This window comes from Tetrao urogallus (genome assembly GCF_951394365.1).
Source record: "Tetrao urogallus genome assembly, chromosome: 4".
Taxonomy (NCBI): Eukaryota; Metazoa; Chordata; class Aves; order Galliformes; family Phasianidae; genus Tetrao; species Tetrao urogallus.
Genome location: NC_136817.1, coordinates 11,486,671 through 11,558,759, shown reverse-complemented (window position 1 = coordinate 11,558,759; position 72,089 = coordinate 11,486,671). Strand labels below are relative to the sequence as shown.

The 72,089-nt window shown below is 40.8% G+C and overlaps 2 protein-coding genes across 4 annotated transcripts; both read right to left on the bottom strand.

The window, feature by feature from the left end:
* Window positions 1-16,033: 16,033 nt before the first annotated feature.
* On the bottom strand, window positions 16,034-22,070 carry MMAA (metabolism of cobalamin associated A; the record flags this gene model as incomplete). The annotated part of the gene is made up of 6 exons (XM_079534939.1): window positions 16,034-16,321; window positions 18,067-18,216; window positions 18,770-18,855; window positions 19,097-19,267; window positions 20,433-20,555; window positions 21,650-22,070. 6 exons carry the CDS (start codon window positions 22,068-22,070, stop codon window positions 16,034-16,036), a joined length of 1,239 nt encoding a protein of 412 aa, XP_079391065.1.
* Window positions 22,071-41,070: 19,000 nt separating this feature from the next.
* Window positions 41,071-64,791, bottom strand: SMAD1 (SMAD family member 1; the record flags this gene model as incomplete). Of its 3 annotated transcripts, none has more annotated exons than XM_079534256.1 (6): window positions 41,071-41,214; window positions 42,930-43,186; window positions 45,188-45,409; window positions 49,279-49,437; window positions 51,959-52,216; window positions 64,392-64,791. In XM_079534256.1, the coding sequence occupies 6 exons, from the start codon at window positions 64,789-64,791 to the stop codon at window positions 41,071-41,073; spliced, it is 1,440 nt and encodes a 479-aa protein (XP_079390382.1). The 3 variants fall into 3 exon arrangements, with proteins under 3 accessions (XP_079390382.1, XP_079390383.1, XP_079390384.1); XM_079534257.1 differs by having other exon boundaries at window positions 49,321-49,437; XM_079534258.1 differs by lacking the exon at window positions 45,188-45,409 and having other exon boundaries at window positions 49,321-49,437.
* Window positions 64,792-72,089: the final 7,298 nt, after the last annotated feature.

Genomic DNA, 72,089 nt, shown 5'->3' with positions numbered 1-72,089 from the left:
GCGGTGCAGAGTCCGGTTGGAGGCCTGTAACTAGCGGTGTTCCTCAGGGGTCAGTGCTGGGTCCGATCTCGTTCAACATCTTCATCAATGACCTTGATGAGGGGATAGTGGCCACCCTCAGCAAGTTTGCTGATGATACGAAGCTAGGAGGATTGGCTGACACACCTGAAGGCCGTGCTGCCATTCAGTGAGACCTGGACAGGCTGGAGAGCTGGGCAGAAAAAAACCGGATGAGGTTCAACAAAAGCAAGTGTAGAGTCTTGCATCTGGGGAGGAATAATTGCATGCACCGGTACAGGTTGGGGGATGAGCTGCTGGGGGGGAGCTCTGCAGAGAGGGACCTGGGTGTCCTGGTGGACGACAGGTTGGCCATGAGCGTGTGATTCTGTAAGCCAGCAGTGTGCCTTTGTGGCCAAGAGGGCCAATGGCATCCTGGGGTGCATTAAAAAGAGCGAGGCCAGCAGGTCGAGGGAGGTGATCCTCCCCCTCTACTCTGCCCTGGTGAGGCCTCATCTGGAGCACTGCATCCAGTTCTGGGCTCCCCAGTACAAAAAAGACAAGGATCTCTTGGAAAGAGTCCAGCGGAGGGCCACGAAGATGGTGAAGGGCCTGGAGCATCTCTCCTATGAAGAAAGGCTGAGTGAACTGGGTCTGTTCAGCCTCGAGAAGAGAAGACTGAGAGGGGACCTGATCCAGGTCTATAAATATCTAAGGTGTGGGGGGCAGAATGGCGAGGCCGGACTCTTTTCAGTGGTGAGTGGAGACAGGACAAGGGGAAACGGCCGGAAACTGCAGCATAGGAAGTTCCGCACAAATGTGCGCAAGAACTTCTTTACAGTGAGGGTGACGGAGCACTGGAACAGGCTGCCCAGGGAGGTGAGGGAGTCTCCTTCTCTGGAGATGTTCAAGACCTGTCTGGATGCCCACCTGTGCGACCTGCTGTAGGGAACCTGCTTTGGCAGGGGGGTTGGACTCGATGATCTCTGGAGGTCCCTTCCAACCCCTACAATTCTGTGCTTCTGTGATATTGCCCTATTTCCTTTTTCTCTATCTTATAAGTAATTTTATCTCAACACATGAGTTCTACTTTTTTTTTCTTTTGTTTTGTTTTGTTTTTTTTAATTTTCTCCCTCATCTGATTGGGAAGGGGGAGGGGAGTGAGCGAAAGACTCCATGGTGCTGAGCCACCTGTTGTGTTAAACCACAACAGTACGGTACTACTCAAATCTATATCCTAGAAAGGTGAAGAACAGACAGCCATACCAGCTGCTCAGGGCACCTGCTTCAAATGATCTTGCTTGCCTGAATGTCAGAAGATAAACATCTTTTGTAAGCAGTTATCTATTCTCATTGCCCTATCATACATCTTGTTTTGTCTGTGATACTACTTTTCCCCAACTGTACTGGCTTTTTTTAGGCAAAATATCAAATAAAGCCAACAGCATATTTAATACCACAGCGCTGGTTTGTTTGTTTGCTTGTTTTTCCAGTATTTTATTTTTTTCTTTATTTTTTCTTATAGAATTAAACTGCTGGCAACCCATGTTAGCAGCTAAATTAAAGCAAAGAAGTCTGAGCAATAGGTACTCTTACTAGAGACTCAGCCTCACTAATTAACTTCAGAGTTAAGAGACTCCAGATTCTTCAACCTGTGGAAATGCATCTTACTAACTTTAAGAGGAAGTATGATTTTTGTTTAAGTGTATCTGTAAATAAAGACTTCATACTGCAACATAAACTACTCCGTTGCATGACAGAAGTTGTGTCTTGAAAAGAAACAGGCAGAATTTTGTGCAAAGGACCAGTGTGGATTCTTTTCTTTCCTAACTGCAACTCAGAAATGCATTTTCCCTTATCACACTTAGCACTGGAGAAGACAGCTGCATCTGTCAGGCACCTCTTTCTGCCAGAATTGTAACCTGCCTCCTCTAGCTAGTAAGAGGTCTGTCAGTCAGGAAATGGTGATGCAAAGATACTGTCAGGAAGGAAATGAAAAAGAGGAGCTTTGCTACAGTAGGATTTTGCTTTTAGTAATTAAAAGTAACAAATTCCAAACTGGCTCATAGCAATTTTCCATCTAACGACAGAAGTAAAGACAAGGAGAACAATACGTGGTACAGTTAACTGCCAAAAGAAATACAGGAACACACCCTCCTGTGAATTGCAAAATAGGAAAAATTGAGGGATTGATAGTTTCAGCAAGGCCAGGTAAAAAGATAAATCCTCAGTAGTTCTTCCCCAAACAGTGAAAAAGCCCTGTGAAAACAAGACAGAAACGTAGAACCTAGAAGAAAATGAGACCTGAGATAATTGATTCAGGGGTCTACTCACTGATTTCTTTAGCGCATTTCCTCTGGTTCTGAGCAGCCCAGTGTTCTGAGGGAACACTGAGCAGTTTGGCATATCAGTAGGGGGGAGGGACAAAATGGTAACAAATGGTTGTTCCTTTTACCTTGGCTGTAAATCTGAGCTCAACACAGCACACTGCATCAATTCCAAACAACTGCAGACAGATATACAGCATACTGCTTGCCCTGACCAAGTCACAGAGCAGCGGATTAAAAATAAGACTCTCTGGCAAGAGGTAAAAATACTCAGATTTGTTGCAAATACAAGTCCAGATTTAAGGAGGTCTGAATTCTCCTAATTCTGGAAAAACACCACTACTAGCTTGACAGAGTAAGTCTGCCACACATCCCGAACAGCCCACCAGCAGGTGAAGCTGTTTATGAAGTATTTTTAAAGAGCAGTATGGCAAAAGAAGGCTATTCACTGGAGTAAAAAATAATTTTCAAATCAGTTCAAATTGAATCTTTTGTATGGGCAATGCGGCAGCTGTATCATGGTGGATTTTAGGGTGAGAAATACCAAGGAAGTACAGTTTCTGCCATCTGAACCACCCAAGAACATAAATCTTAAAGGAGACAATCCAGTCACCGATGCCACAACTGCTTTTCTTTAACTCCGGCAAATTGGGTAGCAGATCACAAAACGTATGGGTTGTTTCACTTCGTTTTTAGCATTAAAATACTACAGGTTATGAGAGGCTCCTAGCAGGAAAGATGACAATTGACAACAACTCCCCTTTTTCTTGGAAAGGATTCATACCAAAAGGAACCACACTAAGCCACCAGAAATCACAAACCACACAGACCCCAAAATCTGCCTTTCCGCCACAGGGACTTAAAATTATCACTGCCCAAACAGCAAGACCAGGCACGTGAACTGAGAGACTCACTAAAGAGACCATTTGTCCTTTTGCATAGGATGCTTTTTCTCAGTCACTCTGGAGTTCCCTGGCAGAGAAGGCAGACATACTCAGCGCTGACATTACGTAGCCATCAGCATTCATCATGAATAGTTTGGCATCAATCGCATTATTCTTTTTTCTTCCTGAAGCTGAAAGTACACTTATTTTTCCTATGTGGAACTGTTTGCCTATGTCTATGTCTGGCTGACTTGATCATCACAAGGAATGAAAGCAGGGTGTTTGTACCAAAATACCATAAAAAACACTAACGTTTATACTTCAATCTCTGATCATTATTTAACCAACTTCAGTTGTGATTTAGAAAAAAAAAAGAGAAAAAATTCTGAACCACTTAAAGAGATAAAAAAAAAATACACGCACACACACACACACACACATATATATAGGTGATTCAGTACAAGTGACGAAGTAGAGACAGGCAGGAACATCTAGACTGTTTTTTCAAAGCATTAACCACTATGATTGTTACCTCCACCAGTTAAACAGAACAGGCTCTCCGGTGTTTGATCTCTAGAAGGCAATGCTCTCAAGACAGTGACTGTAAACACCAAGCTGGCATTCCCAGTGCCCACAGCAATAGATCCAATTACTTAGCCAACAAGCATTAAAAAGCAAATCCAGCATGTAAGGCTCCTACTGCGTTGTGAATTAAAAAAAAAATGTATCTGTAGATATAAAGATGAGAGAACAGCACCCCTGCTACTTCTCTATCCTATACATGCTCTGATTCCTCACGCTTACTTAGACATTTTGTTTTCTTAATCTTTCATCTTCGTTTTTCTTTTTCTCTAGTGTTTGCCTGTTTGGAAACCCTTCACTCTGACTCAAAACAGAACAGTTATTTGAATTGATGATAGAATGATACAAGGCAAAAGTAAAAACAAAAGCAAGCAATATGTAGCTGATACCGCAGCCGTAGGTACACTCCAGGAACTGAATCTGGCTGCAATCGCATCTCAACGAAAACCTCTTCACACGTAGTCACTTTCCCTTCCCCTGACCCACTGTGTGGTGATTGGGTTTGCCTTCCTCCCTGAAAGCCCTGAAGACCAGCACCAAACCGGGCACCTCTGCAGGCCCCCACATTTGCACCTCAGCTGCTACACTGCCAAGCAGGCCAGTGCTGGGTTGCTGTCACACAATACAGGGAAAACATTGCCACCAAAATCCTCTATTACCGGTCTCCTGGATTGGCAGGAAGCAATATACAGTCTTCTCCAAATACCCACAGTTTTTTTGTTCAGGTGGAAAGAACACTGCTTGACAGCTTCAAAGTGACAGGAGGAAGTACCCTGACAAACACATACTTACACAGGTAGAGGAGCTCTGCTGGTCTGAATCACAGAATATCCCAAGTTGGAAGGGACCCACGAGGATCGAGTCTAACTTCTGCATCTGAAGGTGAGGCCAACATATGGCTCAACGTGACTGCTAACAGGGAGGCTATTTAATGTCTACTTTGTGAACCAGTCTGTTTCCTTTACATAAAAAACACCTCCAGCAGACAAAACTAACCATGCAAGTGATTCTGCCCAAGAAAAATGCAATTGTACCACTTTTGCAGCGTTGCCAATTACGGACATTTTACAGTGACCTACTAATACAGCTAGAGCCACTTGTTCCCCTATCAAAGAACTGTAAGAGACAGAAGGGACCTCTGGAGATCTCCCTGCTAAAGCAGGCTTCCTACAGTAGGTTGCACAGGAAAGCATCCAGGTGGATTTTGAGTATCTCCAGAGAAAGAAGGACACTCCATGAACTCTCTGGACAGCCTGTTCCAGCGCTTTATCATTCTCAGAGCAAAGAATTTTTTCCTCATGTTCATACGGAACTTCCTATTTCAGTTTCAGTTTGTGCCCATTGGCCCTTGTCCTGCCACTAGGCACCTCTGAAAAGAACCTGACCCTATCCGCTTCACTCCCGCTCTTTAGATACTTAGAAGCATTTGATCAGATCCTTCCTCAGTCTTCTCCAGGCTGAACACACCCAGGTCTCTCATCTCTTTTCATAAGGGAGATGCTCCAGCCCCTAATTATCTCTGAGGCCCTCCACTGGACTCTAAAGAGAGAGTCTTTTGAGCTGAGAAGCCTAGAACTGGACACAGTATTCTGAAAGCGGCCTCACTAGAGCAGAGTTGGGGAGCGAGGATCACCTCCCTCAACGTGCCGGTTACACTCTTTTAAATGTGTCCCGGGATTCCAATTGGCCTTTGTGGCCACAAAGGCACGCAGCTGGCTCACAACCAACCTGTTGTCCACCAGGACCTCCAGATGCTTCCCTGCAGAGCTCCTCTCCAGCAGGTCAGCCCCCGACCTTTACTGAAGTATGCAGTTATTCCTCCACAGGTGGAGGACTCTACACATGCCCCTGTTGAACATCATCACGTTCCTATCCACCCAACTCTCCGGCCTGCTCAGGTCTTGCCAAATGGCAGCACAACCTTCTGGTAAGTCAGCCACTCCTATTATCAATAATAAATGACAATTTTCAGCGCTATTTTGGGAAATGACCTTTCTACACAGCATTGTAGTGCGGCAAGAGCCAGAAGGCTCCCAAGCTGTAATTCCAGCTCCACCACTGACTTGCTGCACGGAGAGGTAAAGCTGCTTTAACCTCTTGGTGGTTATTTCTTTTTCTGTAAAGTTTTAGTGACACTCACTCACTCTAAATGCGGTGGAGTGCTTTACTGAGTTCAAATATTTGAACAGAGCCTTGAGAAAGCAAAATGCTAAATCAGTGTGACATATTGCTGCTTAAGGACTTTAATATGGCAGAAATTCAGCTGCAGCTGAGAGAACACACTGCATAGCTACAGGATACCATTTTCATAGGTGAGAATTTATAACCATTGCATTTAGGCTGCAAGTCACCACCTCGTAACACTTAACTCGTGATTTCAGCTACGGACTTTCTTGATACACAAGGAAAAAAAAAACAAAAAAACTCAGTACTTGTTCCCAGCTACATGGCAGCAGAATTTTGGGTAACGTTAACAACTCACATAATGGTAAAATATACACCTACAATAACAGCATGCAGAGACCATAGGATGAAAGTTACTGGGACGAGCAGAACGCACGCTGGATATTCAGTTTATGCAGTCTGGTACATTTCAAAGGTCAAAAAAAACAGTTGGGTTATAGGAAGTTACAGAGATTAAAAAAACAGAGCTGAGATTGTAACAACACCAGCTCTTTCTCTCTCACTCTCTCTAAATAAATAAAAGTCATGACTAAATGAAGTCATGCTGGAAACATGAATTATTTAATTTGTTTTGGCAGGGTACTCCTAGGCTCAACCCCCTCAAATTGTGATAGAAGGTGGGAAGCAATCCGATCCATTCCCGAAACACAGGAACATGAATAAACACAAAATGAAACTACAGGAAAGTTCTACTCCTAATTTAGAAAATTGCATTCACATCGCTCTTTTCCAAGGTGCAGGGATCAAGTTACTTTTAACAGCTCACTTTTCTTCTGCCTCACTACAAAAGAAAAGATTAGGTTCCAACAGAGTATTGTGAGACGTGTCTAATAAATTCTTTTCATAAATTCACCAACAGCTTCCAAATAAAACCTATTTCATGGCTTGAGATCCATCCTGCTGAAGGAAATTTCACTTCAATTTCTGTGTAATTAATGTGTAATCTGTGTAATTAACAGCACAACTCACACCCTGATCCAACACCTGTTCAGAAATACAGCATGTTCCACAGCATGGAAGATTTAACCTGAAAGCCACGGTAACACGTCTGTATTTACACAAGGAGAGTGAATACTGTGCTTCCATCACAATGATCCTCAAATGCCCTCAAAAAATCTCTAGTTATTATTCAAAAGCACTTTGTGTTATGGACAGACAGCAACATGTTTGACGAACTCTTAATAACAGGCTTCATGATTTATAAGAATTAAATTACAGTAGTTACTAAAATCTATGTTCAAATTTAATATTTGTATGCCTCTACTGACAGACTGCATTCACTGATTTTAATTAGAAATGCCCAGAGATAGCTTATCTGTGTTTACATGCTTAAACTAAGGCACAGTTTTAGATCTAGACTATAGATCCTTAGCTATACAGAAAAGAAAGGACAGGAATACACTTTATCCAGCCAGTCACTGGGCATAATATTTTGAAAAGAAAGAATGTTTCCTCTTCTGGAGAGAAAGCACTTAATTGTGTGAAATGCCCTGATGTGAATCCAGGCCCCGACGGTCCCTTCTGTTCCTACAACTTATTTGTGCAACATCTTGGAATTTTATTTCAGCTGAAAACTTCTTGGGAAAAAAAAAAAAAAAACATTTGAATTTGATTTTCATCGGTAGTCCAAAGTCAGGGGGCCAAAAGGAAGCCTTTCACCAACTCATTGAAGCGTACCCTCAGACTGGGCAAAAGCACCCCTAAGGTGATTTGACCCTGTGGAGGTGCTGCCACCTCCGACGCTGCGCTGAAGAGCTGAGCGTTGCTACGGAGCACCACCTAAGGGCTCTCTGTACACCCTGCAACTCAGATGTAAAGGCTGCAGCTGTTCGTAGCCAGCTTTCAAGTTCCCTAACACACCGGGTGCTTTTCACTATTCTCTTCGTAAGAAAACGTCCTAAGCAATTTTGCTTTCTCTGTAAATCACTGTCACTGTTTCATGGAGAAAAAGCTAGAAAACGAAACTGAAAATCAAGAGTAGCTTTTATTCTATCTAGCCCGTACAATATCTAAACCTCCATTTCACCTTTTCAATGCAATTTCCCTTTTCTTATACAAGTCTTGTTTGCATTTTTCTCTTTTTTTCTGATTTTATGATGAAACCCATGTGAGGAAACATCTGAGGAAACGCTTCATGCAGTCTTAATATTAAGCAGAAGCCAATAAGAAAAAAATGACAAGATTAAGCTCATTCAAACTGTTCAACAGGAATGCCCTTGCACTCTAGATGTTCACTAAGGGATACATGTCCAAAATATTAGATGAGAGATATCCAGATTGGATTCCTTTACGGGATCTGTGCGCATCTACAGAGTGATGTTTTCCAAGATGAAGGAGTTGGCAACGGGCCAGACAAGATTAATTATTCAAGCTCCCCTTCAAATTTTCCTGTCTCACTGTATATAAATTTACTACCTCAAAAGGGGGAAACAGACTCACTGGTGAGACAAAAATCAGGTGGCCTGTCTTCTAGGATGCTATGCAATCACACTTAAGCATGTGCTCAAATGCCATCCCTTCCTGATGTCAGGATGTAAAGAAAAAGTAGCATTTCCAGATACACAGCCAGGAAATTGTGCAACTGTGTGCAGAATGGAAATAACTGTGGAGAGTGGAGGCCGAAGCCAATCTAAAAGCTAAATGCACCCCGCAAGAGATGAAAATGAGATTTCCCTCTTCAAAATATTTTTTAAACAAAAGAACTGATTGATCTTGGTACAGAAATAAAATACACAGTGCCTTTTACTTGTGCAGCATAGTCAGCCCACTCACACAGATGTGGAAATGACAGCACTAAGAAGTAACAACACAGTAAAGACGTTATTTCACTCCTAAGAAAATTACACATTCCAAAGAATAGGTAAAGGAAAGGTGAAAGATGATAATATCTTAATTATCTGAAATTGGAAACAGTGATTTTCAAATCTACTTAGTTTCTACCGTCACCTCACCCAGTCAGGTATTCTGCACCACAACACTTAAGAACAACAAAAATGATTTTGCTTTTACTGAAATTGTTTTTAAAAGCTTATTGATTTTGACGAAAGTTCATTCCTTCTCCTGTAAATCAGAAGCTCAAAACACGAGTACAGCTACTTGCTTTGAATCCTGCATGCATGCAAAAACAGCAGTTGTTCACTAGACAGAAAAAAAAAAATTACATTCACTCAAAATGTGAGTGAATTAAGCTCAAAAAATGTGCTCTGTTCAGCAAGCGAGGGCATGACAATGAATCTCTCATGGGCTCAGGCAGGCAGCAGGCAGGATCTCCAAGCAGATCACTTTTTGCTAAAATATGTGCAATTTGAAAAAAAAAGCCAGATTTTTATAACAGAAAATTTTGCAAAGTAATTCATATTCCACTTTGCTATTTATTTCACTTCACTGAGCTCTGCAAGGTGCCAAAGATGTCATGCTTTTGATGTGATACACAGGACTAACGAGTTTCTCGGGTGGCTCCCTTTTCTGAAATGAGTATCTGATCTTAATTGTGCAATTCAAGCAACAGTAGTTCTCTTCAAGAGTCTTATCAGATGAGGACAGTTGATCAAGAAAGTTTATCTGTGAATTTCAGAATAGAAGAGACTGCAGACCAAGTGGGCTTGTGGCACACACTCTGACCTTTTACGATGCTGGCCCAAACTGCTTAACTTACACCGTTATCAGCTATCAACAGATCTTGAAGGTTAAGGGCAGAAGTCAGTAGTGGAGGTGAAAGGAGAACAGATGAACCTAGACAGCCTCAGCAAGTATTATTTTCCACTTAACGCCCACAAGCTTACAGATGTCTCTTAGTCATAACATTTTGGGCAGAAAAAGTGAGCAAAATAAAGTATGCTTAGCTGTGTCTTAGCTCTAGAATTAAAAGACAGGCACCTGGGTTAAAGAGCTCCTAGCCTACGCTTCTGACATCTAAGTCACACTAACTATTGTAGTTTGTGATATCACTATAAAACTTTTGTTCAGATAGACTAACAATTTATAACCTAGAAGATGAAACATGGAACTTCCTCCTTGCTCTTACCCTCCAGGACCTGCCCAATTTGATCAGAGGTGAAAAAAACAAAAAGCTGTCCTGATTCATTGCAGGCACTTAATTATTTTCAAACGCATTCAATGTCCCTTCTAGTTCAGTTTGCAAAATGCCTCCTAAGAGATGCAGAACAGAAAATTCTTGGCACCCTCATCTCCCCTTACTCTATGGAGTATTTTGCTTACTCCAAAGTACTGAGAAAGCTTCTCTAAATGAGAATAAACCTTACTGTAATGGCTGAAATCTGTTGCTGCTTCCATGAGTGCAGACATACAGCCTGGGGATTAGCTAGGCCTCTTTTCTCTATAAGTGATAGAAAACTTCTTAGCACAGCTGGATCATCTCTAAGCTTCCCATCCTTCCCAGGATGGTGCCTGTTTTCTTCAAAGGTTTGACCAAAAGGAGAAAGAAGACTAAAGACCAAGTGTAATTAAGAGGTCAAGATGGTTTCTCATAAATGCTGCTAGCACTGAACAACAGTTTCACATGACTTCAGAATTACTTGTCTTTTGCTGGTGAGCTCTGTACAAGCCAAGGTTCGTTGGAATTAGAAGAAAATAAAAGGTTGCACTTTTGTTGATCAGTGCTGCTAAGCAACAAGGCATAACAACTAACATTGCCCTTGTCTTCCACTGGTTACAATTAGAAAACTACAAACGGTATCTTAGAGCCACAGTTGCAGGCCAAGATAAACTGTTAGCTGCGTGACTCTCAACCACACAAGTATGTGACACGACACAAAATAATGAGAATACTCTCATTATACCTACATTATGTATCCTCAGCTAGCACGTGACCTCAGCCACACTGCGAGTCAGCAGTCATGAGAATCTGCAGGTGCAGGTTTCTTTCAAAATAAGAAGCAAAACAAAAATAATGTTACTCATAAAGCTAATCACTGGTTCAAGCCAATCAGTGATTATCTAAATTATTTTAAAAGGCAATAATTGAACAAGCTGTTTGTTCACTATTCTACTAGGGAAAGATCTAAGCATAAGAGAAAATGAAAACACTGAAAGTAATTAACATATTGCAGATAAACCACCTTGTCCTAGTGTTTTAAGGAAGAATACATGAAATTCACCATGAAGGGAAACAGAAAAAAAAAAGTTCTGAAAAGTAAAGCTTTTGTTTTCTTGTTGCAAGTGAACGATCAGATTACAAACAAAATCACCTAGTTCCAAAGTACAACTCTCTACATTAGACTAGTCCCTCTTAACAAACAAACCAAAAAAAAAACAGAAAAGGGAATTTATCACAGAATCACAGAATCACCAAGGTTGCAAAAGACCTCCAAGATCATCCAGTCTAACCATCCACTTACCACCAATATTTCCCCACTAAACCAAGTCCCTTAATACAACTTACAAACGTTTCTTTAACACCTCCATGGACAGTGACTCAACCACCTCCCTGGACAGCCCACTCCAACATCTGACCACTCTTCTTTGTGAGCCTCACCCAGCAAACGCTGCGTGTATCACATCATGTGGCGAGGATTGCCAGTGAAATGTCTGTGGCAATCCTTATGCTCTCCAGAGAGAACAGACATGCCGATTGCTTCTCCTTGATGCTCATTCTGCCTAGACTACCCTGAATGTCAGCTCCTCTATTGCTTACTTCTTCATCAGCTGAACCACTCTCTGGTGTGGCAGCAGGAAACCGAATACGCCTATCGCACTTCCACTCTAAAAATGTACTGTAACTGGTCAACAATTTCTCCCTTTGGAAAAAAAAAAAAATCTCAATCCACAAATATTGTTAATGTTCTAGTATTTCAGTAGTGGAGCAGGGCTTAAAACTGTAAGTGTATTACCACTGAGTACCTGATCTCAGTGAGGAACCCTGTGGTCAAGTTGTACACTGTAAATTGTTCAAGTATGTTCCAGGGAAACCTGCTGATTTCTCTTTAAATATACCTTTTATCTACCCCTGTTCAGTTATGTCGCCAATGATGTGCTCTAGAATGTCGAGCGTGAATAGAATAGTTTTGAAAGCATTAAGCTCTGGAAGAACGTTTCCCATTTTAACTCACAGATAATGCTATATCTTGACTGTGCATTCAAGAAGGGAACAGTATAACAACGAGCAAGAAAAAGAAGAAATAGGTATGTTTGTACCAGAACAGACTAAGTCAATAATTATGTCCTGCCAAGGAACTCTAAGATCTAAAACTTTAGGAGGATACTGCATGAGACTGATTTTTTTAAAAAAACTTCATGTGTATCCTTTAGCTTCGCTCAGCCTCCCCCAGGAAATCTCAAAACCCACAAAAAGACACGTAACACACTGCAAATTCATATATTAGCAACATACTCAAGGAGAGCAAAAAACTGAGCAAGCAATGAAATTACAAAAAGGTGAAGGCAGACTAATTTTCAGAGGTAAGATCTCTACAACTTCAAGCAGGACATTACTGCAGAACAGTAGTCATGAAGGGGTCACTGTGTCCTGTTGCTGAAGACAGAGAAATTAGATATGAAAGGAATAAGTCACACTGGGAACATGAACTTGCGAAGAGCATTTTTCCAACCTTAAGTAACACAGACGTAAATATAGTGGGGGCTCGGAGTAAAGACTACTGAACTGTAACCCTTGTACCCTACTGACCTGTTTCAAAGGTCTGAGTAAATCGCTTATCTCACACTTGTTTTTCCAGCTGTTAAACAGCACCAACATCTATCATACAGGGACCTGGGGAAAAGTTTCACACTTAGATATAACTGCAAGACTTGATAGGACACAAGAGTTTATGCATCTGGAAAGTTTGTTCCTCACCTCCCATGACAATTTAACAGCTCATTGTTTTCTCTAGCAATCTTGCTATTTTCTCATACAGTTACATTATTCTCTTACGCTGCTTGGTAGTAGCTGTGGTTTACACATTAATGTGAAAGTAACAACTCTAGAAACTAGACAATATGTATGTCAACATCCTACTCGACAGATTTATTTACTATGTTTCAGAAGCCTATTTTCTTGAACGGCAATGTTTCAGTGCATTTTACCCTTTTTAATCTCACAGAGCTTGAATTGATGAGAGGTACTTCCCATCTCAGGAAATACTGAATTATTTACTAAATTCTAGCCTACCGGCTCAAGTTAGGCAGTCCTTCAGAACACAATGCGCTTAGTCATTTGGTTTATGTCAGTGAGGACGTAAAGAAAACTGCACAACTAAATGAACAGTTGGCTTTAAAACATTTTGTGGCCGTATTTTACTAGCTAGAAAACAATCTGATTCCCACATGAGAAGCTCAGCTCATAGTTCACACAGTACAGCTTTCCAAATTGGTAGAGGAGTTACAGAAAAACAAAGCAAGGACCCTTACCTACCATGCCATTTCTGCAGATCCTTGTCAGCATGAAGCGTTTCTCTGTCTACTGAAGTGTGAGGCACAAACACATCAAGAAGGCAAATCTAATTCTTCTCATTTAAGAAGAAAATGCAGCTGAATAAAAAGTAGAATTTGCTTAAACCACTGCATTAGTGTTCATTAGCAAATTAACTACTCTTTAACAGAAATAACAAAACAAGAAAATAACGACCCATCGTTTGAGTAGATACATCGATCTGGGTCCAGAAAACAAATCTTGAATAACTACTCTACAACAGCCCTCAGTTAAACAAAGCCACAAGTTCTATTTTACTTTCCTGACAGTTCCCACAGAGGAGACAAAGAATAAAGCAGTCTCTGACACCAGAAGAAAAAAACTAACGACCAAGAAGAGTTGATCTAGCAGATAAGTACAAGCAAGGTTACTTTAAACACTGTCACCTGAAACAAATGGACCATCAAAAAGTTGAGACCTTACCAGTTAAAATACTGCTGCTGTCATTCATTCATTTTCCATCCGTCTTTTCCACTGCTAGGTACCATCACAATATTGATAATTTTTAAAACTGAGAGGATGAAAGACATGGCCTTCAGTTTGGGGTACTTTTTGTCACATTCAATAGAGACCTAAACTGCTTTTAATTAATTTTTTTTTTTTTTTAAGTGAAAAAAAAGTAGCACTTTTACAGTTTCTAACGCAGAAAGGCAACAATCAAGGCCACGTTCTTCTGCCACCCCTTAAACACTCCTCTCCAGGTACCTCTACGTAAATGGATGCAGTAATCCCAAATCGCTCATTGGGGATGCAGAGTTTAAGAAATAAGTGGTGTTAGAACATTGAGATGCTGATAATCCATGCAGTGGAAATCACTAATATCAGCTACGCTGGTGCCAAACGTCTTGATAAAGAAATGCTTAGGCTTCATGTCCTATAAAAGCCCACAGTGCTCTCTGTTAGTATTTCACTACAAATATTCAGTGGGATCCTTGCTAAAAATTACGAAGTATTTGTACTTTACACTGCAGTTTCATTTCACTTTCTGCTCATGCTTCATATTCTCAGAGTAAGATATATGGACAACAAAACATAAACCCTCATACAATGGAAGAAGTAACTGAAATGTTAGCAGCCTGATAGATATTTCTGTATTGTTTAATTTATGCTGCTTAAAGAAGCACTTAAATACTTAATAAGACAAACCAAAGGGAAAAAATCCTCAGCATTTTCATTCATTAATCTTTTCTGATAGTTGCACTACATCTATGAAGGAGTGAAAACTAGGAAGTACAGAGGTCTAGCAAGATAAAGTAGACTTAACTGAGAACACAGTATTACAATTGGAACAGGGGAAGAGAAAAAAAGTCTCCAGAAGAAAAAAAAAAAAAAAAAACACAACACAGGAAGGAAAAAAGAAACAGAATCAAAGGAAACCACCAAGTCATTGCTACCCTGGAATTGTTAGAGAAATCTAGACTCAGGTTGCCAGAACACAGATGCTCCGCAAAATGCACACTTGTTCGGAATCCGGACAGGTAATACTGAACTGAAATTTAAAAAACAAACAAACAAACCCACAACACTATCTCACATACTATAGTACAGCACTTAATACCTTTTACATTCCTTCATATAAGCAATAGTAGACTCATTAATTTATGTTAACTTAATTTTTTTTCCAGCCCTCCAGAAATCAACTATTTTACTTATTTTTCCTATTTTACTCTTCATGTCAAGGAGATAAAACCCTGCTTTCCAGTTCATGAATACCTCCAGATGCATTCCCAAGAGAAATCTAAAAAAATAAAAAAAAAAAATTAAAAAGAGACCGCAGCTCTTAAGTACTTTAGTCCTAAATAGTCACGTCATCCACAAGAGAGGAGAAAAGTAGGCATTTTGTTTGAATACAGAAAGCTTACTTCAGTCAAATAAGACCAGAGATCAATTATTGTAGTATAAAAAGAGCTGCGATTAAAAACCTGCTGGATGACACTGGTTCCATATGCCTGTATTTTAAAACATCTAATTAAACCGTGCTTTCGTATTAAAACATCTAGTTAGAATCTATGATAGGTACAATTCTCCTCTCCCAGCATACAATAAACTTCCCAACAGTGATAGAACAACCCTTTTTATATGCATACAACATATTTAAAACTAAGACTTCAGTCAGGTGCTACCAGGAGGTCCAGTGTTCTTGCAGAGGCTTGAGAGGAAGAAAAAAGTAAATCAGAATGGAAAGTAGAAGTGTTTGTCACCTCTAAGACAGTCTCACAATGAAACTGCTGCACCAAACCTCTCACTCACCCTTTCAAAGCCACATCATATTTTGACACAGGCTCACATTTTTGACCAACAAATCCATGATAATGACAGACTCAAACTAACTACTGTTGACCAAATACCATGTGTAGTAATCTCTGAGCGTGTTTGCACTGAATTTTGCATATACAGAATCCTACACTATTTTTTGCTCAGTATTTTTTTGGCAGAGTAATAATACATACTAATACCAATAAATATGTATTCCATTAGTGTCTGCTGTAGTGAGACATCTGAATTCACACAGACAAAAACTGTATTTAATATTTACGTTTACATGAAGAAATCAGCAAGAACACAGTAGAATATAATGATTAGAGACCATCCTTGAATGCTTTCAGCAGCAAGAACACAGTAGAATATAATGATTAGAGACCATCCTTGAATGCTTTCAGCAGCAGGTCGGCTGCCAGCCCGGGAGACAAGACACCACTAAGAACTTTTTCTTCTAGAAGTGGAATCTTATCTTTGACTGCCAAGTGATTCCGGAAATGTTCCAACATATTTTCTTGGATGAGATTCCACATCCACACTTTCTGCTGTTTCCGTCGCTTGGCAATCAGCTCACCACTTGTGAGCATGAGGTCGCGAAATTCTGTCATTTTATCCCACATATCTGAGATCCCTTCTCCAGTCTTGGCAGAGATACGCATTACCTGTTGGATTCAGAAGAATTTTTAAAGCCAAGTAATTACTGGACTTACGGGTTCAATTACTGCACCAGGTAGACTGCCACAGTCAGGTAACATGGAAGGCAAGTTTGCTTCAATGCACCTACACCCAGTGCCACTCAAAACAGTTTTGTGCTGCTCACACTTTTCTCCACGAAGAATGAAAAATAAAATTAAAAATATCTCAAAGATGGGATTGTACCAACCATAAGTAGATGGTGAGATCCATAATATTTGGGACAAACAGGGCTTGTCCAACTGCTTGTATAACAAGTGAGAATCATTTTAAATATGATCTTTAGCTAAAAATGTACAGCGTTTCTATTTTACATAAATGTAAACTTGATTATGTATGCTGGTAGCCAGACTCTGATAGCTACCCTTCTGACTTCAAGTATTCTGGGAACGAGGCATTAAACTTCTTTTTACATATGCTTCCCAGCCTAGGAATTCATTCTGCCACAGTATTTTAGGCATCCAACAGAACCTTTAAATTGAGCTGCTTTTATTTTTTCTAAGAAAAAAATCTCCAATCTGATGGCTGAAGTCCCTGCATGTCAATATTTCCTTTTTTTTTTCCAGTAGTCAAACAATGCCATCACTGAAACAGAGACAGATTTCTGATAACCTGGTTAATTCAATAAATAAAAATAGGTGTTAGGGGTCACATTTATAAGGCTGAACAAACAGGTACCTGTGCAGATATACTAGCTGCTTATAAGAAGGTGATGAACTAAAAATACAGTGATGAAAAGCAAAGAACCGTGTACTATGTATACAATTACATCACAACAATATGCTGCACCAAGAGGAATCCAAGTATTTCGGTGGAAACAGCTGTTTGTGCCTGCAATAACTTACAGTGTTAAAAATCTTATCTGAAAGAGAATTCAGCATTAGAAACTCTTCTGCACTAACTTCAGTCACTGCATTTCTCATTGCAATGACTAGCAACTCTAATCAGATCTAGAAACAAACGTGGCAAAACAATGGTTAAGCCTCAGGCAGTTTAGCTGATGTAAAATTAATTCAAGGGGTCAGTTTTAGGCAGCGTAGAGCAAATCTCCTTTATACACTCACATACAGAGCGAGAATGCGTGTACATGTACTTATATATTAGTACTGAACATTTTTCTTAATGATTTGCTGTTACCTTTTAATATACAGGATAATGCATCGATACGAAAAGCACTTGGGATGACAAAGCCAATAATTTAGACATTGTACATACCATCAAATGAGGTTCCTGTTCATAAGAACTTCTATTATGTGATTTAAAAAAGAAGCAAAAAAATGAACAAGTTAAAGAACAAAGATAATCACAGGTCCGAGAGTTATAAGAAGGGAAAAAATAGCTCAGAGGACATTTTAAGATACACATAATTTGCCAAAAGCGAGACAAGGTAGTATAACTACAACCCGTGTTAGAAATTGGTCTGTTAGCACTCAGATTGTAGCTCACAACAGAAACCGCAGTGGGCAGAACTGTGGCTTTGCAGTGCCTCATGCAGCACGCCTTGAGATCAGAGGTGAAATAGAAACAGCAGCAAACAAGTCTCTCGTACAGTGTAAATAAGCTAAGCAATCATACTAAACTTTTTATAGAAGAGCTCAGAGAGACTTCATACAGCTAGGTGAGACAGTAACAGCTGTAAATCATTCAGCACTTTCTAGGAAAACAAAACCAGACAAAACACCTCAACAAAAACGCCATAGCAAAGTATACACACCTTTGGTCTCCAAACCTTCGAACGCTTGCGAAGCAGCTTCATAGCACTAACATATTCAGCTTGTATTCTCCGTGCGGGCACAATAAAATCACCATCAGCTTTATTTATAGCAACTAGATCTGCCATCTCAATTATACCCCGTTTGATACCCTGAACAGAGTATAGAGAGAAATCATGAATTCCCAGAATAGCTGCGCCGCGCTGAGTTAATCACGGAAAGCCGATCAGAAAAGCTTGGCTTTGGTGGCTCCTGCTGGAGGACGGTTGGATACGCCAGTCATGCAACAGTTGTACCACTGGCCTCTATCAGCACCAGTTATTATTTTGACACTGGGATGCTACGTATGGATATCTGAGTTTGCATGAGAGACTATTTTATGCACAGAGTCTTAAGTTTAACCAAAACATGACCAAATTTGCAAAACTAGTTATATTGTTTTCCTGTAATAAAAAAAACCCACTCCCAATACATCATATATAGCCAGTAAATATCAGAATCTTACAACCTAGCACTTCCTACATATGGAAAAAAAATCAGACCCCAATTGTGTGATAAATTGGTAAGACACTGAAAAGACTCCAGTAACAGCAGCATAATTGACAAAATGCTACTGAAGTGAATTTCCTGCACAGACTACATTCCTAGACTTAAATTTCTCTTTCCAAGCTTAGGTAGTACTTAAAAAGAGAACGTGAAAAATACCTGTAATTCATCACCGCCCGCGGGTGGCAGCAATAATATAAACATATCAACCATGTCAGCCACAGCAAATTCTGACTGTCCCACACCTGAAAAATTAAATCCAGAGTTTACCAATTCTGGCAAGCTTTCACAGTCGCATTAATGACAACACTTATAGCAAAAAGCAGTTTTGCACCATCTTGACAGCGGGTGTCCGTTATCACCCAGTGATCTTGTGTAACAGCAGGAGCAAAATTCAAGATGAAAGATGACAAAGTTTCAAGTGAGAGACACATTAGATATTAGGTATCAGAGCAGGATATCTGGAAGAAAACCCTAAGCACCTACCTACAGTTTCCACAAGAACAACATCGTAGCCTCCTCCTTCGCACAGCAGAATGGCTTCGTTTGTAGTCCTTGTTACACCTCCTAATGTTCCTCTGGTTGGAGACGGTCTGATGTACGCATTCATGTCTCTTGACAACTCAGTCATCCGTGTTTTATCACCCAGTAAAGAACCTTAAAAATTTACTATTTTAACTACTAAACGCACAGAACATTCAGATCTCCCTTCCCTGTTCCCTGCCACCCCTGAAACGAGCAAGAAAAAGTCACTGCCTGGCTCTTCTGGTTTTCAGAAGCTGGAAAGGCCTGACAAGCAGATCTCACTCCTACAAAATATGAAGAATTCCTTCTAGGTCAGAGCGGCTTCCGAAATTTCTAAGCAGCTTTTTTTGTAGCTTACACACAGCAGGCCACAAAATTCATCTTTATCATTTCTTTCCAAAAAGACAAATTCCCACGTTATGACCCTGGAACTTGTTGGTGTGTTGGATTTTACTTGTTTAACACACGTTCCACGAGATAAGAGATGCTCAGTTCACATACGTGGTATAATCCTGGCATATTGCCATTCTACTGATGCGTCCTGAATGTACACACACAAGAACATAACCCTCCCTAGTTTCAATTCATTGTAGACTGAAATTTGTTTCTGTTTAAATAGTTCCACTGCAGCATCTTCTAACAAAGTCCCCAAAAGTTTTGTTTTGAGAGTGACAGATAACAGCCACACAACCCTGAAGAATCCCAAATTTTAAGAAGCCACCAATCTGCACTGCAAGTCTGACAAACTGCAACAATACCGCAGCAGGTGACCGTGACACTGAGCCAGTCATCTCAAATCTACAAATTCTTACTGAGAACTAGTAAGTTGAGAATTATTCTAACCCGATATACACATCTGGATCGCAATATACTCCAAATTAAAGTTATAAACTGGCATGTGCTTGCTGCCTAGTGATCACCACTATCACTTTTGGAATATAAATAGAAATTAATGTCATTTTACTCTTTAATTCACACAACAAGAAACAGATAAATAAAACCTGAGAGAGAAAAAACAGCAGTTAACTGTAGTTTCAGACAAAAAAAAAAAAAAAAAAAAAAAAAAAAAAAGATGTAAAAGAGCATTCAAACACTGGAGAAGAATAAATCTGACAAAATCAGGACATTGATGCCTAATTTTGGATTTCATATTGTGTGGGGAAAGTGAAAAAATTGACATAAGGTTAGTTTTTAATATCTTATAGGCACCCTAACTTATCCTGCATTTGCCCCAAAGAAATATTTATACATTTCAAAACATATTAGAAACCTGACTGAAACATTACGACCTACTTACCACCACTTGTACTAGAAGAGGGGTCTACAGCCAGCACTGATACTTTGTGTCCTCTTTCTGTAAGCATTTTCCCAAAGCATTCAATGAAAGTTGATTTCCCAGCACCAGGAGGACCAGATAACCCTAAATAAGCACGTTAAGAAAACAGGAAGACAAAAAAGCCTCACCTTGTTAATGAAATAAATAACGCTCCACATAAGCACTGTCAATGCTAATTTGAAAACAATTAACGTTGTATCACAATATCACAACAAAGATAAATAAAAGGATGTGCCACAATTGATGCACTCAACTAAGCACTTGTAATTAGCTTCAAAAACACCTTGGTCAGCAATGCTGACTTCACCACCCCTCATGCTATCCATACCATTAAGTATTTATCCAGCCTTACTCCCTCCTTTCTAAGAAATGTAACTACAGCAGCTTATAGTCCCTAACTTAAAAAAAAAAAAAAAAAAAAAAAAAAAAAGGTAATAATCTAAAACTCTATTTTTCAGATTTACTTTGAAGGGCTACAGGGCAATTTGCCAGAATTTCAAAGCATGTAAGGTAAGACCAGCTTGATAATTTGCACTAAATACTTCTCATGCTTCCCGCACTCAAATTCTCATTTTTACTGCTTAGATGGCAACTTGGTATGACAAGTTCTTCTACGCAAGGCAAGAACATTTTTGAGTTTCTAAGAGAATCAGGTTCGACTCTCCTCAGATGAAAACTTGCTGCTTGAAGGCAATGTAATAAAGTAGAAAGATACATATTTTTTCTCTTATGGATTTTTGAAAGAGTTCAGAACGTACTCAAAGAAAACAGCAACTTCAGGATAAGAACAGATCTATTTAGCTACATTCTTCCCTAAGTTTAGATGACAGCTACATCAATCTGCTAACTACATAGCATTTCAGTTCATAATGCATATCAAAACAAACACCACCACCAAAAAACAAAAAAATTAAAAAATACAAAAACCGAACAACCCACAACAGTAACTATCCCACAGCAACTAGGGAAGCATAAATTACTTCTACATTTTTTTCAAGAACTTTTCAAGCCCAAGCGATAACCTCACTGGCAGCAGAAGCAATCAGAATTATCAGAAATCGTAAGAAACTAAAGATGCAAAATTACAGAGGATAATGTTTAAATTACAATAGTGATATTAAAAGGTGAACACTGTTGTTCTGCCAAAGCAACTACTGAACAGGTATAAAAGGACTAACCCACTCTGAAGGCAAGCGGCCTTCCTTGATTTAACTTTTCTTGTTCCCTGTGGTAGGATAATACCTTCTGAAGGAGCACCTGGGCTACTTTCTTTTTCCTAGTCTGAGATGATTCTATAAGTGTAATGGCTTCAGCTAAACAGGCTCTGTGACCCTGGACAAGCCCATTGTAAAGTCTGTCTATAAGTCCTTTTTCTCTGTTAGAAAGCCCTTCTGCTTCCTGCTCAGGGGGACTTTGGCGACACAGCTCTCTGCTCGAAAACTTCGACAAACACATCTGTTTTGAACAATGTAGGTGCACTGGTGTAAGAGACTCAATGCACAGGAAATCTGATCTGGAAATACAAGTTAAGTTCTTGAAGTAAGTTCTTTTAGAGAAATAATGATGAGGGAATCTCAGCAGTACAGAAGGGATCTTCATTTTGTTTGGAGTACCAGAGGTATACCACTGCACTTCTGTTTGCAGAAACCCTAAGGAGAGAGGAAAACATTTTTACTTCCTTCTAAGAACTCAAAGTTCTGAATCGTGAGGATTCAGACAAAACACACAGGCAGGCACACATCAGCTATTTCATCCCGGCCTGCCATCTTAAGCAAAAAAGATAGCAGAGAGAGATCATCCTCTCTCCCCATTGAAAAAACAAACAAACAAAACCAGAACAGAACAAAAACGATGCTATGGAATCAGCAGCAGCATCACATCACTTTATTACTGTACGTAACAAATGAAGGCATTATTTGCTGAATGACCAGACAATTAAAAAGCACTTTTAAGTGCTCCAACAGCCTCCAGACCACCCTAAAGTCCTAGGAACAAACACTGCAAACCCACCCTCGCACACGGCAAGTCAGCACACGCTTTACTTTGATGAGCGCAGGGCTTTACAAACTACGACACGTTATTTCCAGACGAAGCACGGCCACGACACGAGAACATTGAGCAGCAACCTGCGGGCGCCGACACGCTGTGGGCCTGCAGCGAACAAGCTCAGCCAGCACCGGCCCGAGCCCCAGAGGCTCCCATAACCGCTTGCCTCTCGGCGGCGCTCCCGCGGGTCAGAACGGCGCCCACTCGCGCCGCGCCTCGCCGTTCCGCTCCCGCCTCCGGGACCGACGGCTGGTGAGGGACCACCGCCGCGCGCTAGCCTCTCGGGGCGCCTCCCCAGCGCCTCGGGGACGCGCCGCTACCCGCCGTCCCATCACCGGCGACCGCCCCCAGCACCTACCGGCGGCCGTCCCACCCCGGGGAAGTGACGCCTTCGTACCGTGCCGGAACCGCCGAGCAGAACCCGCCCCGGCGCCGGGAAGCGTAGCGGCGCCCGGTAGGGGCTGCTCTGAGGGAGCGCGGCGCGCGCGTCGCTTCTCGCGCTCGGCCGTTACGGGGATGGCGCGTGAGCGGCCGTTAGGCAGTAACGGCGCTCGGTCAGAGCCCCGCAGCCGCTGACGGGGGAGGGGACCGCAAAACCGCGTTCAACTCCCGACGTCTTCAAAACGGCAGACGGTAATTTCTGCACGAGCACTACCCGTTCTCCGAGAAGAAATGCTGAAGCCCGCGACCGTTTATTCATTTGTACTTCTTCCTCGTATTTATTAAGCTCAACGACCGCATTTTAAATAATCAAGAAATCAGCAATCTGAGGGAGAGAAGTTCAGTTCTCGGTGTATAGTCATCTTGTGGACCAGAACTAAACAGTGCAGTTGGCAGTTCAGAACATGTAGTGCTCCATGCACAACAGCAGCAGCATTGCCTATCTGCTATGACCATGAGAAACCATGCACGTATTCTACTGTACTGATCGTGGAAGAATCATTTCGAGACACTTGAACAATTATGATTTCCTGGTTGAGCTTCACCTGTGGTTAAGTCAGCTGTTTTCCATCCCCCTCTCCTCAACTCCAATTTTAAAGTCCCCCCACATCAGACGTGGCAGACAGGCTTTGTATTGCACTGCAATTTACATTCACTTGTTCTCTCAGACCATTGGAACAGAGATTGCACAGATCTACTGCAACTGTGCACTTTCCTTGCCTCTCTGACTTCATGTAAAACAAAGTACTTCCTTAGAAGCTGGACCATAGCTCACGTCTTCTCCATCTACACTCTGTCCCCTTACAGCGTTCTCTTGTTTCCCAGATGGTGTCTTAAGGTACACTACCAGACATGCTGCTTTTTGGTCTTTATTACACCCACTCCAATACCTTTTGGTTATTGTCACTGTTTTGTGCTTTCTGATCTCTAACATCAGTAGCTCTCTTGGCCCACATTGTTGGTTGGTTACTTACAAAGTTACAGCCATAGTTCTGAGCCAGTACTATAGCAGTCCTGCTGCAAGTTGTTAAAAACCATTGTGCTGTGGAGGTGTGTGGGATGCACATATCTTTGAACAAAATATGCAACTGGATCCCAAAATAAAAAAAAAAAAGAAGTATTCTGTAGCTTGTTGCAACACAAGCAGTAATACGCCATTAGCATCTTTGCCTAATTCTACCATGCATATTTACATTTCATTTAATCAGCTTCCCCTTGCAGTTTTAGTTGGATTATTTCATTCTTCCCTTCTATTGAAGGACTCATTTCCATAGCTCTGCTCATCTCTTTCTTAATAAGTCCAGAAACAATTTTCGTGCACATTATTGTCAGCATTTAAAACATTCATGGAAACAGCTATAAGCTATGTGCTGCTAAGGCAAGTACAAAAGTGAAATCCTCAATGACATAATTGCAAAACGCTGATAAGAAATTAAATCAAGACAAATAATTAAATGAACAGCATCAGCTTGAAACCCACCAGCTTTTGCCTGAGCATAGGAAGACATACTGTAGCTGTATGCAGGAGTTAGCTGTATTGGTCTCCCTCTCTGGATGTTTAGTGGTTCAGCAAGGCTACATTTGGTACTGGTTATGGTTACAAGATAATTATATTCATTTTACTAGAAATGACGTTTATTCAGAGATTAGGCTTTATTCCATTTATTCCCATGCCATTCTCCCCTTGCAAGGATAGGAGGGATATTTAAGAAGGCTCAACCATTCCCCTTCTCTGCTGCGCCTTCTTACTAAATGATCTTCTCGTAATGAAAAACAAATTCAGTGAAATTCCTATGCTGCCAGCACATTCTGCACTTGCAGTAGTAGTATGCTACAAGTCTTTTTTGCTGTCACTCACGTGCTCCAACATTTTTCCATTCTGCCTCTCAGTTCACCCTGCTTGCTTGCAAATGCATGCTTTTGGCTAGTATGGTTACAACCAGACTGGTGGTTTCACTGCTATTATAAGCAGTTCAAGGAAAATAAAACCATACTTAGACCACATTAAACATTTCGGCTGACATAACAGAGATCCATACTAAGTATCCAAACTATCAAGCTTTCTTACCCAACCACTGTACACTTGTCTCCCAGCTCCCAGAGACAGCAGCAAAGCACTTCTTCCCCTTTCACAGCTGCGAGCGAAATACATTGCATCCCCGTGCACCAACCGGGGTCTCCCACTGCCGACTACAGCAACAAGCAAGCCGTAATCTTGGGTGCAAGTTAAATCCTGCCAATGTATCAGGTGTAGGTGAGTTACAGAATGACTATAGTCCCTACTACAGTACAAAATGAAACTGCAGTGGTGACCAAATGACTGCTTGTCCTTTATTTCAGAGGACACTCCTCAATTCATTTCAGCTCGTACACAGAGAAGACTAAACTAATCTGAGATTCACAGAGCAACACTAAGCAAGGCACCGTCTGATTAACAGCTTTGTTTTCAGCTAAGAGCATAAGACTTCAAATAAGAACAGTCTCAGACTTAAAAAATCCTTCTGCATAGTTTTAAAGAAGATCAGACATCTGAAAAAAAATACAGCAGGAAACATATTTGCATCGGAAAGTTCACCTACTGCAGTGCAAAACCCAAAGCCTTGGCTCATGATATGTTCATGACTCAGTTAAGGAAAGAGCCCAAAAGAAACAATCTCCAAATGCCCAAAGGCTCATTAACAGTTACACAAGCAGATGTTTACTGTGTTCAAGACAGAAGCAAAAGTCTGCCCTTTGGCTAGGTCTGGGGACAAAAGCCTTGCCCCAGCTTTCTCAGCTGCCAACCTACACACAGGGAATGACTGGAGTGGTTGAGCAGATTCACTGTACTATAAAGGAGCTGTAACACTGTGAGAGCTGCTAAAGCTGTCTGGTCAATGTGCGGAAAAAGAATTTGCTCTTAACTTTGCCTGAAACCTATCAAGAGAGTACCTGAAGAAAGAGGAGACAGACTTTATCTTAGATCATATAGTTTATATTTGTAAAGCATTTTTACCAGCAAAGGAGCTGAAATTTCTCCACAGAATTTTATGGCAGTGACTTTAACATTGTCTTTTTGGTATTAGCCAAGCTATGACTGAACATTAGTAAGCCATGGCATCACTCTCTAGAGGACAATTTCCTACTGATCATACAGAATTTTTTCCAACTGCTCACAATGAACTGCCTGACATAATATGAGATGTAAAAGATCTTAAAAATGTTTATCTTCTAGAAGTAGTTATGTTTTGTTATGTTTGCTTGCGAAAGCAAACTAAATTATGTCGTCCAAGGCTAATTCATTCTTAAGAATTATAAGTCAGGAAAGCTAAGTCACCATTAAAATATTGCCCATAAAACAGTATCATTTTTTCTTTCTATTATTAAAAAACACTTGGTGTAAGGAGTATCTTCTTCTCCACAGCCTCCAGTGAGTCATGATATCAAAATATTTCACACACAGCACATCACTGAACAGCTGGAAACTGTTAATTGCGTCCTGATTATTTTCAGCACAGCAATGAAATCATAGCGAGCGTATTCAAATACAGTATGCACAGTAAAATCTGGTGCTTGACTTTTACAAAGCATCCTCATTCCCAGCTACTTTGTGCCTATGGAAATCATTAACGGGCAGCAATTTTTAAGTTCTTTCAGACTTGACAAAGTTGGTACCAAAGGCAGATGCTTACAAAGGATTAAATCCTACCTGCCTTCTCCTCCCACTCCAGTATGCAAAAAAAAATTCCTTAGATTGGTATGAAATTAGCACAGTCAGAGATACAGAAAAACTTAAGTATTTGCAGTTCAGGCCAAATTCCCAACAGAAACAGGGAAGCTGTTTCCTGCAGTCCAGGTAAACATCTTAAACATGATGCTATCATTTATCTTGCAAGTACTTCTGGTTCCTTGTATGCTTACTCTCCAACATGTGCAAAGCTTCAGTCTTCTTAAAATCACTACATTTTGCGCTGTAAATGTCTCTTCTCCAGGCAACTGTAGCAAATAGAGAAGAATCTTTCACCTTTGCCTAAGATTCAATGTTATAAGATCAACCTACCCAAAACAGTAGTAACACAACATTGCAAGGGCTGGCAATCTAGCTGAGAAATGGCTTTTGAAAAATGTCAGTTTGTGTTGTGCATGGTTCCTCTATGCCACCAAATAAACACACTCATGTCAGTCTATCTGCATTTACCAAACTTGTGCTAATGCTACAAAATATTATGCCACAGAATGACAAATAAGGAAAAGCCTTTAAAATGTTAAAGACAAAGCAAGTAAGTAAGCAAAAGGTAAATTCCAAAACAAAAGTAACATCCGTAATGGATTCAGCTACATTGGAAATAACGACATAAAGAATACAAAAATGCAGGAAATTATTTGATTCTAGCATCAACTGACAGGAATCTAACATGGATTAACATTGGGAACTGCACCATTTATTTTTTAATATCTAGTTTCCAAATTGGGCCCTCATTTAGAAAAGAACTCTTTTCCAACAGTCACCCTATCTCATTCCTTTATTATATAATGGTTCCAATAAACTGTGTCTCACCAGCACTGTCCTTCCCCCTCAGTGGCAGTTAAGTGCTATTTTCGGCTATACAAGTAGTAGTTTCTATCTTTAGCATACAGAAACAAAAATGATAAAAAAATTCACGCGTATCTTGCATCCAAGATCCTTTCCTTCTTTTGGCCAGGAGGGGAAGCTAATGCTATGTATTTTGGTCACACAGCTTGGATACATTCTGAACACAAAAGAATTTATTATCACCTCATCATCACAATGATAAATCTATCCTCTTTGGCCATAGCAGTGTCTTAACAACCTGAGGAACAATCTCATTCAACATTTATGTGGGATCATTCAGTTGGATTCAAAATGTGAAAGACTGAAGTGACTTACGTGCCAGCATGAGTTCCATCTTGGCAGGCTTATTCACATAAGACCAGCAGCAATGGGCTGTAACCCTTCATGGGGACCTTTTTCAGACAGTTTCAGCCTTTTCAGCAGAATTTTGGTGTTTCCTTCTCTATAATTGCTGCAGTAAACTAGGGAATCTCCCTACAATATACTGTGTATATATATACTGACATCATCTTATTTCCTACTAAAGATAGACAAAATACGGAGTTTTAACCAGTAGTTCTATTTCCACATTAGGAGACCTACCCAAATTAGTAGTACAGGGAACAGGTTTCAAACTTCATATACAAGATACGCAGTTCTCATATACCATAAATATTTATTCAATATCTTTTTGTTAAGAATGAAACAGAAAACTTCATCATTCACCTCAGATGATTCACCATCAGTACCCTTATTCATTTGGAGACCACATTCAATTGTGTTGCAATATTAGAAATAAAAGGGAGGACAGACAGCGAGTCAAGTTTTTCTCCCTATACCAATATCCTATTTCAGCTTATCAGTAAACAGGAACAGCTATTTTGCTGATAAAAGCTAATCCACTGGCAATACTAGATTACCTCACAGTACTATAGAAAGAAACCAATAGTCAGATATCAAAAGCTGTACCTGGTCCTCTTTAAAATTTTCTAGTTTTGCACCTACTTGCCCCTAACTTGGCATAGTCTCAGACTGTGCACTCTGAAAAGGCCAGCAACTGAACCATCTCCCAGGAGCGCTCCAACTCTCAAGCATCCAAGAAGCATCACAGACACCTGTCCTATGGCCAACAGAATTTTGTAGCCATCTCCATTGGTCAAGTCTCCAAGACCCACCCAGACAACTTGTTATGGCCTTTTGCTACTTCTACTGTTCGGAATGGTACCAACTCCACATGAATCTCTATTTTATTCTCTGCAATTTAAGCCCGCTATTTCTTATCCCATTCCCTGTAAAGGGGAGAAAAGCGATAAACTCTTCTACTTCAGAGTACCTTCCTGTGCATGTTTTGAGACACTTAACACCCCTTGCTGTCATCTCTGAAGACACACTCAGTGGAGGAGTCAGCCTTTCTTCCCAAGTCTCATTCTATGTATTCATCATCATTCACACTGGTTTCTCCCGACAGTTTCAATCACGTTCTAATGCACAATGCCCATCTACACACTGTATTCAGTAAAACACCACCAACCCTTGGCAGTACAGTGAAGTGCCTCAGAGGCCACGCAACTCACTGAAACATCCATGTGTTCCCTCTTATCTCCAGCTTCGTTGCAAAATTGTGAGCAGAAGCCAAATAGGTCAAATCAAACCACTACAGATGCACGCTTCCTATCTAGTCTCCATATTCATGTAGTTGTTTATTCTTGTAGTGCAGGCTATCACATTTGTCTCCATTAAAAAGCAAGCTACTGTTTCCAAGTACAAAACTACTGATGTCAGTACCTCAGGGGCTTTGAGAGTCAATGAAGTAAGTAAAAGAAAACCTTGTCTTCACTCTCTACTGGTCCTTGTAACTATTATAAATAAACCACAGTAGTAAAAAACTCTTCTGGTTTATTTCTACCAACTTAACATTATAAGTCACCTTTTATCCTAGAAAGGTATGCGGTAGATGAAATCTCATCTTTGTATCACAGAAAGCAGAAAAAAAACCAGCAAATATTCACTAGTTAAAGCCCCAGGACAGAGTTATTGCATGACACTACATAAAACTAATAGCGTAGACTATGAAGATACTTATCTGTCTAAATAGTTAAGTCTGTTTCTTGTAACTGTATTATTAAATGCAAAAACAGGTGGTAAACAAAGTTTCTTAACCATAAAATACAAAATCCCATACTTAGTTATTTTAGAATAAAACTTTCCGTAACTAATATCAGTAATATAGTAAACATAATAAACTCTCACAGGCAATTTCATCACTGGATGTTCCTACAATGCACACAAATACTCCTGCATTACCTAATGAGGACTGGTCTCACAGAAACTTAGACAACAGCAAAACAAATATTTTAGTGAAGGTTATTTCTGAGAAATTTATGGTTGACCTTTCTGGAAGAAGGCTGCAAGTAGAGGCCTAATGCTAACTAACCACATGCTTTCATAATTCATATGCTCTATACTGCAAAGACCAAACTTTAAATGTTTGACCTGCAAAACGAAAATGTTCATTTTCTCGTTCTTAATGCTCAATGAAGATGACAGCACATGCATTTTCCATTGAAATAAGAGGGGAAAAATATATTTTACCTCTCTCCTTCACTTTAATGCAACCATAGAAGGTTCTGTTGTTTTCTAAAATCATTCTCAGATGCTCGTCAGTTAAACATTTCAAGGCTTGCTTAAAGAACAGCAAATGCTTACTAAAAAAGTTTTCAAAAGAAATTGAAACATTGAGGTTCTTTTTGTCAAAAGGACACCTAGAAAAGTATGACAAAGGGCAGGAGGAGCACACCTTTCTTCACAGATGTAAGGCATTATCAAAATGACAGTGAATGATTTGCTGCATCACCAAAGGCAAACTGAAAAGGAATCAAGTTCACTTGCAGAAAGGCAAATTTTAAATAGTAAGGGAAACTAACAAATAACTCTTACAAATAGTAAGAGAAACTAACTACAAAGATGGTTAAGAACTTAAAAATGGTACACAGGGAGACTTCCAAATACCTTCCATTTGAGTTCTACTGAATCCTTGTACTCAGTCCTTCTGTCTATACCATACGCATCGGAAAGACCACGTGATATGGCTAACCCACCACCTGAATGGGTCTTACTGCACTTCTCCATGTCTGTAACACGTACAGGGCTCAAACAGATGCAATATGCAACATTCCTGGAATAACTGCTCTCAAATATTTACGCAAAAAGCCACATTTTCCACTCACAGCCTCTTTACAGACAGTATCCAAAAGAGCATTTGCAAAAACAAGGCAATTCTAACAAGTGACAAGCTGTCACTGACTCTCAACTACTCAGTTTGACAAACCTTTGCTGTTTCCGCCTCCTCTGCCCTCAAGAGCATTTTTCAAAGCCAGGCAGGCTGAGTTGGTTCTACGAACAAGAGTCCCCTCCTATAAATCCTGAAAAGGGTGTGGGTAACCAGTCAAAACAGAAAGATGGGGTTAAAAATCACTTCCTACTCCTCCCTCAAAAAAACCAAAAAGCAAAAAAAAAACTTCACCACCTACAGCTTGCTTCTCCAAGGGCTCCTCAGAAAAGCAAGCAGCCAGAGGCAGCGCTGCTGAGGTGTGCTAGGAGGTCAAAGCCTGAGCAGACATTTTCTTGGATGTAAAGCAAGTAACATACAAAGCCACTGAGTTCCCTGTTGAATCTCACTTTTTTTTTTTTTTTTCTTTTTTTCTTTTTTGCCTTTGTTATTGTTTTCTGATATTCTCAAAACCCTCAAGATTTTAAACCAGACACTGGGATCTGTTCCCCCACGAGAACTCCTGTTGCCGAGCCGGCTTGAGCCAGAAGGAAACCATATATGCCAGGAAGTTCATCCAGACTTATCCTTTCCCTCTGGCAGTACCCCCAGGGGCAGAATCACTTTAGAGGATTGGGTAGTGAGAATTGAAGCACCTCTCTGCACCTTATTTAAAGGGGAAAAAATGAATATGAAGACTATTATCTCTCATTTCCTTTAATCTGCCTTCATTCGGCTTTCCAAACAAAAATAAAATGAGATCATCACTTCAGCACATTTGATGAGACAACACAAACCTAATAAATGAAGTGATGTGCACCCCAAGCTTGGCTCTGTTTTTAAAAAGTATTTCCAAATCACTGTACCACATCATTATTGCTGAGAGGTGCTACAGTATACATAAAAAGTATGAGCACCTATAATGCAAGATCATTTCAGCATTGCATGAAGAACTGGGATGCAATGGCTATGCCAGTTTGTAGCAAATTCACTGGGTACTGTAGAGACGGGACTGGCCTCCGTATTTCAAGTACAGTTATTTCAGATAGATTCTACTTTGACATTCAGGGAAAATAATACACGCACAACTCACAACAGATGCAGCTAAAAGAGAGCAACAAACCAGCTCCTACAAACACCACAGACACACCTGTTTGACTGTTATCCTCAAAATCAAAGTGACTTGGGAGTGTGAACTGCCACACGCAACAAATCTGTGATGAGCTAAGTAAAATAATCACTGTTTTCTATTCCTACTTCAACAATATTTTCAAGGTCTTGTAAGATTTGCCTTTCATAAGGAAAGTAACATACAACTTAATTCCTATGTCACTATTTTTCACATCAGTGGTAAACCAGCAATTCCTGGTTAGGCACATCAGACTTGCAGTCTGGAAGCTACACTTCTCACCAGCAATACACTGAATACTCTTATTAAACACACATAAAACAACTGTTTTCCCAGGTATACTAAATATTTTCTCACAGTACCCCATGTACTTTGTACTCCACTTGTATAAACCTGCCCTAAAACTTGGATGGAGGGAGCAGGAATGCAAGGCAGGAACTTCCCAAGGCATTTGAAAAACAAAACAAAATATCACCCATAGGTTATACACAAGAAAACACAGAAATGGACAGAGTCAAAATTTCATATGACAAGTGGGGTATCAGTCTACTGCTGTATTACATGATACTCTTTCTGAGGATTTGAGAAAGTTAAGCCAGCTATCACTTACATATCAGCCAGCACTTTCAATCACGCTGTATTCTATCTTTTTATAACAACTCTGTATTTAGTCATAACGACCACTGTCGATTACAGTTCAAGTATGTTACTTCTGTGGGTTTTGTTTTGTTATTTAAGCTATTTATTGTTGTAAGAAACTCAGATGATCGAAGAAACCTCAGCCTCATTTGTAGTGCTACAGGTCCAGCCCGGTTCCCACGTGAACACTTTTACACATGCAGACTTGCACTCACAATTGCTGCATGTAAGGTATTTGTGCCTCAGACTGATTTTAAAGAATGATTTAAATGTGTAAGGCAACAACTGATATCCACATATTCATTGAGCACATTTTCCAAACTTGTGTAGCATGGAAAGGTTACCATATGGAGATGACTAACGGTCTTATTTAGATTAGGTTTTCAGCTACATTCAGTCCCCTACAAGAGTTGTTTCCTGTTTATGCGATATGCATGTCACATTTTTCAGGCTATGCACAACTGTAAAAACAACTAAGTCTGGCTGGGCTCCTTGTGCACACTGATGTGAGGCCATCGCCATTTCCCATGCAAACTCAGTAAAGGGATGACCAAAGCACAGAGAACAAAGGCATGGCCACACACCCTGCATATGCTTTCATCCCCCTAACTACTGAAAGAAAAGCCACGCCGGACAACCCGAACAACACAAAATAAACAACATGTATGATAAAACTACTCACAGGGTGATCAGGCCATCCTTTCCCTGTCCCGAGTCCCACACAGTGCTCACACACACAGCAGCCTCCTTGTAAGTTCAGCTGCAATGCTACAAGACCAATCAACACACGCGGGACCATTCCATCCAACTGAATGGCCATAAAACTGCCACCCACCCACAGCTGCTGGCACAGAAAGGAGCATTTTCTCTGTACTTTCTCAAAAAAAAAAAAAAAAAAAAAAAAAAAAAAAAAAAAAAGAAGAAAATTGTTTGCAAACACATTTGCCCCTAGCTCCTTGGCCAGTTGCTCCCCATCCGCCTGTCCTTCATCACTGACTCCCACCACTCTCTCTCCAGCATAGCTGCAGGATATACATACGCACTAGAACTACCTCCAGTAAAGTATCAGGAACATCATTCCCCTTGTATAACTCTAATCCTAGCAGCCCAGACCACAAAAAAAAAAAAAAAAAAAAAAAAAAAAAATCATGAGCTTCAATGAACCCTCCTCTTTCTGCAATATACATACCTTTTCTTTTCTGTTGATTGCTCACAGAACAATTACTCGAGAGTTTGTATAACACTGATGGATCCCTCAAGCCAAAAAAGATGGTGCCCCTAAGATGGCCCTGCAGAATCAGGTTCCTCAAGCAGGAGGCTCCTAGCTCATTGTAATTGTTTACAATGCCACGTGCCTTATCAACATCAAGATCAACATCCAAGCGCTTTTCCAGGAAATGCTTTGAAGAGCATCAATTTCTAGAACATTTAGGATTTTAGTATTTTGATTATAAAAATGCAAATACCTGCTTTCCATAAATGCTATGTCATCCAATTTAAACTGAACTCTGCTGCTATATAACTGTTCAAATTTTCTTCTTGTGCAAATCATGGAAATATTTACTGCAATTACACACATGCTAAAAAAACAAGAGGAATACAGTGGGCCATAAAACAGACTGGCCACAGCACAGGTAATATAATTGGAATTGGCATAAAATTAACCATTACCAGCAGGGGTACAAAGAAACCCCAAATACAGAAGAAAAACATACCCCACGAAAGCATTTTGACAGAACTCCTCTCCTGGCACAATGTAAAAATCCATCTGCTGAACACCTAATTCTTCAAGGCAACAGACTGAGATAGCTTCCTTCTGTATTGCTTCAGAAAATGGCACAAAGCTGCGTTTGAGTTTTTTTGTAGTCAGACCATTGCTTGAGTCATGCTCATAATGAAGCCATGCTTGGATCCATTTTTTAGTAGTGCTGTCACCAGTTCTATGGTGATTCTGATTTGGGAAAGCTGGTCCACAAGTTTGAAGAAATATCTGATGGGATAGTAGCCATCTTTCAGACTCTACATGTATCTGAAAATGCTCAGGATTACCAACACCATAATGATCAATAAAAGGCAGAAGCGAAAGGCTCAGAGGTGAGACAGAACACTTTCTCTCCTGCCAAGAACCAAGTGTTCTGGGAAAACCATCTCATCACAGCATTGCACACACCAAGACTCATCCCCCTTCTTTTAACGAGTTAGGCTCAGTAAACCAAAGAAATATAAAAAAAAAAAAACTAATTCCAAAGTTACTATATAAAGGTAGTGAAAATGGAATTGAGGGACAACATTTCTTCACGTGAAGGAATACATCTACATGTTAGAGGGATATTGCATAAAGAAATAAGTTCTGATTTAAAGATTGGAATATCTTTAAGAAGGCCAGTTGTGTTTTTCACCAAGCCTAAAAAGCAGCATGCCTACTTAAACCGAATTCTTTGAGCAAGGAAAGCCTACTTGTCAAGTCCCCACTGCAATACAATCATAGCTCACTTCATATCTAGTGCAACAGAGTTGAATGTGACAGGTTTTTCATTGCTACAAGAGACCCTAAGACCTCTTAACAATCCGAAGCACGCGAACATTACAGTTTCTCTTTCAAAATTTACCTAACACCTGCCTCCTCCCAGTTTCATAGATTTCATAGAAGTCTCAAAGGAGCTGACAGGATTATGAAGTGAGGATGTGGATTTTTAAACTCATCCATTCGTGACAGAATAAACAAACCAACTCTAAAGAGAAAAAATGGGGACTCTACACTTGCTAGAATAAGAATTCCTACGCTCCTTACAGATGACTGAAATGAATTTGTTTGTGAAGTTGGGTTTGACATTATTTTCATGACTTTAGATGCCTTTGCATGCATATGACAAAGAAACATACAATGAAAATCCACATACCATTCATAATTATAATGTGTTTAATCAGACCCAAGTAAAAACTGTACCCTTCTTTTCCATTCACAGCAGTAGAATTGGTCATCTTTGTACCCATACTGCATACTAATGGTATGCCTTCATTATAATCTCACTGGAGTTGCATTTGTATTTTCAATAGGCTTGTATGAATCAGGAGTCTGTCTCTCCACTAAAACAGCTTCTTGATTACCACTCTGCCATACACCCCAATCAAACCAAGCTGTTGCAGCTGAAGAGATCATCAACTCCTACAGCTGGGATAAACAGAGCCATCTTGTCAGCTACCTCAAATGAACAAAAGAGGGAAATCAGAGCCCTCTTTCTCAGAAGCTCAAAGCACTAACACAGAGGGACAGTTGGTAGCAGTCTGCCACAGCACACCAGCATGGGCCTGTGGCACCTCAATAACAAGCATAGCATCTCAAGAGCTCTGCAGACTATGGCAACAGAGCCACTCCAGCCAGCTTGCACGTATCTGCTATCTGAGTGAGCTAGAGACACAGCTTTGTATGTCCCAGAGGTTTCCCTCTTCACCCAGGCTAGCAGTCAACACAGCAGCTTCATTCTACAAACTACACCACTTGTTTATTCTGGAGTCCAATTGGAGAGAGATAACAAGAGCAAGTGTAGGATTTATCTTGTAAAGCTGATGGCAACAGTCAGAGAATACTGAATGCAAAACCTGGCCGACCATTTCAGTCCACTGCAAACCATGCAACATACAACCATAAAAAGAAGCCAAGTGAATGATATAACGTGAACTCTTGAAAACAGTAATCCCAAGCAAAACAGACATTCAGTAGCACTCATTTTCTCTCTCCCAAAGACTTATCATTTGAGATAGCGGGGGACGAAAAAGACTCCAAAGCATTCATATCTTCTAGCGTCTACAGCAATCTATAGTTCTTTACTGGCCTTTGGCAAGCATATTTAAGAGGGATTTTTGTTGGACTGAAATACAGATCATCCAACAGGTATGAAAAAATAATCTGACAAAAAAAAAAAAATAAAGGAGTTGAGAAGAAAGGCTAAAAGAATAATGAAAAGGTAGTTTACTGAAAAGGGACAACATGATAAGGTGGTGACTTGGTTTAACTGTTTAAGTCACAGAACTATAAATATATTTGAAGAAAATGAACTGAGAGACACGTGTAAAGAACACACGGCTCGACTATGACTGGTGGTGGTAAAGTTACATAGCATATTTAGGCACAAATCCAGAAAAAGCAATTGCCAGATCTCAGTTACAAATCTCAAGAGCAGAGTAAGAGGCAACAACGTACTGAACAGAATGAACCAGGATCAATATAACAGATCATCAAGACACAGGCAGCTTCCAACATTCTTATTAAAGGCTTAAAGACAATTAAAAAAAAAAAAAAAATGGAGAGAAGCACATTGAGAAAGGGCCACAACATTTTTAGACACCTCTGCACTGATTTATTGCCTTAAAATGATTATATTCAAACAGCAGACTAGAAAAATCTTCAGTCGTGAAAACATCTGTAGTAACAAAATAAGCGATTTAATAAGAGAACAGTTTTATTTGAACTTGTAATGCTATAACATGATGGAAAGCATAGCAATAACAGTGAAGTGGCACAATCCTAGGCTGCAACAAATGAGAACAAGCCCAAAAGTAGCAGCTCTAGATGCAAAAATAAAGGAAGAAATAACTACTTACCTTTTAAAGGCCTCTGGAAGGCAGGGATCTCCAGCAAGAGGTGCCCTTGCCTCCACTGCCGACCCTTAAATGAGGTCTGGAAAGGAATGGATCCTGGCTCCACCCCTCTGCTCACTCAGGAACACTGCATGCATCTGAGCTCCCCCGGTTGAGCCCTACCTTCCCACCAGGTGTTCAATCACTGCTTCAGGCCATGTCTTAGCATTTCTGCTGCAAAACTACATGGCAATACCAGCTGTACAAGATTAAAAGATCAGGCCCATGATTCTTTAACGCAAGATTTTTCTCCATCCCCTCTTACAAGTAATAACAACTACCTCTCTTAGCTTCCATCAAGCCTTTTACAGATTCACCTAAGGCTTTTACATAGTTAAAAAGCCATCCTCATTTGGAAATAATTTTCTCCCTAGCACTAAAATGCCAAAACATGGTATCTCCACGTAAGTATTTGTCTCAACTTCAGCTTTAGACCTTGAAATCATCTCTTCCACATTTAACCTGGTTTTCAAGAGATCAGACCCAGGAAACCATGAGGGGAAAAAATACCACATAACAAACAAGGACTCACCTGGTTAGAGAGTGGACTGTGCAGGTTCTCCCTGAGGAGAGCTCAGAGAGCTCTTATCTTTCTGTTCTATGAGAGGCCAACACAAAAAAATCCCTTTCCTTCTGTCCTGCGTCTTTGCTGACTTTTTGATTTCTGATTCCAGCTATCTAGAATAGAGCAGGTCAGTAAGAATATTTCTCCAAGCTGCTCCAAAAGGTCTTCACAAACACCTCAGGCTAGCAGTTACTTTTAAAGTAATTGCTGTTCTATCACCTGTTTTTCTGGCAATCAGTCTCAGGTGCTACTCAATCAACTTATATAACCAAGCCCAGCTGGGATCTTCTCAGTCATCACACGAAGGGGTACTTTTCCTCTACAGTTCATGTCTCCTTACCACAAACAAAAAGCTGTATAATAAGTAAAGAAAAAGTATGCACGCTGCAATTCAACTATACCAAAAGCATAGAAAAATTCTTAACAATTTCAAAAGACTGGGATCCCACAAAAGCATTAAGTTTCTGGCACACCACAAATACTGATTTCAATCCCCAGTTAGGAAAAAGAGAGGAATTATGGTAATATATTCAGAGAGTTTCTTGAAATATAAATCCATGTTTTCTGATTGCATTAAACCAGGAAACTCAGTATCATCTTATAAAAAGAAAAAAAGACATTGGGGATACTGACAAACTTTGTTTAGCATGTTTTTAAAAATAAATCTTATGGCATTATCTCTATTGTTTCCTCAAACAGCAACAGAAAACATACATTTTGCAAAATCCAGGTCTGTTAGTATGCCTTGGGAATGAGAAAGGTCAAACTGATCTGAACTGGTTTGATTGGTTTAGTCCCTCACCTGGCTGCCCAAAACTTACAAGACGATAGCACTCAAAAACCACTTGCAACAGAACTGTCTTTACTTCAAAGCTATTTCAAAGTTTATTATAGTTCTTACAGGATCATCCACATACGGGGAGGCAGAAACACTTATATTACTTAAGACCTGCGTGACTGGTGGATGGTTGTAGCACTTTAAAAAAAAAAAAAAGCTGCCCAATTTCTGTATTCCAACAGAAGAAACGAACCTGGTTGGGAACAGCTGAAACTGAATATGGTAGAGGTTGAAGACAGGAAAAAAAAAAAAAGACAGAGAGCCAACAGCAAACAATATTATTTTCCTTCTATAATCACCTTTAACTTAAACTTTTAAGACTTGTGCTTGTGCCTTGACTACCACTTTGTAAGAAACCTAATTTTTTAAAATCTAAATTAAAAAAAAAATTGTTGTTAAAGGTTCTTAAAAAAAAAAAAAAAAAAAAACCACTGCCATTACAGCCTTCACCTCCAGTACATCAGTACATCTCCAGCAAAACAGCTGGGAAGCAGCAATACTCTGCACAAGGCAAACAACCCAAGGCAAACAGACAAGAGATTGTGAAGGCTGATACACAAAAGCTGCATCCAAACAATTTCTTCATGGAACATGGGCATTCAAACAACGATGATTAAAGACATGATTAAAAAAAACTGTAAAGGAGGAAAGTATTCATTTTAAAGGAGATCTCTAAATGTTTCATGAAAGAGGATCGGGCTAACTTGTTTATTCTGAAACAAGAGAAAAAGAAGGCCACAAATGAAGTCATAGCTCACTTGAGTTCTTACATTATAAGAATTTCTTACCGAGTTTCTCAGAACTCAGTGAATATGCACCTGTACTGACTCAGTCACTTCTACACCATCTACAATCTGCTAGATATTTCTGTAAAAGGCAGAGAAACTCCCTGCTCATTCAGATATTGTATGCTGAAAACACAAATTTTATTAACTGGAACTTCTGTGTCACTGCATCCATGTTAATATATTCTATAATTAAGAAGTCTTTCCCTCTAGAGAGCTCATTTATCTTCCACACTAACCTCTGTAGGGTTACTAACCTGTACTAGCCATAAATGTCAGTGTCTCTTCACTCCTAGCCGTTCCTCCCCCAAGATCATATCTTTATCTGGTTTGTGAAAATCTACTAAGAAGTGGACAAGACGAAGTTTTAATCAAATGTAAGCAGTAACAACAGGTTTTATTCAAAACTTCCAGTAAAGAGGACCCACTAAGTTTGGAATAAAGGTACTTAAAGTTCTACAGCTTACGCGAATATAAAAGATCAAAGAGAAGAAAATAAACCAAGCAGTAAAAAAAATTAAAAATATATATATTTTTTAAAAGTTTGAAACAGACCCACATGGGGATTTTGAAGCCCTCCAAACAATTAACAGTTTCTAGATTTGGCAAAACAAGATTCTCTTACAAAATTAAAAGCCTATTTCTGTTACATACACTGTATAAAACTGCTCAGTAGTTAAAGAGCACACTGTACAACTTTGTCTTGAAATACATAGAGCTGCAGCCTTCAAACTGCAGGAACTAATCATTTTGTCCTCTTCACAGGTGAAAGAATTAACCAGCTGCATAATTGCTCTGGGAGAAAAAGGAAGAGTCAAAGAAAAAGTCAGGATTAACAAAGTGAAGCCACTATAAAAATGAAATGCACAGCAAAACTCAGACCTCAGTTTAAACTAACAACCTATGTTTACAATATATTCTACATGTCAGTTGTCATCTTCTCTTCCCGCTCCCTCTTCCCCCCATTCAAATACTCCTAATTCCTTTACGGGTCTACGTCTAAAGGATTTCTAAACTTTCATAAACACCATACATTTACCAGAAAACATACCTAACATTCTTACAGCAGTATGGTCAGGACACAATTTCCAAGATTATTACAAGTTATTGATATTAGAACTTCATGTCTGGTGTTTGGGTCGTTGTTTTTGGTTCGTTTGGTTTCTTTTTTTTTTTTTGTCTTAAGAGGAGACTAACCATCAGTTTAAACAAATGATTTTAAAATACACTGCAGAAAGCCTGTTAAAAGCAGGCTTCACCAACATCAGCTCTTAGCCCAAAAGGACAACTCGGAGAAAAAAAATAAGAGAGTGCTGGATATCAAGAAGGAAGAGAATCTCAGAATGCCAACTACAGGAAACTCCTTCGTGAACTCGGTCCAACAGATAGTTGTTTTGGCTCAGTAGCCTCATTTATGATAAGGCCTGTAAATCAACTTTGCAATAGAACGTTACTATGTAAACTAAAATACTTGATACCAACAGTATGACGTCAAAGGGCTTGTTTTTTGTTTTTCTTTGTTTTGTTGGTGTTTTTTTTTTCCCAAATCCAACAGTTGGTTGCAGAAGTAAATTATTTCCATGGCTCTTATTCAGCTGTTACAAGTTCGGGGGGGGAAAAAAAAGCATGTGTCTGACTCATACGTCCTTCAAGTACATGCAAGGCTCAATTGTTTCCAAAATGCAGGAGCTTGGGACCTTAAGACACTGAAGAAATAGGATTATGAGGAGAGCCCATCTGAGTAAGTACTTTATCCAGCCACTGAAGAGGACCGTGAAGGTGTATCTCTATCCAGCATGGAGTGCTTGTTACATCTTGTCGATGGTATTCAGCTCCCCAACCCTGGAAACAGAATCATAAGCAGGGAAAAAGAAAATCATCTCATTTTATAATAGCAAATATTTGAGAAGCACACTTGAATCTATTCCCTTCTTACTGAAATAATGTAGCGTTCATAAGCAATTTTCAGCAGAATAGTGTCTGATTATTACCACATTTCAACAAACAAATCTTAAGTTAAAAAACACAGCATTTGTAGAAATTGTCATTTGGAGATCTCTTGGAATTGAACTCTAAGTTCTCAAAAGAGATGACTTCTGGAATGCAAGACTTCCCCACACTTCACTGCCAGTTATATCATGTCCAATAAACCCTCTAAAGAGAAAGGTAATCAAGTCTTTGACATCAAGATCAAAAACAAGAAAAACGTTGATAAATAGATGAATAAATTAAAAACTGAGGTCAGAGTGACACTGTGGAATTGGGGCTGAGGTATTTGCCTGATAAGAACCAAAGCACCTTTTGCAGGACAGAAAGAATACGAACAGCAATATATCAGGAAATACCTCTTAGAATAAAGAAAGCATGATCACTCCCCAGCAGGGTATTTCCCAAGTTAAGGCAAGTTTCTACCCAAGTATGTAACACTTATTATCAAGGATACATGCAGACACTTAAACAGCATTCACGTGAACTGTTTTGTGTCTGTCCATATTAAACCCGATGAAGGAGTAGCTCGACTCCCAATAGGTGGCAGCAGCTATAAACACAGTGCAGCACAGCACCGCACATGCAGGAGTCATGTGCATCCATACAGCGCTGCGGTACAACTACTGGGCTACATCCCACACCAACAATCTGCTCCATTTCAGGAACCCCTGCCCTAACACATCTGAAAGATTCTATTCTCTTCCCATACTAGAGGGCATTTCAGCATCATATCAGCTTCATTTGTCTAGTTTCAAAGATGAGACTAGCCCTTTCACATCAGAATTTACATATATAACTTATTCACAGCCACATAACAAATCTTTACCTTACACAGAATAGAAAGGTACATGTGTTCATTGAAATAATTATTGCCACTCCTAATATGGGAGCTGCTGTTCAAAACAGACTCCCACAACAGCTACAGTGACTTACAAGCTGTACTATCTCACATCAAAAATACCAGCCAAGAATAAAGGCATAAAGTTCAGCTGGGAACCTTTGAGAACAGGAGATGGCACGGACCACTGCAGCATCATTTAAAAAGGCAAACCAGATGCTATGTAATTAATTTGCGTCTTTCACAGTTTTAGGCCAAGCGATTGACAACTCAACTATCCAAAGCTTATTTGTACTGTATCATGCCATATCCCACAAAATTAAATAGTACCATAATTCCAGACTAATTATTAAAATAATTATAGAAATATACACGATCACATTAAATACAAGTATTCAACTGAATAATTATCTAAGACAAGCAATTTAATGAATTTAGAATAGTGAACAGACATGACAGGAATACTTCAGAAAGTAACTGAAGTGATTGTTAAGGAAACACCTTTTACAGGTCACCTCAGTTTTCCAAGTCTATACCAACAGATGGATTTTTTTTGTCTATGGACAACTTCAAATCGTTAAGGTCCATCTTACACTTAAAGAACAGTATTCATAAATATTTCAATTTAACAGTTATTAACAGGTCAATGGAGGGAGGAAATCAACAATTCAGAATCACAACATTTTGCTTATTTTACTTAGAAAACAGCCCCAAGCAAATGTTCACATACCTTTACAAAACTCATGCGGAGAGTGCACATCTTAGTAAGCTCATACACCGTCTCAAAGCCATGGTTCACCGACTGTGCTAAAAGCTGAGCGAACTCCTGATTATTGAAAATCTTCAAACTGCAGCCACTGGGAATTTTGCACACCGTGGTTGGATGGAAACCATGGTGGTAGTTGCAGTTTCGACTTTGCACAAAAATACTGCTGTCGCTGAGGCATTCAGCATACACTTCTCCACCAACGTAATAGAGATGAACACCTGGGAAAAGAATGTTGACATGAGGAGGTCAGATTAATTCACACTGAGCATCTGCTTTTCATGGTCTGTTTCCATGTGTTTCTTCTCAAAGAAATGAACATTAATAGTGCATCAGACCATCCATCCTGTCTTAAAACTCTATTTTTTTTTTCCATGAGTAGATTTAAAGGATGGTCATGTATGTATGTATGCCTAAGGAGAAAATCAGTAATTGCTCCATTTTAACACGCTGTGTATTCAACAACAACAAGCCAATAAGTAACTACAGTAGTTTTGATGCGGTGCATTGGATGGATTGTTCAGCTAAATTTTCTTTCACTACATTTACACAAAACAATAATTGGGAATGCATGAGGAGAGAGCAGAATCTCTATTATATTGATTGCAAATACTAAAACAGCCCTAAGCTGGACAACCTGTAGAAATTCTGACTGCTATTTTGGCAAGTTCAGTGTAGTTGTTTTCAAGTTTCACACTTGAATGTTTTCACTGCAGAAAACTAAGAATAAAATAATGCATAGACGTATATCTTAAATGAGGGCACATACCTACCAACTTGACAGTCCCACCCTCCTATTTCTCACTCCCTCACCCACTGCTGATGGCAGCGAGTCCCAAAAATGCACCCCATAGGGAACCTCTTGAGATGTGCTGTCAGGATAATTCGATATGCAAATCTTTGACAAAGCAAGAAAACTTTCCTTTAGTGTTTAGAAATTATTTGCTGCCTAAACTTTTCACCTCCCACAGTGCAATAAGTCCAAGAAGCAGACAATTCAAATACTGAAGTCAGAAAGCCTTGACTGTGCTCGGTCACGTGAGATGTGTGTACGTGTGAGGGAACACATAGCACCATCTGATCATCAAAACTATTTATGGCTGCCTTCAAGTACGGGATTTACTACCTTTCCTCAAAGACTAACAGTTCTGCGTCATCATTAACTGTGTACATTTTCTTCTTCAACAGCTCCCTTGTCTTTTCCGTTCTACTTTGGTATATACACGGTTAAGTGCTTCAGCAGAACTCTGCTCGCAGCTGGGTTACTTTTAAAGGGAAAATGAATGAGGTGTTAAATAAATATCCTCATACTTGGTAAGATGGATGGGGAGGAAAAGAAAGAATAAGTTTTCGGACTTGAGTCCCATAGCACAGGTGTGGCGTACTGCTGAGAGCTGCACACACCCTCACGCAGAGAAAGGTTTTCCAGACTAACGGCTATAATTTGATGACTGAACAGTTCTCTTCAGTTTCAATTCTTTTCTTCCCAAAGAAGGGGGAAGATAATCAATTGGCATTTGTCACATTCTCACTGCTTGGGCACGCTCAGCCCTGAACCGTAAGCTCCTAAGAAAGGTGTCTGGCAGGAAAAATCCACGGCAAGGGCGACATCAGACTCACATGTAATCAGTATTACAGACAAGTCCTCAAAAGAGGGGATGGTATTAAGTCTGATATAAAACAGAAGGCCTTTCTCCTCCGCTGGACACTGTCACGGCCATTAAACAAAAGAGAAGCACGAAACTCCCACTGAAACAATCACGATCCTCTTTAAAAATGCATTTGAAAAAAACCTGCTTTAGCAAGCTGCCCCTCTAAATACATCTTAGCGTAGCTCATTTGTGTCAGAACTGCAAAACAGATAAGATTTTGTGAGAACTATCATTTGGATTTCCACATTACCAGTAATCAAGAGAAATCAAGACGTATCATTTAAAAAAAACCTTAAGCTCTTGCACTAATTAAGATTATGATAGGCTTTAGGCAATAAAAATGGCTAAGGATAAAATCTTCCAGCAATTATCCAGCTGGTAAGAAAAACACACTGGACTCAAAAGACATAGCCAGAAAACTACGTATTTATTAACATTCTAAATAAGCATTTATCCCACATACTGGGAAGAGCAGCCTGCTCTTGAAGCAAGTGGCTCAGGCTACCGCGCCTAGAGGAAAGAGTCCCAAAGAAACCCCCCCCCAAAAAAAAGCAAAGATGGAAAATTCACCTTTTCCAATGTGTCTCCTTGTATTCTCAATGGTGGAATTGCGATTAACATTGGAGAGCAGCCCCAGGCAAAATCTGTTTTTGTTGTTTGAAGGATCAGTGAAGCCATCCACCAGGATGCTGGTGGAAGAAGCGTGGAAGGCCTCCCCAACACGATTATTCAACTCGTAATAAACAATGGAGCACCAGTGCTTCGGCTCTTCATAAGCAACAGCCTGAACATCTGCAAAGCAACCGGGCAAAGTTACAGTCTGGCAGTGCTGGAACACAGGCCTCAGATCTAAAGATTCATAAACTTGCAGATTTTGGCAGAAGATCACTAAAAGATGATCTGGATAATCAACTGCAGTTAAATGAAGTGTCTTCTGTTCTCAGATATTTTTGAACTTCTCATTGCCACAGAAACACAATAGAATAATTTCACCTTAGCTTTACTTGCACAAGACCCAAAGCAGAGAATACTGGCAACAGTAAGGTGCAAGAGCTCCCAAGCACAGAGCAAGCAGTGCCCCAATAACCCTGCTGCACATTCTACAACACGCTAAGGCACCGGCCCAGACAGCAGAGAAACACCTCAACCCTAGAGCTCAACTTTCTTTCCAATCTAGTAAGTTAAATCGTATTTCAGCATCATTTTGCTCTGTTTTTTGGGTGTGGGGTTTTTTTTTGTTTTTTTTTTTGGTCATTTATTTTACCAAATTAAAAGTAATCTTCGTTCTTACTGTGAAGTTCTATCACAACAAGGAGAAACTGCAACTGCAGAAGAAACCATTATAACTGGGTACCAGCAAGCCCAGAGCTATCTTAACCACAAACTCAGCAGACCAGTAGTTTGGCCTTTGGGGCTTGCACTAATCTTTCTTCAAGAAGTAAAAGAAGTTGACATCTGTCTGCAGAACATGCAAACTACCTGGGATCCAAGGTTGATCAAGGCCATAACACGCAATCCTAACAACTCTGCTGGACAACAGAATAGATGCAGAAAAAGCAGATATTACTTAATGTGAGCCTTTTATTCACCAAACGCTAGCCAGTACAAATCCTGCAATTGTTCACCAACAGAAGAATTACTTGTTGAGCAATACCAAGGATTTCTCAGGACTTGGTTTTCTAGATTACGACAGCAACCAAGTCCTCCTCAGCAGCTCCTAACCAAAGCTGGGAATTGCACAGAATGCCAGCAGAACATCCACGGTTCACCATTTCTATCAGGCTCTACAAATGCATGAAAGCCTTGAGCTAACACCTGTGACTCTGAACTGGGAAAAATTTTTTCAAGATACAGAAGGTCTTCACCAAAAGCAGTTTCTCACTGGGTGTCCAACAGCACCGGCTTCTTCAGAGGTCTCCACCCAATAGGTATTCTTTCAAGTGTCAAATACAGCTACAAATTATTATACTGTCTCCAAATAAAAGGAGGCTAGCAAAGGGATGTGGTTGCTTTATGTGGTTTCTTTCAAACTAAGGAGACTATTTCCCTACTCAGCCTAGCACAGTTGGACCTGCTGTTGAGATAACAGCTCAGCAGATTGAAGCTCTAACTACAGGCCAAAGTGCTAAAATGAAAATAAGATCAATATTCCAGGGAAGCTTGTTTCTCTGGCTGAAGATTCCTTCTCTCAACCCCAAGCCTTCACTGAAGTCAGCCAACTAAGTCCAGTGTTAATATTTTCCTTTCTTCACACATCGTGATTTTTCTGATGTACAGAAGCAAAATTAAAATCCCCTCAAATAAGCGTTACATATCAGATACAAAAGTTAACAAATAGCAGAAAGCAGGACAACATATCCTACTTTATTGTGCAAAACTTCAGTATGTCTGCATCTGATTAATACCTTGCTTAAAAGATGGCTAAAAAGGAGCTAGTCTTTCCTGATCCCTAGCATGTTCTGTCGTCTCACATCACTGTTAAAAAATTAAAAACCATTCATTACTTATTAGTAAGAGATTACTACACTTTCAACTCACACGAAGATGCCAGCAATTATCAAAGCTGCAGCTTTACCCCAGTTCTCAAAAGTCAGGAAGAAATCCTGCCAGCTGGCCATTCTTCCAGAATGAATCATATCTCTCTCACACAGATTTCATACTAACTTCCTTACATTTGCTTTAAGTCATGCAGAGCAGGTGCGCTTAGTCTCTCTATTCCCAGCATGGGCCAACAATGGAAATTACCCAACTTCATTGACAGGATGCAGCTTGTTAAGTCAAAGCTCTTAAGACTAACAAATCACCATGAAAAACACGCTTCTAAAAGTTTGCAACAAAAATGCTGCAGCCAGTTTACACTAAGAACTGTTCTTTTTTGATCCGTGACAGATTTTTTTTTTTTAAATGTAGTGAAATCACAGTCTGGGTATAAAGAGAGCCCGTACAAGTGAGTGTAAATGCATACACAGTACAAACAACACACAGTGGCATACAAAAGCAAGGGTTCTAACTTGGTTTTGCTTTACTTATTTATTAACTGAAGAGGCAGAGGCAAGATTCCACCGTACTTAACTACTAAGAGGGAGAAACACTGACAGTACTTTTATTTGGAATGGCTGAGTATTAAGAGAACGGTTTGTATTTTCCTTCTTGCTTTTTATTAACTCGTGTAATAGAAGAATTACATACACATGGATTTTTAAGAAGGATAAGCATGCAAAAGTTTGCAGTGAGGCACTAACACTGATAAACGTACTTTGGGCCTTCAGCAGCAGCGAGGACTGTACACACACAGTGTATGGCATCAGAGAATACTGGAAATGCTACACAGATGGGGTTTATCACATGCAAAATTCATTCCACACAGAGTAAATAGTTTACCAGGGAAGCTATCCAAACTGTTTAAAGAGTGCAAATATACTTCCTGAAACCAGACATCAAGCTTAGCAACAAAACAAGCACAAAAAAAAAAAAAAAAAAAAAAAAATCAAACAATAGTTAAATTGTTCATATGCTTGTGATCTTCATAATCATTCTGGCACAGCACTCTGCTCTTTCTTGGCACAGTCAGTAACTGTGCAAGACTGTTTGTTCTCTAAAGGGGCTATTTCTCACAACGTTATGGATGCACTAAATCCTTTCCCCAGCAGCAAAGCTGACCGAAAAGGCTTTAAAAAACAACATGCTAAAAAGATTCCTACATCACAGTAGATAAAGCAATGGGTTATACATTTTATTAAATAGAGATTTCGAAGCCTGTAGTGCTGTCATCTCAGCAGACAGCTTAGAATTCTGAAACGTTGTCATTGCAGGACTCATCAATGGAACAAAAAGGTACATCAGAAGCAAAACTTTTTTTTTTTTTTTACAGCTCTTATCACCAGGAGAAATGGTAACCGTACAAAACAGAGCATATGCTTCAGGAACTTAAAGGTAAACACTGATTTTAGAACCAAAACACAATGAGAATGGGAAGCTTTATTACATTTACTGACATGTGACATGTACTGCCTGGGAAAAACGTCTGCAGGCATTTACATAATGGCCATATTAGCACCCATTCTCTGACCACGTCCTCATTTAGAGACGTGACTGTATCTGCCATCAACAATTCAGTAGACACTATACAGAACCAACTGCACTGCTTCAGTCAGAGGATCATGGAAGCTGGAAGAGAGCTCCAGTCCAACCATCCACTGACTCCCAGTACTGCCCACTGAACCACATCCCAAAGTACTACATCCACCCTTTCCTTAAACATCTCCAGGGACGTTGACAATAAACCAATGTATAAGAGATAAGGAGAATCCTTTCCTTGCACGTGCACCATTTCAGAATTGAATGCAAAAATTCAATTCTGAATAATTGTCTTCTCTGGGACTAACAGAATTTCCACACATAAATATATAAAATGATCTTGACCATGATGTGATTGGGCATCAGAAAGTAATAAAGTCCATGTTTTTTTAAACAAGAGCATTCTGGTCCTAAATAAGTACGTACTTTAAAAGTAAAAACTCTCTCTCTAGAATTATTGTTTCATGCCTTATAGCAACAGGGAAATGACATGATTCTGTTTTTTTCTTTTCTACATATAAAGATGTCCACAAACAACATGCATCCAATATTGAAGTAACCAAACAATTCTGAAAGTACTTCACTCTTAAGAAGCGAAGCAGAAGATGTGAAGGAAATGTTTTTACCTCCTCTGTGTATGTCAGGGTGGAGTCCAGGTGCCATCATGTTGGTATCCATTGGCTGGGAGGTATCGTGTGTCATCTGATCTTCCGGAGGCAGGTAAGCAGGAGGAGGAGTATCAGCTAAATACAGAAGAGATAGATGAGCCCTTTCTTTTCTTTAAAGTACATACATATTCACATAAACAGCATTTGTCTGGAAATGCTTCCAGTCTGACTCAGCTATAAATTTCCACTCATCAGAAATCAGAGAAAGCAATTATGGACCTTGATTCAGGAAAGCAAAAAAAATTACCATGCGTATCAAGCACAAGCACAATAAAAACAAGTTCCTTCCCCCCACCAAACCACTAAAGAAAACTTAGCTACACTGCCTGTCCACGACTTTGGCAGGTAGAAAATTACACAAACAGCACATAGAGAGCTCTTAGGAAAAGGTCTGAAGTACATACTGAATGCTGTACACGTGAACAGAATTTGGAGCAGAAAGCTTTTAGCTTCAGCTTTTCTGCTTGATTGATTGCTTCAGTGAAGCATGCAGACACTCCTGATAGATCCACAACTCTGTCTCTACAACTAGAGAGTACTAGCTCCATCTCCCTAGATAGGAAATAGTAGAAAGTACTGATCAACCCCAGTTCTGCAGAAGTAACTTTCGGGTTTGGAATTTATTTGCTGCCATCTCCTACTGGCTGCACTGGCCAGCTCAGCACTGAACCACTAGCACAAAAACCATCCTAAGCACTGCGACCGTACTCACTCACCCACTGTCACCATGCTGTTTGAAGCACCCTAGGCAGGTGCTTGCACTGCTCTCCTGCTGCCTGCTTTGCTTCCTAAACAGCTTCCCAGCAGCTGCAAGAAGCTGCCAACGGCACCGCTTTCCAGGAAAGCAGAGGGCTCGCTTCGTCACAGCAATCACAGAGGCGCATGCACAAGAGAAACCCTTGCCCAAAGCCTACAAGCTTTTACTGCAAAAGCTGAGGTTAGATTGCCTCTCGTGAGCACTGCTGCTGCTCATCCCACATTTACTGCCATCAATGATTGCCAGTTACCACAGTAAGGAATCACGGGTGCCTCCAAAAACCTGAAGACCAAATTCACACCAGGAAAAGGCAAGAAAACCATACCACTGATTTCCAAGCTGAGAGTTTTATGTCTAAAGCTAGCCGGTACATTGCTAATTCCCTTCCTTTTTGGAGGAGCAAGCAGCAGGACAAGAAAAACGACAACAGGACTGCTTTAAAGCTTAGCAGTCTGCAGTGGAGTTCAAAAGCTTTTTGTTATAATAAAACTTGGACATTCATGTGCATGGAAGCACAATGTTAGAGATGCACAGATAGGAAAATTAGTGAGTTTCTGGAAAGTTTTCGAGATTTTTGGACATCTGTCTTGATTTTTTTTCTTTTTTTTTTTTTTTTTTTTAATATTTCCAATAGTCAGCCGCCTCTTTCCCTAACAGAGTAAGATGGACAGCTGTGCAGAACTAAACATGATGGACATCAGCATCGCATCTTTCCTCTCAATCAGTTTCTTCACTGCAGCCCATGACTTGTCTTTATGTTTATATCAGACAGAACAGACCTCTCAAGATCAAGCAAGCTTCCACAAGACGATGCTCAGGAAGGCCTTCCTGTTAGAGAAGCCTTTGGAAGAGACCCAACCACATTGGTCATATTTAAAACAAAACAGAATGCAGAAATAAGACAGCTGTTTCTGCTGCAACTTTCCACATTTAGAAAACAAACAACCAAAAAAAAAAAAAAACCACCAAATACATCCACTCTTTCTCCTTCCCTCCTGTCTCTGCAAGTTTAGTCATCTTCACACAACTATCAGCACTAGAAATCTCTAAGTGTTAATTTCACATAGTGGAAAGCACATTTTCACAAGCCCGTTGGCTTTTGTTTACACATGCTCTCCTACAGCCCCCCAAAAAAACACATGAACAGAACATCCATGGACTCTGTACAGATGCTTTACTCCTAACATGTAAGTCAAGAGATCCCTCATAAGCAGCTTCCGCAGTTTCTTAACATCTCTGTACGGAAATACAATAACGACAGCTTCACAGAATTTTCTGCAAACAGTTCAGCAAAAAAAGGTTGCTAATTCTTTGAATTTACGAATTAAGAATTCTCAACATTTATTTTCAGAGCCTCCCATGTTTTTCAGTTGATATATATTTGGTTTTTGAAATTACATCACTATGTGAAGAAACTGTATCAAGTAGCAGCAGCATGACACCCTTGACAAACATCCTTCTGTAGAACTATAGCTCTGTGCTGAATTTATGATTATCTCTCTCCTAAGCAAGACTGATCCATAGCATTACTCTCCTTGTGCATTAAGTTTTACACTCTATGCAATACGCTGTCAAACCATCTCCCAAGAATATTCATGACATGGAATCCTTTCCTCTGTCCCAGAAGATTTCACCTGTAACATTCGAACTGTGTTCAAGAGGAAACAAATTCAAAGCCTCAATAATATTACAAGAGACCAACCAAGTCTTCATTACCTAAAGTTTACTCCTGAACACAAGCATTGGCTGACAATAAAGTATTACTAAGCAAAAATACAAAGATATTTGTTACGTTCAACCACATTTTCACCTGTCGCAAGTCACAGAAGTCGACCATACCTGGCATCTGAAAAGGGCTTCCTGGGTCTGAGCTGGCTGGAGAATGTGGGTAGGTGCTACTGCTGCTTCCAGGAGAGTTTGGATAGCTGCTGTTTGGCGAATGGGGAAACGGGTGACTGTTGGGCTGCTGAAAAGAGTCCGGGAAAGTAGCGTTGTGTGGCATGTGGGGCTCATTTTGTCCCAAGTTGCGGAACTGAGCCAAGAGGCTGTGCTGAGGGTTGTACTCACTGTGCCGTGGAACCAGCACTGGAGGTAGAACTGCAAAGGGAGAAAGCAGGACAAAGCAACGGCATTACAGACTCAGTACAGAAGAACGAGGCCATACCTGGAAAAAACATTCTTCATCACATAAGGCATAATTCACATCTGCCTTAAAAACAAGGTAGTCAAATCCAGGAACACGTTTCAGCAAGAACTCTTTTCCTTTCATCCAAGTTACTGTATAGCTTGAATTTATAGCGACTGCGCTAGCTACCTGGCTCGCCAGACGAGCTCGATTTTAGAGGGCCAGGGAAGATCCAAACATAAGCAGCAATTCAGCAGTGCAGGCTTTTTTTCTGCACCAAAAAACACTGAAGTAGCCACAGCACAATCATGACAGGCACTTTGTTCTACTCTACTTGTGATCTTGCTAATCATGTAATGGCCTGTAACCTAAAACCTTGCTAGCAAGGACAGATATGTTTTTTCTAAAGAAAATACTAATACTATACAGACCTTGAACTGAGCCTGGTCCCAACAGTTGCAGTTATATATTTAACCTAGGCTAGGTTCTTGTCTAGATTAGAACTGAAATGGTTATTAACACTAAACGTCAGTTTATAAATGCAATTTGAATAAAGTGACACAAAAATAATAAAAACAAAATGAAAACAACTGAGCAGCCATTGAATTCCAAGTAAACGCTACTACATGATCAGAGAAACACATCACATACTGCTGGCCTCCCCACACTCTCAAGGCCTCCTCAGCAGTGGGAAACAAAGGCCTCTTTAACTGGGAATATGAACATGATACCAGCTACATCAAGATAAAAGAATCAGCTCTTTTTCCAACACTTCATCTTCTATCTTTAAATGCCTCACAGCGAAGTCCAAGCTACTCAAAAGATTAAAAGCTCATCTTGTTTGAGAGATTTTGTGGGTTACGGAGGAAAGAGGAGAAGAAAGAGCCTACACAGGAGATCTATGCACAAGGAAGTGAAATAAGAAGTTACTGCCCTCCACACCTGCCTGCATCCATTCACTACCTATTTCACAGCTGCACAGCCACACGGGACCAGTCAGCCCCCTGGGTGTCTTCAAGAGAGACTGCCAAAAAGCACAAAGCATCAAAGCAAGCCAGGACACCTCAGCCCCTCCCCAAGAGCCCTGCCCTGCACCCTGACCAGGCGGCCATGCAGGAGAAAAGCAGGAGCACAGCAGGAGCAGCTATGCAGGAGAAGCCCCCACGGGCAGGACTGTATCACTCAATTAAGGAAGGTGATTCGTAACAGTTGCTTCTAGAACAGCTTCACCAAGTTTCAATGGATCTCAAACACTCGAGACAGATGTCATTTGTAGAGAGATTTGTTTAGGAATGACAATTTTAGCTGACACCCCTTTAAAAGGAATACAGAAAGTTGCTAATCACAGCATTTTCTGAAAAAAAAGAACACCTATCTACCATTCTTTTGAAGTTCCCAATTGCAGAACACCGCAGTAGAAGATGGATCTCCCTTGGCCATACAGGCTGCCTCTTGCCTCTAATGCAACTGTTCTCATAGGCCTCATAAGCCACTGGAAAAAGCCAGGAAATAAAAAAACCAAAACATTTTAGTTGGACAACATAAATCCCCTCATCCACACACAGCAAATGTCAGGCCCACTCTGTCTGAATAGTAGGATCCCTCCAAATTAAACACTTTCTGTTAAGCCTGACAGTCCTTTTGTAGTGAGGTCAAGCAATACTTCAGCTGTCATGGTCAACATCTGCTGGACTCATAAATTACAAGCGGAAAAAAAAAGTAACAATGAGATCATGTGTTAAAAAGTATTTTCCCTTTCCTGTCTTTATGGTTCTTCCTTACTTTGCTGAGCATTAAAAACACATCTTTCCTATCTCTTCCTTTCCTGCAGATGAAGGTCAAACCATTAACTTTTCTAAAGTTAATTTGTGCAGAAAGTACATCACTTACCTTTCCCATCCGCAGTCTCACATTAAACAATGACATGCATGACATCACAGGAAACCATACAATTTATAGCACTTAAAAGCTGGACAGCAGGATATTTTCTGTAGGTTTTCTGTCATTAAAATATAGCAGTGCCAATTTTGCCAAGGTACACATGCACGTTCTCAAAGTTCAGAAGGACTCAACACAAGAAAGCATCTCCTCTTCCCAACTATCCCTACGCCTGTGCTCCCACTACTCCTTCAACCTAAAATACTTCAATGCCAAAGTCTTTAAAATACACACAGGAAAGGGAGGATGGGAGGAAGAAAACGACCCGTACTGATACTGCCTAAACAGCCTCAAAAACATCACCACAGAATTTACTTGAATGCTGCCTCTAATTCACATTCTCCTGCATACTTAGAGCAGGAGTAAAAGCCCCGAAGGCCACATCAAGTGGGACTGAGCCTACAGCACTGCAATGATTCCGACCCTGAGACAACCACTCCCTGCCATAACCTGATCTCTCTGAGGCACAAGGGTTTTTGGCAGCCTCGACGCTCCCGCTGGAGTCACTGTGGAGTTAATCTGAACACCGTCCTCCCGTGAGCAAAGCCATGAGTGGGACTGGGCAGTTCACGAGCAGGAATGGGAGCCAGGAATTCAATGTGTGAAGGGGGTTACATACCGTTCTTGTTCCCCTCACCCCACTCTAAGGCAGTGAGCTCCTGGTCAGGTTGCAGCTCTCGGCCATATGGAATAACAAATTACCAGGGCTCAGTACAGCAGAGGAGGAGGCTGATCTCTGCAGCAGCTGCCAACTTCAGGAAGAGGTATAATTGAAGAGGAGAAAGCATGAGAGAGTTATTCTGTGCTAAGCCAGCACACCTGTTGCTACAAAATAATGAACGAGGGCACATCTTTGTCGTGGGGATCTCTGCAGGACACCATCGTAGTGAGAATCTCTATTTTGCTGCCTTTGGTGGAAAACAGTTGCAAAAGTATGAAAAATATATATATTTTAAATTATCACTAATTCTATTCCTGGATGCACATACTTAAAGGAAACACTAAATACACTGCTGTCTTAAAAAGCTACTGAAACAAGCACATCACAGCATCTCACAAAATCTGTAAATTCAACCCCATAAAAACGGTTAAAACCAGGTAATGGAGTAGAACTGCAAGTCAGACAGCTCGATTTCCATACTTTCTCAAACACCAGATTAAAAGGTTTTAGGGGTTAAGCTGTGTCTAAATCTTGCTGCAGACGTGCACCTGAATGCCAATGCTGAAACATGCCTGCTACTAGCAGCACTGCTACTAAAGGCTGAGGAGGAAGGTAAACCCCCTCGAAGTCAAGCTGGGTATGTTTGCAGAACTGCAGCAAAGAAGAGATCCTATATCTGTCAACAAAGTGAGACAGCCTGGGAATTAGGTAGCTTGTTTTTAACATGCAAATTGCATTCAGAGTTTGCCTGCACCAAACAAGCAGAGCTGTATTAAAGAAATTACAGCTAAAGGGCAATTTCACCCACAGGGCTATTTCATCTAAGAGCCAAGAACGTCAAAAACACAGAATATAGACCAAAGACAACTGGGCTGTTCAGATAAATGTGCCAACCAACCACACCAAGAAAGAAATGCTTTTATGAAAATGTTACAGCGGCCTTTGAAGAAAGCTACTGATCTCTACTCTTTGTATCTCCGTTCCTCAGAAAACTAACAGGTGTGCTGAGCTCAACATTTTCTTGGTTTTCCTTTTTGTTCTAATTTCACATTCCAGAGATAATGGTTTCAGCAAAGATAGAAAGTCACTGATTTATGATTACAACTTACTTTTTAAAGCCTCTCTGTAAAAAAAAAAAAAAAAAAAAAAAATAAGAAAAAAAAAAGAAAAAAAAGAAAAAACCCTACTCCAGACCGAAGAACACACTGCACATTCCAAGTACCTTATTTTTTATCCAGATGAATTCTGCTTGCCTGACACAAGCCCAGATGATAACTAGTTTCCCTCACGGGCTTGTTACATGAAGATCTGGGCAAGGATTTCTTTTTTCATGTCTGGAAATTCCAAGAACAAATAATGGAATATTCCAAGCAGCCACACATAAGCAAGCAGGCTCTGATCACCCTTTCCAAAGTAAATTGCACTATTTCTGCTAGCTTTACCAAATAAATAAGTAAAAGATGAGCAATTGCTTCTTCACTTTCAACCACCCTGCCCTTAAAAATCATGACAACTTGGTGGATACATGTTATGTAGAAGTGTTTGTGCAGCCTTACATGAAAACAGGGCCTTCAGCCCTTATAAAGGCCTCCAGGCACTATAATTAGACTGTGTACTTAAATTTGCAAGCATCATACGGCTTTATTTTCATATGAATTTATGCAAAGTCACTCATGTTTCACGGGGAAAATAAAACTGCATGCCGAGAAGGAAGGAAATCCTCACACAGCAGCTGGCACTATCTGGGGATGGACATGAATACACAAGGCTCACTCAATGCTCTGGATGTGTCCTCCTGTAAAGACGAAGCGGTGAAGGAAAAAGTCAGAGAACAAAAGAAGAAACACCGAGCCGGTGCGCACACGCACACACACAAAATCCTAAAGCACAGCAGCAATGTTAAACTAACAAATTTCAATGCTTCTAAAGACTTCTGCCTCAATGTCTGCCTTTGAGGCCAATGTAGCTGGAGCAGGCTGTGACATCCCAGCACGTAACCAGTCCCATGGTGGGAACAGAGCAGGTACCAGCACACACCGAGCTCAGCGCTTACCTCTGCTTGCTGTCTCCAGCATTAACAAGTCACTGAGGCTCTCTGACTGACATGTCTCGCCAAGGTCTTGCTTGTAAACAATAAAACACCAAACAGAAACAGAAGTTTTCATGTCATTAGGTCTTCTTGTGCTGCCTCAAACAAGACCTGGCAAAATTGAATTTTTTTTGAGCAGAGGACAAGTTCTCACATAGAAAGACACTTAAATGCCTACACTTAGGATCAAGTTTACTCTTGGTTAAAAATAATTACTGTTGTGGCAAATGCAATTCCCCAAGGATCTCGCTACTTTCTGTTGTTACAATACCTCCTGGCTGAAGCAGACAGTGCTACAGGCTGCAGAGCACAGCAGCAGAACTGCCAGCCTTTTGAGCAGTTGCTCCAAACCTACTTTCTAGTAGCTGCAAAGGAAAAGGCTCAACAATAGCTGTCCAGCAGTCTGTGCTGGGTGACAGACAGACAAACATTCCAGACTTTCTCTTCCGGGAGAAAGCTGTGAACTTTCTCAACCCTTCGTCTTATTTTGCAGTTTCTGTAGACCCCACAGCTTGCTTTGTCATCTTACATAGTTGCAACCGAAGTCTGCATTTAAAAAACAGAAGGGAAAAAGAAAAAAAAAGCACAGTTGTTGCTTCGCTGACTTTACTTTTACATCAGACATCTGGTCTAAATGCATTTGGCAAGTAACATTAGTACATTTCCTGCACTACAATATTCAGTTAACATTAGATTTTACTTGCGGATGCTCTGATAAGCTAACGTTTTGATTAAACTGACATTTGTCAAGGCCAATTTCAGAATTTAGTACTAATCATATGCACATTAGTGAGGGAGTTCTTGTAAGCTGATTTGAAGGGAGAAGAACTCCTGATATAGGAGTAAGTACAGGAGAAAGTTACAGTGTGATAGCGTGCATTAAGTTAGACATTTACATAGTCCAGAGTTCAAATTACCTGTATGAAAACCATAATCACCATCCTACTGAATAGGTGCAAGTATGAAGTCTGCTCTCCTAAGTCTGAAGAAACATCTGCATCTCATTAATTAAAAACATTAAGAAACAAACTGACATCCTTCTTGACAATTTCTGTACCTTTACCACAGCTCCCCTTCCCAAGGAAAAATAAGTTTGGGCCATCCCCCTCTCTTCTGTCTCCCTGCTTCGGTTCTGGTGGGGAATTCTAAAAGTGAATTCAGCAAAACTGAAATGAGGAAAGTTTCACACTCCTTGCCAAACGTACTGACAGTTGTTTACTATTTTGGGGAACTATGTTATAATTGTACCCACCTGTTGTAACATGCTATTTTTAAAGTTATGCCCAACAGCAGGGTTATGCAGCAATAAGGCAAAACTTCCCAGCAACGCCACCCTCTCCTCACACACCCCTCAGCCTCCAGAGATGCACAAATGCTGCTATGTGAATAAAGGGGGAATTTTTGTAAACTGGTTCTGTAGATTAGTTTTGTAAACTGGATCTCCTTTTTCTCTATTTCAAATCAGCTGCTGACCTGTTCCTCTAGTATTTCCCCCCCCCCAACTCCTCTCTTTTCCTCTTCCTGCTGCACACGCATTCTCCTTCTCCGGTCTCCCTCCCTTACACTCCCCACACAAGGCTCCTCTCCGTGCTCCCTGCATCCCCTCTTATCCAGCACCACCCTCCAGAAGGCCAGGCAGTGGGGGAGTGCTGCACACAGCTGGTCCCCAGCTCCCCTGAGCCCTGGCCATCAAAGCTTCTCCATCTGGCCGGAAAGCAGCCGGAGGCTCTCCTGCCGCCTCCGGTCCCTTCCAGGTGCTGGGGCCATGCAGGCCCTGGGAACCCTGGAAGCCCAGGCAAGCTGGCAGTCCCACTGGGAACTGCTGCTCCCCCCCATTTTCCGTCCTGCTTCCCTATTTGACCCTGGAGGAATTACAGCCTCTGCCCATTTGATGATGCCTGCGGAAGCAGCCAGAGCCACAAGCAGCACACTGTATTTGAACTCCGCTGCTTATCTGAAGCCTAAGCTCTCTTTGCGGTCATGTAACAGGTACCAGCTCGGGTACCATAGCTTCATACACAGCGATCCTAGCCTAGATGGGTACCAGGGAACGAGACTGGGCTTCACTAATGGGCCCGCTTCTTTTTTTGGTACAGTACCTATATGGAGAAAGAGCACAAACGAGCAAACATAAGCCAGCACAAGCTACACAATCACACAACCAAGTGTCTGTATGATTTCACAAAGCATTACAAAGATCCCTTAAACATTTTTTCTTCTGCTGAGTATCAGAGCAGCAACACTTGTCTGTGAAGCATCCAATTCCAGGGTTGCACAAATCTCAACCTGCCTTACCCAGGATTTCCACCATTTTGAGTTTCCTTCTGCACCTCAGGTGCACGCAATCAGGTGTGCGGCCTGACAGATATATTCAGAGCGAAGAACAGAGAAGACCAAAGACAAGTATGAAAGCAATCAGGTTAAAGTCACAGGCTGGAAGCACAAACAGCACAACACAGCTACTGCTCTTCACAGAGCCCAGGGACAGACTTGGTCTGCTCTCGTGGCATAAAGCACCTGTATATTTACGTTAAACATTTCTTGCTGCTGAAGACAAGCTTACTGAGGTAGACATCTACTTTAAATTCATGGTTATACTGGAAAGGAACATGATGCTTCGACAAAATTAAAAATTCAGCCGTTCTGACAACGCTTTCATCCACGTCACAAATAAGCATCCACTGCTTGTTCTGCAATTTAGGCAGAATACAGGCATGCAAGCAGAAGAGTTCATTGGTTGATGAACACAACGAGAACCTCTGAAGCACATCAGCTGGTTCTGACAGAGCAGTTTTAGTGCTCCTCTGCACTGTTTGGTTCAAGAATAGTGCAGCATTAGTCATCACCTCCAGAAATGAATACCAAAACATAACAACTACATTTCCCAAGCCAGGCTTAAGCTTTCTAAGATCTGTGCAAAGCAGGCTTCTTCTGAGCCTGACCCCCAAATACACCAGCACATTCTAGCACACCACTGTCAGAAGATACCACACAGTTGTAAGCTTGTATACACCCTACATAAAATACTCTGCACCATCGGTTTCCACACACCAAGCTAAAGGAAAAGTTAACCACTCTCTTGCTTCCTTTGCAAAATATTATAAACTCTCTTTAATCCAGTAGGCTGATAAGCAGCAGGGGCCAGCTAACACAATTCTGCAGCAGATGGAACCCATGGCTGGTACCCATCAGTTCTATGGGAATATGAAACACACAGTTCCTTCCTTCCTTCTGTTCAGCTAAGAAAAGGAACTGAACCACCCCTCCTCCTCTTTTTTTTTTTGAAAAGCAGTGTCAACATAAGCACCTCTTCATCCTCTCTGTTTCCCTATCCCATCCCTGTTTCGCTATTAGAGCAAACTAGATCCAGGCTTTTTAATTTCTCCAAATTCCGAGTCATATCTTTCACCTGATTCCATTGGCTAACCGAAGAGAGAGGCAAGAAACACAGGGTGCATCTTCAGGAAACAAAAACAACAGACTAAAAGAAGGAAAGAAAGAAGCATCTCAAGGAAGACTTTGGGATGCCATTTCATGTGTTCTCCAGCAAAACCAGAAAGGTCATTTGTGGCATTTTCAAACACAGTTGAACACATTTCAACACATTTGCTTTTTCCTCTCCCAGTGTCTACACCCAATCTTGGGTCTCAGTCATACTTAAAGAGTCCCAGAGCGCACAGAAGCCTCATGTCCAAGTATCTCTAAGCCAAAAGCTAAAACTGAGGAGAAAAAGCAGATTCAGCCACACAAGCATGCCAATTCAGCTGACTGCACCAGCTTTTAAAAGGCATCATATCGAGACCCTACCCTCCTTAATTAAAAGCTTTGCTTCACCTTGCCAAGGGAAAAAATTTCACACCTCTTAACTACAACCATTTCTGCACCAGAAATAATTCTGCACCCAACAGACCTATGAAACAGCACCAGCAAGCTACTGTAACACACCTCCAGACAATATTTCATCCTGGCACCAGAGAATGTGTTCCTGTTCTCAGCAACAAAACAGCCTCCACTTGGCCTGCGTGTTTCACTCCACCTCTGCTCCCACCCACAGGCCAGATGCGAGGCCCTGTGGGTACATGGGTGTTCCTCTATCCCCTGGATGACCCTGATCAGTCCATGAGATAAGGCAGCAGTGGGATGGGAACAAAACACTGCCAGGCTGCTTCAGCACAAGGCCACGGAGACAGCTGTGCTGGCACAGCCCAACGCAGGAGCTGCTCGTGGATGGCATCTCCAAACAGCAGATTTCTGTCTGGTTAGTTTTTGTGACCGTATGGGTGTCAGTGCCTGCACAGAGCCTCTGCAGCAGGTTAGGAGTTACTACCATAACTCCAAATCACACCCAAGTCTCTTGCTGGATATCAGCAGTTAGGACACCTGGGAGGCTCTGAAAGTCCAGGCAGTTCTCTCCTCAGCCTCCCCAAAACTCCCCACAACCAGTTTTTATCCAACCTCCCTAATGGAGAAAAATCTTGCTTAAATTCAGGTGTAAGATCGTGGTTCACAGACAGACAACAGCATGCCAACTGCAATGATTTCCAAGCTCATATTTTTAAGCTGAATAGCAAGGTTGCATCCCTCTGGCACTGTGAAAACATAAAAGCATCCGTGAGACTAATTTCCCAACTGAAAGCACTACAGGATTTTATCTATTTGAGGATTTACCGTTAATCCACTCTTCAGAACTTACACAAACACCACCCACGTGATAACTAGCAGGAAAGTGAACAGAGCACACTGATCCCATCCCAGGCAGCACCCTACAGAGCAGCTTCTGAGGAGGTGGGAGCGTTTGAGGCAGTTAAGCACTGACCGAGCTGGCAGGCAGAGCCAGGATTTCGCAATGTACTTGTACAGCCTGCACCGAGCGCCCATCATGCACTCCCTTGAACTTCTAGCTTCGTTTAGTCAAGCACAATTCCAATCCTCCTGGCTGTGGTGATAACCTTGGAAACACAAGTCTTGATATCTGCTTGGGTACGTAGGCTCTTGGAAACAGTGACTCACGCGTGAATTTCCCCTATCCATTAAACTCAAAGTGTAAGCACTTAGGAAGCAATAACGGTGGATGTCCGGGCAAAAATGGGGAAAATGGTTAGCCAAATTTGAGAGTGACTGTCAGGAACTGAAGCTAAGACTGACAATCTGGGCACAAAGAACAGGGAAGGGAAAGGAAGAGATGTAACTTATGAAGCGCACATCTCTAGGCCAAATGGCAGCTCACTTAGCACCTGTTCCCAAAGGCCACATATTCCAAATTTATCCAAGCAATATCCCTCAAAACAATGATTCATCTTAATAAATTAAGCGGAAAAACCTCCTTCACAAACCCAGTCAGAGACCTCAGTGAAAACTTCTGCCTTAGACCCCACTCTTGCATTTTGGAATCCATTGAAAGTTCTTAATACGCGACTGCCACATACACACAACTTTTATACCTGCAGCCTATATCTATACCTATGCTCACTAGGCAGAAAGTAGCTCCTGTTCAGCACTCCCCTCCAGAAAATTTCAGCTGGTCAAAGCAGCACACTGATCTTCTGAAGGACAGAATACTTACATCAGCTCTGGCAAGCTGATTCCAGCCCTCATCTAAACAAGAAAGCTGCCCGGTCGTCTATGAAGCAGATGACCAGAAGTACCTAGTTTTTCCTTAAGGGCAGTGCCTGGGCAGAAGGGAAACATTTCATTGCTACCATCTCCAAACTGGTTAAGCCACTCTTAGTTTTTCCAACAGCAAACATTCTCTAACTACACAAACTCCAGAAATTTGTATCTTACCCCAAAACAACTTAACAGGAATCCCAAATTCAAGCTTAAGGTTAATAACATTTTGCTGGTTCCCAATTACACAATTTATAGGATGACACAGGACCCCAAACCACTTTCCAACTACTTAAGCTACCTAGCAGTACTCGACACATTTTAGTTAGACATCTTTTGGAAGTTCTATTCTATCCCTACCGTGTATATCTCAATGAAGTGGCAGGATACAAATACATATGGCATAAATCATGAGCATTAGAATGTTCTCGAACTCAGTAACTGCTTCCAAGATAGAAGGGAAATGAGTCGTAACACATCACTTGGTGTTACCATGACAGCAAGAGCCTAACTGCTGCTCACTGTAACTGAACTAGATGTGCTTTGGGAATCTTACTTTTCAGTACTTTGGAACACTGAACATGAGCACCTGGTGCAGACACATGCAAACAACAAATAGCACAAACTATGTATTTTATTGTCCCATTTCTGCTTAACATACAACCCTTAAAATCTTTTACAACTCTTTTTTTTTTTTTTTTCCCTCCAATGCAGAGGATTCCTTTGTTAAAGCATCTGCTGCATAGAAGACATACTTAATGGGTATCACACACATGATTTCCAAACCAATACTAACACACCAAAGGGAAATATTTGCCTTCTAGATACGCACTGTGTGTTGCAAATACAAGATAAATGCAATTTCCATTAACGGGAAAATAATCTGGTAACGTCATTTCCACTGCAGTTCTTAAACAATCCATGCCACTCTGCAGAAACAGCTTCACAGTTTACAAAGTGGCTAACGCAGACAGATTTCCTAAATTTAAACCAGAAAAGCCCACTCACACCTGCAGCGCATTTCTGAAGACGTCCCTGTACAACCTCACAAGTAACTGGAGACTAGTGGAGACATGTTTAAGCGCATTTCATCTTAGTCCCTGGAAATATTCTGAAAACAAACTCACATGAGCAAATCAAGCACAGATTTACTAAAAAGGGATTTGGCCCTTGAAGAGGAAACAGAGAACAGGCTGCACTTGTTAAAGCGTGGCAGTGGGTAATGGGTAAACAGACACCAATTGCAGAACAACTAAAGGTAAAACTTCATGTACCAAAAAAATCCACTACCAAAGCTCCAGGTTCAAAGAGTATACTCTGTAGTCTGAAAAAAAAAAAAAAAAAACCCAACAAAAACTCACAGACTTCAAAAGGCCAAAGTTGTAGGAGGTCTTAAAGACAGTAGTATCTTCTGGAGGGCGAAGGAGCTGAAGAGATAGAACTGAAATAATAACAGCAAGGCCATACAGGAAAGTTTTTCACCCAGTTGCAGTTATCCCTGCTGCACCATTTCACACATATTCAACCTGCACAGTTCAGTAAAAATAGAAAAAAATAAAATGAATTGAGGTATAGTAGCCACCAACAAAACCAGGAGGCAATAGGTCCAGCAACTTAAGGCACATACAGAGAGTATGCCACGGCACAGTGATAAAAAGCACTTATAGCAAGTATTCATCCTATGAAAGGGAGAACTGCAAATCAATGCTTATAGCCAGATAGATTGCAGAGTACAAATCTGACGTGTGCAAACAGCTACTTCTGCTTACTTAAGCTGATGAGTCACATGATTAACTGCCATACTTCGCATTGTTTAGATAAGGTGCAAAGGTACAAACAAGGAAGAACTTACCAGGACTTTCTACCCGCTTGTAGTGGTAAGGATTGATGCAAACCTCCTTCTGCTTTGAACCGAACGGAAACTCGCAGCATTCCAGTGGTTTCAGTTCATGATGGCTTTGCAGGTCTGGCCAGCGCCACACTCTGCAGTAAATTACATGTGGCAGCCCTTTCCGGTGTGAAACCTGAAGCCGGCCATCCAAGGACCGAGGAATTGTGACACAGTTGCTGGGCTGACCAGGACAACTTAACGCTTTCTCCAGCTCCTCCATAGCACCTTTCTTCTTCTTCAGTTTTTTCACTAGCGCATCAACAGCCTTCTCTGCCCATTTTTCTTCTTCATCTCCCTGCTTCCACCCCAACAGTCTCTTCACCGCTGGGCTGGTGAAGGAAAATAAACTTGTCACGTTCATGCTGACCCCACTTGGTCACACCGGATACCACAGACCAAGCAGGGGAGACTGTCCTGTTCTTCCACCGCAGCTGCACGGCAGATTTCAATCAGTAGTCAAAAGCAGCCTGCCCAAATAATGGTGGTGCTTCTGCTGTTTCAGTCCTCCCGTCCCAGGACGGCCATGCTGACATTCCCCCTTGACAGATGCAGCCTTCTCATCGTACTAAAGCCTTCCGGCTGAGAACCTGCAAGAGAAGAGAGAAAAAGGCAAGCAGATTTTATATTTTTAGTTAATCACCGACAGTTAAAAACATTCCACCCCTCAAGAGCAGAATGACCAAAGAGCAACTGAACAACAACAAAACAAAAACACAAAGCGTCAGCAGTCTCAAGCAGTCTCAGAGGAACAGCCTGACAAGGACTTCTAAATAGCAGAGCTCGCTGGTGAAGCCTTTATACTCTTGCTACCAAAACAGTCCTGAATAAATGAGGGGATTGCCCTGAAAAACAGTGACACTGCATAAACAAAACAAAACAAAGTTGGAGGGAGTTAGGGAAAAGCAGGAAAGAAGTGCGAAGGTGGGGAAATTCAGAAGGTAGAAGAACAACTGCCCCTCGGCTCAGCTCCCTTATCCAACCTGCTATGTAACCTCAGCAATTTTTGTGCCATGCAGCAACAGCAACCGCATTTGCCAGCTTCAAATAATGCTTCTGCTCACTGCCCAAGTGTAGCCTTGCTTAGTGTTGTGAGAAAGAGGACAGAAAAAAGAAAAAATAAGTCACAATTGTAGTCCCTCACATACTTGCCAAAAGGACAAAGTTTTAGGAACCGTTAGGAACAAAAGGACATTGTAGGAACATAGTTTCATCAAATTCAGCTTAAAACAGTCCCCTATATTTCATCTTACACTGTTAAGTGAAAAGTACACTCCTACAGCCTATCAACTTGGCAACTTCACACAGCAAAACATCCCAATAAACTCACGCAGAACGAGCAGTGCTTTTGGTTTTGGTTTCCAAGTGAAGATGGAAGCAAAATACCTCAACAGCACTACACTATCCAGCTCTCTGCAAGCACTACAAATTGAAAATTACTGCATGGGACCTATGCGTATCACGATCTGAGACAAACTGTTCAGCTTCACCTGAGTTACTTTGAGTGGCAAACCAAAAACAGAAAACTAGCAAGATCCGTGTCCTCATTCATCTCCCCATAAGAAAGCAAAGCTCTGTCTTCCCAACCCATCCAGCAGCCCTTGCATAAACAGAATGAAACGGAAAGACATCATGAACTTATTTCACTGACTACATCCTGACCGCTCCCTTCACAATGCCAGCCTGATGTGCTCAAAGACATGAAGGAGAGGGAAAGAGGAAAAACTGATATAAGGGTTTCAGGTTACCACCAGTGATCTTCAAGTTGGGAGGCATGAAACAGCAATGAAGTGATGGGTGAAGGTGGGAGAACTCTGCTTGCCGAGAAGTCCCCGTTACAGGATCTTCTGTGAGCAGCAGGCTTCACATGCACTCAGGTTAGGAGCAAGCAGGAGACTCACCTCTGTCACGGGGAGCAGGGGAACAAGGAGATAAGGAGCACTAAAACAGAAACATTCAAATGAAGCATGAAGACAGACGGGAAATGTATCCCAGAGCAGATATCAACAGGTCGCAGAAGAAGAGGAAGAGGATATAAATGTTTTTGTTACCACCAGACAAAAAAATAAATAAATAAATCCATACAACTACCCATACGCAGACAGGTTAGAAGGTATCAGAGCAACCATGAGCCTGAATTGCAAGTTTATAATAAAAACCAATTACAATTGTAATGGTAAATGTTGAGCCACATTTACGCTCCTAACTGTCCTGTTATTTCATTGCGTACCTCTACACTTAGAGCACTTGAAGCTGAAACCCATCCACTTGATTCAAGTAAGTTGTCACTAAAATAATTACCTAACTGCACTTTATTAGGTCAAATGCATAAACTACATTTATGTCAATAATGATCTTGAACTAAGATAAAGACCACATCTACCTGCACTTCGTAGCAGTACTTCCCATGTCTTTTACGCTGAGACTTCTACTTGAAATGTCAGCGCAATGGAAGATATGCATAAGCCTGGGGCAAATTTAACAATATATTTTGTTACCTGAGCATGAGCTATGCTGTTAACTGAACTAAAACTCCATTACTGTCACTGACTGCGCTCCAGGTATATTTTATCCTTATATACATTCAAAAGTGCTCTACTAAAATGCTGTTTTAGTTCAAGCATTTTATTATCAGAGATCCAGTACACTTGCTTCAGATGTGCAGGCAAGTACCAGAGTTATTCTTAACTCATATATAGCTTCTATCTCATTCAATTTTCTAAATGTTTCTTCTACTTTTAGAAAACAAAAAACACAAGTTCCACACACAAAATGTACACCACCATTATCAAGCATTCAAGTCAAGCTTTCTATTTCACACCTATTAGATTTAAAACAACAAAAAAATAGTTAGAATACTTGCATTGAAGTTCTCAGTGAAAAAGAAACCGTCTAAAAGTCTAAATCTCAACCCAAGCTTGAGTCTACATACATAGAGCTGTGTCGGCATTGATTACCATGACATGACCCACTTCTACCAAGCTTCTTCAAAAATAGATGGGCAAACTACTTGTTATGCAGGGATAAAGTTTTCTGCCTATTAAAATAGTATGTTTTCACTAGAGTCTGAAAATACAGCCTTAACATCTGCTTGCACATAAGGTCTGCTCAGACCAGAACGACATTCAGATGTAACCCCAAGCAGCCACGCTATAGGAATAGATTTTCTGACATTCTTGGATCACATCCTAAAACGAGCACACGCCCCATTCCAAAAAGCACACATTCCAAAATACATTTCAGCATCACAACCAAAAGTGTTATCTTAACAGCTGGCACCTCTGGAGCAGCAACCAGTAGGAAATACACTGGGAGCACAGGGAGTCCCATTGGGCACAGTACTCGGAAATACAGATGAAAACAAGACAGCTTAGTAGCTGCGAGCTGCACCTACAACCTGCTGCTAATGCTCACCCTGCCCAGAGAAGATCCAGGTCCTGAATTAGCCAGAAAGAAAAGCAAGACAAAATGAACAAACAAACAAACAAAAAACCCCACGCTGCTATATACCACTCGAATGCTAAATTCCAATAGTGGTGTCAAACTAAAAAAAGGTCGTGTAGGTGGAGATTTTCACTTCCAAGAAGCCAGAAGCACGCCTCTAGCACTGAGCTTCTGCCAGTACATTCTGTTTCCCTTTCTGCCACTTTTGGTTTCTGCAATGCATCATTTCCTGTATTACTTTTGCACAAAGTGGTCTTATCAGCTGGAAGTGCAAAATAAAGATTAAACCGCAAGTCAACAGATGACAGTCTGCATCTGCCTTCCCAAATACACACGTCCTTCTGGGAAAATAGGAGCTGCTACTCCAATGGCTGAGCAACCACCAGCCATAGAAGGTTATGTTTACTCACAAGGTACCAGTGCAACAGGCTAAGCCAAACAACAGGACACTCTCCAAAAGGCAATCTGGAATCAGTTGAAAGGAAATGAAGTTGTTACCCATTTATCAGCCACTCTTTACACATCAAAAACTACATGCTTTTTACTGCGTGTTCTGTCTGCTGACGGATGAGCTGGAATCAACCAACTCTTAATATCAGCACTGCTTTATTCCCCTTCCTCCACTGCCGCTATCTTTTGTGCGATCTTTGGATTGACATACAAACAGACCCACATGCAGCTTGTGAATGGCCTGGGACAAAAATGAGTGTTATACACAGAGCTGCTCAACCAGCCTTGGGTTTAAAACTGCCACACTTGGGCAAAACGCCTAAAAACAAAGCTCTGCTTTCCTGGGCTCACAATTACCCTACCGGCAACACGAAGCAGACAGTAAAACACTCAGCGAGACTGTTCTCAAATTCCCACAGGAGATCCCATAGGAAACTGCCCTGCTTTGCATAAGTGATTGTTTTTTTGGTGGGTGGAGAGGGCTGGGACAATTAGGTGATCCTCTGCTGTGCAGAAGGTGAAACAACTCCAAACCCGAGTTTCAGGCAAACAAGCAGCTCTAACTCCCCCAGCTAACTTCCTTATTTGTATCACAGCTCAGGGATGCAGAAAGGATCCATTAAGTACTTTTCATAAATGCTCAGCACAGTTAGACATAAGAAGAGGCAAGAACCACAGCAAACAGAATCTACATAATTGTTAATGAAGAAAGCTGTCTAGTTTTTTAACTAAACTTTAAAAATTCAATGTTACTCAATGTACCTTCTCCCAGCATCCTTGATTATTGACATTTGAATTTGCTTCTTGAAAATAGTCAAACATTTACCTTCCCCAAGAGACAACTTTCCAGCAGTTCTCGCCTCCTCTGAGTATGACATTATTTTTAAAAAGTTTAAAAAGAAAAATGATCAGATTTTGGCACAGAAGCCAGAGAGCTGTCACTTTCCCCCCTGCAAGAGCTATTTCCATTTATTCCCGTTTAAGACCAACTCCAAAGACTGAGCTAACGCTGTGTTAGGTATCGGAATAAACACTGGGCTAACACTGCGTTAGGTATCAGAAGAATAAACACATAGTACCCTTTAACCAGAGCCAGCAGGCCTGGAGGGGGGCATGACTCAAGATGCTTTGAGTATGTTGCCAACTTCGCAACACAACTCAAGGTCCATGCTGAACTACCTTCATTGTAATATTCAAGTTCACACTCATAGGCCAAGAAGACCCCTGCCCTCATGAAGATCCCTCCCCTGAGCAGGCGTAGCAGTGGAAGTATGAAGTCAGCAATATTATAATTATATGTAAATTATGAACTGATCATCGTGAGGAGAATTGAAAAAATTAATAACTGTAACTTCTGAGTACAGCATGGATTGTTCCATTTGGTGTGTTTGATATGTGGGAAACCACTGAGCACCCAGGCTCATACAAACCTGAAATAAGTAAGTGGTGTCTCCCCGAATGCACGATTACTGACAGTGCACAATACTGACAATCACACTGGGTGACAATCTGCCTTTCAGACATTACCAAAAAGCATATAGTCCAAACATCTGTTACATCAGATTGTGCATCAACTTCCTCTGGCTCCTTATTCTTGGAGCAAGCAGCAAAAAAAGTTTTCATTTTCTTCTTCACATGAAGTGACTTGTTAAGGAGCCTGAAGTCTTCTGCCGATTTACTTTGCTAATCAAAGAATTCTTTCTTTGTCCCTTCTTAAGGTACAAGATCAGACCTCGTTCATCTTGGAAGAATGCACGGAAACCTTACAAAAGCCTCAGTAGCATCACAGTACTCATGCAAAAAGAGAAAGTAACTTCAGACTGCTGTAAAACTCGTTAGAGTTTAAACAGAGCCTGATTTGGCTTTCCTCACATTTCTGAAAAGGATAAGGAGAATCAGTGCCAGTAGTGGGCAGGTAGAAAAAGTTCATGTTTTTAAAGAAAAAACTCTTTAAAATGCGAACATATTTATTTCTGCCATGAATCAGCATGTGACACACAATGTGCATATTGAGTGTTCAAATAAGAAGTGAGTACTGCTGTTGAAAATACTTCAAAATATTCAACAGGCTTTTTTCCTGACTTGCAGCAGCCAGCCAGCAAGGGCTGGGATACTTCCAGCCTGCCCAGGCTCTATCTGGATTCCTGAAGCTAAAGCCAAGCACCATGTCTGAGAAAGAGGACAAAGACAAGTGCTCACCATATTTGAATGAGAGGTCGCCCTTTGAAGGAAGTCACCAACGTGTAATTCATCCCTGAGAGCAAATCCTTTTGGGCACCAACCTGCCCCGCAGCACAGCAGACTGTAATAGAGCACAGCAGTGTGAAGAGCAGGTACCAACTGGAGCCCAGCTAACCAGAGCAGCAGTCCGCACAACTTCTTGCACAAACTCCCTACCAGTTATCAGAGGTTACAGCTATCAGTAATACTTCCCTCTATCGAAGGACTTCCCCAGCTTCTAACATTTGATAAGAAAATCAGATTTACGAGTTCTGAACATCACCTGAGCACCAAAAAGCAGATCCACCGCTCACTCAAAATGAGACAGTGACGCAGCGGATGCCTTACGTAACGGGGGGCAAACGACAACTACCCCAGCAATGAAGTTTCCGCTGCTCAGTTATTCCAGAGCATGAAGAAACGACCACACGTCATCAATATCTGCCAGCTCCTTGCCAGTTATCATCACAGCTCAAATCAGATACACAGGCTCTGGCTGGTTTCTACCATGAACCATAACTTTTTCCTACATTCTCCGACCACAGGAACCAGTTTCCAGTTCCCAGGTTTGAAAGACTTCATTAACTTCATTGTTGTTCCTCCTGAGAAAATGCCTCATTTCTGTACACAGTAAAACCCTGTGTTACTGTGTTACAGTCCAACTAAACTGGCATAAGAGTCATGGAAAACGAATACGTAATTGTGAGAAGTAACACAACGAAGACACAGCAGAGGTGTTTCCCCGATTTTAACAGAGATACATCATCAAATAAATATTCTTAATTTAGAAACAAACACATACACACACTTCTTGCTAATGCCAGATGCTGTTCTTTGTTATTTCTGACATTTAAAAACTGTACTCCTGAAGACAGATTGGAACAACACACCTTGCAAATTAATTTATACCCTTAATAAAGTAAAATTCCTCCCTGTTACAAGAAACATTAACGTGTACAGTCCCTTAATCATCAAATCCTCAAACCACAGGCTTTTCACCAAGGTTAAAGAAAAATGGCAAACTCCTAGTTTGCACTGATGAATTTTGCTTATCCTAATGTTCAGACACAAGTGAGTCCCAGTGAAGTCACTAGGTGCCATTTTTCTGATGAACACATGATTCATCACACCAGGACAACAGGCAAATAAAAAACAAAAACCAAATTGAATTAGCTTCATAATTTCATAACTGGGAACAGCCCAGAGCACAGGTGGGCTCGAACAAAAAGAACACACTGAGACACAGACCCAGGTGTGGAGAAACCTCTTCTGGTATTGGCAAGCAGCCGCACTGAATCAGACGTGTTACCAAAGATTATCTCTCAAACTGGAAGTTAATATTTTAACTTCAGTCAGGAAGGAACTGTAATTCGATGATTCGGTTAGAATTCTGACACAGATGGGATTACAAAACTATGAACTCGGCTGAAATAACTTACAAAATGAATACAATGCTGGGAACCACAAATCTTGACAGGATGGCATTCATGTGGGTTATTTTTTGAAAAGCTATAATGAAAGATTTTTTACACTTTTTACACTCTGTGC